Source organism: Oncorhynchus mykiss, chromosome 10, assembly GCF_057628025.1.
Source record: "Oncorhynchus mykiss isolate SJ-2025 chromosome 10, ASM5762802v1, whole genome shotgun sequence".
NCBI classification, from domain to species: Eukaryota; Metazoa; Chordata; class Actinopteri; order Salmoniformes; family Salmonidae; genus Oncorhynchus; species Oncorhynchus mykiss.
Window position 1 is genome coordinate 1,706,733 of NC_143031.1, and position 66,216 is coordinate 1,772,948.

The 66,216-nt window shown below is 42.7% G+C and overlaps 3 protein-coding genes across 6 annotated transcripts in view; all 3 read left to right on the top strand.

Annotated features, from left to right (window-relative positions):
* kpna7 (karyopherin alpha 7 (importin alpha 8)) overlaps positions 1-3,717 on the top strand; it is a 7,040-nt gene extending 3,323 nt beyond the window's left edge. Inside the window, exons 6-13 of one of the 2 annotated variants that reach the window (XM_021617310.3) lie at positions 25-107; positions 625-711; positions 789-965; positions 1,174-1,230; positions 1,631-1,807; positions 2,793-2,975; positions 3,169-3,315; positions 3,562-3,717. In XM_021617310.3, coding sequence (XP_021472985.1) covers positions 25-107; positions 625-711; positions 789-965; positions 1,174-1,230; positions 1,631-1,807; positions 2,793-2,975; positions 3,169-3,315; positions 3,562-3,648 — 998 coding nt within the window. In that variant the 3' untranslated portion in view covers positions 3,649-3,717. The remainder of the gene's footprint in view (positions 1-24; positions 108-624; positions 712-788; positions 966-1,173; positions 1,231-1,630; positions 1,808-2,792; positions 2,976-3,168; positions 3,316-3,561) is intronic. The other variant, XM_021617311.3, reaches the window with a different exon arrangement.
* A 3,110-nt stretch (positions 3,718-6,827) lies between these two features.
* timm10b (translocase of inner mitochondrial membrane 10 homolog B (yeast)) lies at positions 6,828-11,429 on the top strand. Of its 2 annotated transcripts, XR_016484075.1 has the most exons (4): positions 7,019-7,334; positions 7,458-7,553; positions 9,998-10,821; positions 11,003-11,429. XR_016484075.1 is itself a non-coding variant. In XM_021617309.3 (3 exons), the coding sequence occupies exons 1-3, from the start codon at positions 7,308-7,310 to the stop codon at positions 10,571-10,573; spliced, it is 699 nt and encodes a 232-aa protein (XP_021472984.2). In that variant the 5' UTR covers positions 6,828-7,307; the 3' UTR covers positions 10,574-11,429. The 2 variants fall into 2 exon arrangements, 1 of the variants encoding a protein (XP_021472984.2); XM_021617309.3 differs by having other exon boundaries at positions 6,828-7,334; positions 9,998-11,429.
* A 9,784-nt stretch (positions 11,430-21,213) lies between these two features.
* Positions 21,214-58,941, top strand: fgl1b (fibrinogen like 1B). 2 transcript variants are annotated; one of them, XM_090188757.1, is made up of 10 exons: positions 21,214-23,789; positions 25,559-25,635; positions 25,853-25,989; positions 26,512-26,594; positions 32,650-32,809; positions 37,289-37,386; positions 48,816-48,904; positions 51,510-51,635; positions 54,936-55,000; positions 58,431-58,941. In XM_090188757.1, exons 2-10 carry the CDS (start codon positions 25,576-25,578, stop codon positions 58,615-58,617), a joined length of 1,005 nt encoding a protein of 334 aa, XP_090044883.1. In that variant the 5' UTR covers positions 21,214-23,789; positions 25,559-25,575; the 3' UTR covers positions 58,618-58,941. The 2 variants fall into 2 exon arrangements, with proteins under 2 accessions (XP_090044883.1, XP_090044884.1); XM_090188758.1 differs by lacking the exon at positions 54,936-55,000.
* Positions 58,942-66,216: the final 7,275 nt, after the last annotated feature.

The following is a 66,216-nucleotide window of genomic DNA, read 5'->3' on the forward strand; positions in this document are numbered from 1 at the left end:
GTTAAGACTGTTTCCTGTTTTCAGGTGATGGACCGGCGTATCGAGATACTCTGATAGAATGTAACGTGATCCCTGCTCTGCTGTCTAGGATCACCCCAGACACACCTGTAAGTTCCCGTACACCTGTAGGGTCCTTAACGTTATGGTTTGGCAGCTTTGTCACCTGCCATGTTTGAACCAATTTTACATTCTGTTCCTTAACTTGTTTTCCTTCTGTTCTGACCCGTAAAATACAATTCTTAACCTCTTCTGAATCAAACTTTAAGATTTCACAATTAGTGTGGCTCATGCAGCTTTTCTATGGAGTGGGCAAGCTATTTACTGTCATTGAAAATAAGAATTTATTAACTGACTTGCCTAGTAAAATAAAAGAGTTCATGCTTTGGCCAGACGAGTAGGGTTTAAGATGCAGGTGAGGGTGGAGGAGGCTTGGCTTTAATGCATGTCATAAGATGCCCAGTGCTGAATTAGGCCTGCGGAAATATTGTATTGAAAGTAGTCAGACCCCTTATTCCACGTTCTGTTACATTACTGACTTATTCATTCTGTTCCTACCCTAAATTATAGAATATGTCCCCCATCTTCAGTTTCCTGAACTGGTTACAATTCATCTCTCCTCTCCAGGTGGGGTACCTTCGTAACTTGACATGGACCCTGTCTAACCTCTGTAGGAACAAGAACCCCTTCCCTCCCCTATCTGCTGTCCAACAGGTAACCTCCACAAACACACACTATGTTGCACTCAGTTCTCTACCTATTCATCTAGAAGTGTACACTTCCTCCCCCAGGTGCTGCCTTCTCTGATTCAGCTCCTCCACCTGAGTGATCAGGATATCTTGAGTGATGCATGCTGGGCCGTGTCCTACCTGACTGATGGTGCCAACGACCGTATCGATATTGTGGTCCAGACTGGTATTGTCCCCCGTCTGGTGTCCCTCATGGGCTTTGAGGCGCTCACTGTGGTGGTAAATAAAGTTCTGGTTGTCTTTAAAAGACTAGTCCTTTACTGTCAGAGGGACTGACGCAGGGCTCGCTGTGGGGGGTGGGACTGACGCAGGGCTCGCTGTGGGGGGTGGGACTGACGCAGGGCTCGCTGTGGCCACTCTAAACACCACAGCTGAAGGCCTGTGGTGTTCTAAACTAACTCCAGCTTCTCTCTCTCTCCCTCTCCAGACCCCAGCTCTGCGCTCCATAGGGAACATAGTGAGTGGCTCAGACATCCAGACTCAGGTGACTAACTATGGACTGATACAATTTAGCAGTTAGTGTTTGACCTGTAGTTGCTGTTCATCTCCTCTGCTCTTGGAACCGGTTTTGTCTGTGACCTTGACCAATGCACTTCACACAAACCTGTTCCAGGGTGCTGTACTCTGGCTGACCCTGTAAAAACACATTTCATGGCACTTAGCCAGTGGCTTTATGGTTGCCTGTAAGCTTTAGCAGTTAACGAATATTCCCTTGATGAGAATGTCATTCCATTTAACTGGCTACTACACTATGATTACAAAGCTTTGTCCATTTGTATTGTAGTTCATTAGGATACATTATTTTGACCGGGTGGCGAGAGGATACTGAACTACCTGTGAGCTTGATTTGAACTTTGTTACTTTAATAATTGTATTCCTGTCAGGTGGCCATCGACGCAGGGGTGCTGTCTGTCCTGCCTAGTTTAATGAGACACAGCAAACCCAGTGTTCAGAAGGAGGCAACCTGGGCTGTATCTAACATCGCTGCTGGTCCCGCTCAACAGATACAACAACTGCTCACCTGCGGCCTGCTGCCCCCGCTTATTGACCTGCTACGCAACGTTGGTGACACCTCACTACACCTGCACACTAGCCAACTGATACAGCAGCGACTCACCTGTGCTTTTTCAAACTTCTCCTTTGGAACCCCCAGATGTCATGTATTTGAAAAAATGTATTTGTAGCCCTGAACTAGAACACCTTAATCAAGGGCTTGATGATTAGTTGACAAGTTGTATCAGTTGCGCTAGTTCTGGAACGGCTGGCTGGGGGTCCTGGAGGAGAGGGTTGGGAACCACTAGTCTACCGCCTGCACTTATAGACCAGAGGTGTCCTACGAAGCAGGTTTAAGTTCACAGAAGTTCGCTGGCTGAGTTCAACACGGGATAAACGGCCATACAAATGTGGCTGACCTTTTAGCCTGGTACATGTCTATGGCAGCGAATCCTTCACAACTCCACTTACCTGGAATCAAGTGTGAGTAATTAGTTGAGGACCAAATCAATCAGATTCCCTCCCCTTCAAAGACTTATCATCGCTTTCATTTGACTAAAAATATTTGTTTTTTGTGAAATAGTAGTTCAAATACTGTGCATGAGGCTTTAAAACATTAACACTTTTGTAAGACAAAATGTATCGACAGGAGTGGGAGGTTCGTCCATTCATAAGCTGCATTAACAATCTGTAATAGACTAACTTCTAAAAGCCTCACTTTAGTTTGGATGTTTCAGCATTCGACTAGCCTTGTGGGACGTGTAGTTACAACCTGCGGGAGACAATAGCCACATCGTAGTACTGATGAACCCTGGAATGTGAAGCTGGCTAGCTGTACATCTACTCAGGGTTGAACTTGTACAGGAGGATACTGCTATGTAATGGTAGTTAAACACCACTCGCTCCACATTAGATGTGCTCACAGGTGGCAATTTGATGGACTCAACTTTACTGTAAAGGGCACAAGCACTTACCCCGTATCTCAGTGACTGATGCAGTGTGGGTCACGACTAACCACCCCAGTCTAATCCCCTATATCTGGTGTTTTCCCAGGGGGACTTTAAGACTCAGCGGGAGGCGGTGTGGGCCATAACTAACTTCACCAGCGGGGGCACTGTGGAGCAAGTTATCCAACTGGTCCAATCAGGAGGCCTGGAGGCCATCCTCAACCTACTGACTGTCAAAGACTCCAAGACCATCCTCGTCATATTGGATGCCATCAACAACCTCTTCATGGTGAGATACCTAGTCATTGCTGCTACTTTTAAAGTTTAGGGGGTGACCCGCTTTCTCTCCCAGGCAGCGGAGAAGCAATCTGAGGAGCTACCTCGTTACGTTCGTTCTCTTGTCCCAGGCAGCGAAGAAGCAGTCTGTTTGAGGAGCTACCTTGTAAAACCTCATTATGTTCTCTCATCCCCTCTTGTTCCAGGCAGCAGAGAAGATGGGTGAGACTGATAAGCTGTGTCTACTGGTTGAGGAGTTGGGAGGCCTGGATAAGATTGAGATGCTGCAGAACCATGAGAATGACACCGTGTACCGTACTGCCCAGGCACTCATAGAGAAGTTCTTCACTGATGTCAGTAAATATCACCTGGAAGTAGTCACTGTCTGAAAGGTGTTGAAGCAGTCAAGTCCTTGATCCCTCATTGTCCTCCCCTCTCGGTGCAATGCTACTCTTCCTCCAATTAGCTTTTGCTTGAGAATTCATTGAGTTGACTGCTTTTACACTTCACACAGAGCCCTAGAACAATCTTATTGCATTTACAATTTGTAGTTTAAAATCTAATTGATCAGGTGGGTCTAACATCTTGCATTGTCCCAGGAGGAGGCTGAGGGTCTTCAGACTGAAGCCACTGACACAACCTTTGCCTTCAAGACCCAGGATGTGCAGAAGACCTTCCGGTTTTAATAATCCAACAGGATGTCCCGTGTTAAAATACAACATGATTTTGGAATATGTAATAAAGATATTTTTGCACTTCTGGGCCAGCTGCCAAGTTTATCAACTCCACTGTAATGTTTCATTGTTTACTAGGGTGGTATCAGATTCATACCCATCTGGGGGGGGTGATATTACAGGCAGCACACATGGTGCTATTTCATACCAAATGTAGCACATTGTCAGGTATTGACTTCTAACTAAATTTTGATCTCAAAAGCCACTTATCTGGCAAGTAAACATAGTTGGCGCATTTATACTTAACCAAGAGAACTTAGTTTAAGAGTTGGGCCAGTAACAACGGTCGTTTGACTCGTGCCCCTACTAGGTGAAACATCAGATGCTCCCTTCAGCAAATTATATAAATGTAGCATGCACCCCCTGAGCTTCTGAGTGGCACAACCCCCTCCCAACTTTAATCACACCCTGTTACATGATCTCTTGCACAATCCCATTTTAATACTATTGACTAGCTACTTTGGTTATGGCATGCCATTCCCTACAGGCTGTTTAAAATTAATGTTCAATTGAGCTGACTTGCTTTCCCATTTAATGCAGTAACCCTGAACACCATGCCGTGACATTTCACTGGTGCAGATCTCTGACTTAATGGGTAAAACATGGTTACTGTCTCACTGGTCCTTAGAACTATTGGCACAGTTCCTGATACTTGTTGGTCAATTCAGAATTGAATCTCTAACAAAAGCATGGTCTTCAAATCTACCAATCAGAACATATTGAAAGCTTCTATTCCAACGGAACGTAGGGGAATTATTGGCTGTAAACATTGGTTGTCTTGATGCATTAGTTGGTTTTCAAACCAACCTTTTCTGGGAGTCCATTTTCAGTTCTGTTTGGTGCTCAGTGAGTATGACCAAGATGGCATTTATTCAGCCATTTCCCAACCTCTACATCAGAGGTAGGCAATTTTGGCTCGCGGGCCACATTTGGCGTTACAATTTGTTCAAAAGCAGTTCGCAGGCCAGAAAGGCGACACCATTTACTGTGTAGGTCCATTATAATGGGCATCTAGTTCCACACTCGTGGCCTGGAGTCCAGCGGGCTGAATTGGCTCGCCTGCATTAGATGGAACATCGTTTTATATGGATGAGAACCGAGCAATAGATGGCTAACAGACCGTTGTCCTTAGTGTTCAGATGAGGTGGAAGTTGGATGTTTTTATACAGACACCCTGGCTAGCTCATGGCCTTGGAGAATACTGCAAAGCAGGATCAAGGAGTTCTTGAATTTTAAACCAGAAATTATCGTTTTGGGGCGGGGGGGGGGGGTCATTAAAGCTAAACCTGGATGTGTTTTTCTGGGTGAACCAAGTAGACCCAAGCTTTTCTTTCTAAAAACTGAAGTTAGTACCTTCGCAAAGTATTCAGACTCCTTTTTCCACATTTTGTTGCAGCCTTGTTCTAAAATGGATGAAGTTGTTTTTTTTGTTCCTTCAGTCTACACAACACCCCATAATGACAGCAAAAACAAATCCAATCCAAAAAAATGCCATTTAAAGTCCCAGTTAAGTATGGACACACCTATTTGACATTGTAGAATAATAGTGAAGACTATGAAATGACACCTATGGAATCCTGTAGTAACCAAAAAAGTGTTAAACAAATAAAAATATATTTTAGATTCTTCGAAGTAGCCACCCTTTGCCTTGATGACAGCTTTGCACGCTCTTGGCATTATCACCCTGAATGCTTTTCCAACAGTCTTGAAGGAGTTCCTATGCTGAACACTTTTACTTCAGTCTGCGGTCCAACTCATCCCAAACCATCTCAATTGGGTTGAGGTCATCTGATGCAACACTCCATCGCTCTCCTTCTTGGTCAAATAGCCCTTACACAGCCTGGAGGTGTGTTGGGTCATTGTCCTGTTGAAAAAACAATTATAGTCCCACAAAGCCCAAACCAGATGGGATGGTGTATCACTGCAGAATACTGTGGTTGCCATGCTGGTTAAGTGTGCCTTGCATTCTAAATAAATCACAGTGTCACCATCAAAGCACCTCCACACCACCTCCTCCATGCTTCACAGTGGGAACCACATGCAGAGATCATCTATCTGTTCAGCTCCCGAGTGGCGCAGGGTTCTAAGCCACTGCATCTTAGAGCGAGAGGCGTCACTACAGACCCTGGGTCGAATCCAGACGGAATCACACCCAGCCGTGATTGGGAGTCCCATAATGAACTTATCCTCTGCAGCAGAGGTAACTCTGGGTCCTCCTTTCCTGTGGCGGTCCTCATCAGAGCCAGTTTCATCATAGCGCTGGATGGTTTTTGTGACTGCATTTGAAGAAACTTTCAAAGTTTCCATATTGACTGAACTTCATGTCTTAAAGTAATGTAGTCTAGCCCATGTAGTCTAGTCCATAGTCCTATAAGGTTAGTATCACACCTCATGTAGTCTAGTCCATAGTCCTATATGTTTTAATCAGGTTAGTATCACACCTCATGTAGTCTAGTCCATAGTCCTATAATGTTAGTATCACACCTCATGTAGCCTAGTCCATAGCGTGCACATTGCTGCGACGATGATGTGATGAAAGAAACTATTAGTCTATCAACATTTTAAGCTAAATGTTCTGATCTGTTGCGTCACCCTCATTGCATAAAACAGTTTTTTTTATGCTAGTGGTTGTATTAAAACTAAATAACGTCAAAGTGCTGAGATCACTTGGCTTAGAGCTCAGAGAGGGGTTGGCCCATACAATCACACTGACTGGCTGACTGGCTGGTTGACTGAGTGGCTGGTTGACTGGCTAGCTGGTTGACTGACTGACTGACAGGCTGAGTGGCTGGTTGACTGGCTGGCTGGTTGACTGAGTGGCTGGTTGACTGACTGACTGACTGACAGGCTGGCTGACTCTGGCTGACCTCTCCTATCCAGAGGCGTTGAGAATAAGGGCTGTCCAGCTTGTCTCCTATCTGACAGTGGTGAGAAGAGTCGGAAGAAGGGAGTAACGTTGGAACAAACCATGGTGGTTGGATTAGAGACATCTGTAAATGTTCCTCGCCAACAGGATCCTGACATGTTAAAAAAAGGTGGACTTTTGTATTGTTTATAGCATTGGTTATAAACTGCACAGAGCAGAGAGGAAATAGGAGAAAAGAGGCATTGTGGGTGTGGCTGAACGTTTATTGGGGACTCCTTCATCACAGGGGATGTGATCTGGACTATGACTGAAGAAGTGGGATGGGTTTAAGGATGTATTTTATTTTTTGTATTATATTTGTTTTTTCCCCTTTCCCGCAATGGATTTTTTTTTCCCTCTGTTCATTACCCATACAGTAGGTGGCGGAATGCACCTTTAACGTTTGTTTGCGGACCGGCATAACACCACAGAAGAAGAAGAAGAAGGTACGTCCTAGGGATACCGAGTAGCACTAACCTGAATGTCAAGCTGCTCTTTTCTGTCATATCAACGTGATTATTTTCGGGTTGTATGTTCTCTTCATTGTAACTATTATATGTTTTTACGTATTCGTACATGAATTGCACATCGTGTGGAGACGTCTTTTTCAGTTCAATATAAACGTAGAGGCTGGCAAGATATTTCAACGCTAACGCATTGCAAAGCTAGTGAAGCTAACTAGCCGATTTGGACAGGACGTTACACCATGGAGCCCGAAGCACAAATACGAAACGTAAGTTCATCTCAATGTGACCATGTTTTTTCATCAACGGACATGTTATAGATGTAGCCATGTGATGACTCCCAAGACGAGGCTTTTTTGTGTGTGTTGATCACTATGTTTGGTTGTTTTTAGCTACGGGACTTTCTGATGGTCTACAACCGTATGACAGAGATCTGTTTCCAGAGATGCACCAGTAACTTCAACTACAGAAGTCTCACCATGGACGAGGTGAGGCCTGGCTCGTTACATGGCTGTGGGTGAGAGATGGGGCTCAGTAGATCAACTCCTCAGGGACCTGGCTCTGTCTTTACCCAGTGGTGTAGTGATGGTTGTTTTTAGGTGAGAGGGCAAAATCGTTTCCTCATTCAAAGTGTTTGTATTGACCGATGTAGCCTATTGAATGAATACACACACACACACAGACACACACACACACACACACACACACACACACACACACACACACACACACACACGGCATTCGGAAAGTATTCAGACCCCTTGACATTTTCCACATTTTGTTTACGTTACAGCCTTATTCTAAAATAGATTTTCTCTTTGCAATCTACACACAATACCCCATATGACAAAGGAAAAACAGGTTTAGAAATTTGTGCAAATGTATTAAAAATAAAAAACTGAAATATCACATTTAAATAAGTATTCAGACCTTTTATTCAGTACTTTATTGAAGCACCTTTTGACAGAGATTACAGCCTGGAGTCTGCTAGACGCTACAAGTTTGGTACACCTGTATTTGGGGAGTTTCTCCCAATCTTCTCTGCAGATCCTCTCAAGCTCTGCCAGGTTGGATGGGGAGTGTCGCGGAACAGCTATTTTCAGGTCTTTCCAGAGATGTTTGATTGGGTTCAAGTCTGGACATTCAGAGACTTGTCCCGAAGCCACTCCTGCGTTGTCTTGGCTGTGTTTAAGATCATTGTCCTGTTGGAAGGTGAACCTTCGCCCCCAGTCTGAGGTCCTGAGCGCTCTGGAGCAGATTTTCATCAAGGATCTCTCAGTACTTTGCTCTGCTCATCTTTCCCTTGATCCCGACTAGTCTCCCAGTCCCTGCTGCTGAAAAACATCCCCCACAGCATGATGCTGCCACCACCATGCTTCACCATAGGGATGCTGCCAGGTTTCCTCCAGACAAGACACTTGGCATTCAAGCCAAGGTTTCATCAGACCAGAGAATATTGTTTCTCAGGATCTGAGAGTCGTTTAGGTGCCTATTGGTAAACTCCATGTGCCTTTTACTGAGTGGCTTCCGTCTGGCCACTCTACCATAAAGGCCAGATTGGTTGAGTGCTGCAGAGATGGTTGTCCTTCTGGAAGGTTCTCCCAAAGAGGAACTCTGGAGCTCTGTCAGAGTGACTATCGGGTTCTTGGTCATCTCCCTGACCAAGCTCTCCTCCCACGATTGCTCAGTTTGGCTGGGCAACCAGCTCTAGGAAGAGTATTGGTGGTTCCAAACTTCTGCTATTTAAGAGTGATGGAGACCACTGTGTTCTTGAAGACCTTCAATGCTGCAGACAGTTTTTTGGTACCCGTCGCCAGATCTGTGCCTCGTCACAATTCTGTCTCGGAGCTCTACGGACAATTCCTTCGACCTCATGGCTTGGTTTTTGCTCTGACATGCACTGTCAACTGTGGGACCTTATATAGACAGGTGTGTGCCTTTCCAAATCATGTCCAATCAATTGAATTTACCACAGGTGGACTCCATTCAAGTTGTAGAAACATCTTAACAACAGGTATAGCTTTAATTTGGTGTATTGCATGTGTGATTTCATGAAAGTTAAATTTTTATAGTAATTTATTTGAATTTCTGCATTTTCACTGGATGTTGGCCAGGTGGGACGCTTACCGTCCCACATATCCCAGAGTTAAGGATGATCAATTAAAACAGGATGCACCGGAGCTCAATTTCATGTCTCAAAGGGTCTGAATCCTTATGTAAATAATAAATAAGGTGTTTCTGTTTTTATTTTTTAAAGCATTTGCAAACATTTCTAAAAACGTCTTTGCGTTGTCATTATGGGGTATTGTGATGGTATTGTGTGTAGATTTATGAGGAGAAAAAAAAATCCATTTTAGAATAAGGCTGTAACGTAACAAAATGTGGAAAAAGTGAAGGGGTCTGAATACTTTCCAAATGCACTCTATATATGGTATTGTTCGTTCCTTGGTTCACTACATGATAAGCACTGAAGTTGAAATGATTGATTGTATACCTCATTGACAAATATATATTAAGTATACAGTGGGGCAAAAAAGTATTTAGTCAGCCACCAATTGTGCAAGTTCTCCCACTTAAAAAGATGAGAGGCCTGTAATTTTTAACATAGGTACACTTCAACTATGACAGACAAAATGAGAAAAAAAATCCAGAAAATCACAGCCCCAAAGCATGATGTTTCCACCCCCATGCTTCACAGTTGGTATGGGAAGTCTTTGTCCTCAGGCCTGGAGGGAAGTTTTTGTCCTCAGGCCTGGAGGGAAGTCTTTGTCCTGTACTGTACTGACACAAATGACTGATGATTGGTTGAAAGAAATTGATAATAATAAGATAGTGGGAGCTGTACTGTTAGAATTCAGTGATACTCTAGGACTCGGTATTTAGAATGAGATGTGTTTAACACCCAGCCTGTGTTTATCCTCCCGTCCTCTAGGAGCGCTGTGCAGACAGCTGTGCCGGGAAGCTGATCCGCTCCAACCACCGTCTGATGGGAACCTATGTCAACCTGATGCCGGGGATGGTGCAGCGCCGCATGGCTGAGATGGAGAAGAAGAACGCTGAGCTGGTCACAGCAGAGGCTGAGGCTGCAGGTGCACTGGAGGGGACACCTGACTTGGCTGATCAAGGCCTACCTATAGCCTCAACCGGGGGTAAAGCCTCCGCTCCTGCCCCGGGGACAAGTGAGGCTATGACGGCTTCAGAGGTATCAGTGATGGCTGCCTCAGTCTTAAAGCCTGCTGTTTTAGATTTCTCTGCAGACCTGGGTCCAGCTGCCTCACCCTCCACCCCCTCTTCCACCTCCACAGAGGTTAAACTAGCAGCTGCTTCACCTTCCACCCCAGCCTCAGAACCACTGGTGTCTTCCTCCCTCTCCCAGGCTGTGAATGGAGTAGAGCTCACCAGGCTGACTTCAGGCCCAATTTTAGAGTTGTCCCCTGTTAGACATGATCAATCCACAGTCACTGCTGCTCCCAGTGCAACACCAAGTGGTCCCCACCTTAGTAGATAACCAGGCACCAGTAATGTTAGTTCCGCCCACATTTACATATGGTGCCTGTAGAGGCGACACCAGCGCCTACAATAGTGGCTCTTATGGTTACACAGAGATCAGCCCTAACCCTAACCCCAGACCCAACCCTAACCCCAGACCCAACCCTAACCCCAGACCCAGCCCTTACCCCAGGCCCAGCCCTTACCCCAGGCCCTAACCTCAGGCCCAGCCCTAACCCCAGCCCTAACCCCAGGCCCTAACCCCAGGCCCAGCCCTAACCCCGGCCCTAACCCCAGCCCTAACCCCAGCTAGCCCTTACCCCGGCCCTAACCCCAGCTAGCCCTTACCCCAGCCCTCACCCCAGGCCCTAACCCCAGGTCCAGGCCTTACCCCGGCCCTAACCCCAGCTAGCCCTTACCCCAGGCCTTACCCCGGCCCTAACCCCAGGCCCAGCCCTAACCCCAGGCCCTGCCCTAACCCCAGTTCCATAACTAGCTCCAGTACAGCTTCAGTCACAGTCCCAGCTCCTACCAGTGATGTCCCTCTCTCCCCAAACCATCCACCCTGACCACACAGGACTCAGCTGCCATCTTGAGTGTATGTGATCTATAGAATTGAACCAAGGATCCTGGAGAACTACTGGAGGTGCAGGGTTTCAATACAGCCCTGCCGAAACATTGTAATAATCAAGGTCTTCAGTCAGCTATTATTGTCTGAATCAAGGGTGTCACCTTACTGACCTACAGGGTAAGTGCTTGGTCATCAGCAATACAGAGTAGATATGTTGATGATGAGTTTACCTTGGTGTTACAACACTGTATAGGCACCATGATGGAAAAATACCTTTCTGTCAAATATTAAACCGTTCTGGAGAGGAAGTCGTCATTGTGATTTTTAGATTTCTTGTCAAACTTCTTTCCTATGATGTGTTTGTCTGTGTGATTTTGAGGAGGAGGGAAATTGTTCGTCCCCTGAAGGAGTTAAAAGCAGTGGAATGGACAAGACAATATTGTTTCTCCTGGTCTGAGTGTCTTTAGGTGCCTTTTGGAAAACTTCAAGCAGGCTGTCATGTGCCTTTAACTGAGGAGTGGCTTCCGTCTGACCACTCTAACATAAAGGCCTGATTGGTGGAGTGCTGCAGAGATGGTTGTCCTTCTGAAAAGTTCTCCCATCTCCACACAGGAACTCTGGAGATCTGTCAGATTGACCATTGGGTTATTCTCCCCCGATTGCTCAGTTTGGTCAGGCGGTCAGCTCTAGGAAGAGTCTTGGTGTTTCCAAACTGCTTCCATTTAAGAATGATGGAGGCCACTGTGTTCTTGGGGACCTTCAGTGCTGCAGACATTTTTTGGTACCCTTCCCCAGATCTGTACCTCGACACAATCCTGTTTCAGAGCTCTACAGACAATTCCTTCGACATGGCTTGGTTTTTGCTCTGACATGCACTGTCAACTGTGGGACCAAACCATGTCCAATTAATTGAGTTTACCACAGGTGGACTCCCATTAAGTTGTGGAAACATCTCCAGGATGATCAATGGAAACAGGAAGCACCTGAGATCAATTACGAGTCTCATAGCAAAGGGTCTGAATACTTCTGTAAATAAGGTATTTCAGTTTTTAAATTTATAATAATTTTTCAAACATTTCTAAAAACCTGTTTTCGCTTTGTCATTATGGGTTATTGTGTGTAGATTGTTGAGGAAAATGTTTAATCTATTTTAGAATAAGATTGTAACGTAACAAAAATGTGGAAAAATTAAATGTTTGAATACTTTCCAAATGCTCTATATGTACTGGCCCATACAATATTACAGTAAATTAGATATGGGTATATTAAGCTGTAGTATAGAGCTAGGAAGCACGCCTGATGAACCAAAACACTCATCTTTCTGATAATAGATTTCATCACTTTGCTACAGAAAAATGTAGTGATATTTCCTGGTATAAATCATCAATTAGAGCTCTGAGGAATCTAGTCGATGTGACTTGGTCCGTTTCATTCACACCAATTGAGATTCTGGCTCTCATTTTGGGGGGGTAATATTTCTTATTCTTACTAGTGAAAATAATAAAGTTGGATTTTTAACATTTTTAAAGATAGACATTATCTGGGACCATTCAGAACATTTTCCTGAGTTGGCTTCATTTATTACTGAGTCAAAATTATTGTATTATAAAATCAAATTGGTATCATTAGCAAAGAGAATGTGAAGCGCGGTAGAAGACCCAGCACTCAGGTTATTGATATAGATTAGTATGGTAGAAGACCCAGCAGTCAGGTTATTGATATAAATTAGTATGGTAGAAGACCAAGCAGTCAGGTTATTGATATAGATTCATATGGTAGAAGACCCAGCAGTCAGGTTATTGATATAGATTAGTATGGTAGAAGACCCAGCAGTCAGGTTATTGATATAGATTAGTATGGTAGAAGACCCAGCAGTCAGGTTATTGATATAGATTAGTATGGTAGAAGACCCAGCAGTAAGGTTATTGATATAAATTAGTATGGTAGAAGACCAAGCAGTAAGGTTATTGATATAGATTAGTATGGTAGAAGACCCAGCAGTCGGGTTATTGATATAGATTAGTATGGTAGAAGACCCAGCAGTAAGGTTATTGATATAAATTAGTATGGTAGAAGACCAAGCAGTAAGGTTATTGATATAAATTAGTATGGTAGAAGACCAAGCAGTCAGGTTATTGATATAGATTAGTATGGTAGAAGACCCAGCAGTCAGGTTATTGATATAGATTAGTATGGTAGAAGACCCAGCAGTCAGGTTATTGATATAGATTAGTATGGTAGAAGACCCAGCAGTCAGGTTATTAATGTAGATTAGTATAGTAGAAGACCCAGCAGTCAGGTTATTGATGTAGATTAGTATGGTAGAAGACCCAGCAGTCAGGTTATTGATGTAGATTAGTATGGTAGAAGACCCAGCAGTCAGGTTATTGATGTAGATTAGTATAGTAGAAGACCCATCAGTCAGGTTATTGATATAGATTAGTATGGTAGAAGACCCAGCAGTCAGGTTATTGATATAGATTAGTATGGTAGAAGACCCAGCAGTCAGGTTATTGATATAGATTAGTATGGTAGAAGACCCAGCAGTCAGGTTATTGATATAGATGAGGAATAACAAAGGTCCAATTATCCAACCCTGTGGCTTACCCTGTATCACAGATGTTGTTGCAGGTGTAGCGAAATGCACACCAAAGGATAACTTTGCACTGGTAGTTGCACAGCCGCTTGTATCAACACACTGTTCTCTCACATAAACACCGATATGTGTATAATCATGAGAACCTTAGTAATGCAATTTAGAAAGTAGTATTTCATGATCAAACGCTTTGGATAAATCTGAAAATATATACTCTCTGTATTCTTTGTTAAGGGCTGTAAAGATTTTATCCACAAGTTGCAAAAGAGCCACATCTGTGGAGTAGTTTTTACCAAAACCATATTGGTGCTCATAGAATACAGTGTGGATTTCAAACGTTTCTCTAGGATTGTAGAAGAATTATGACCGTACAGATATTGGTCAATAATATGTAAAAGGTCTTGGATCCCCAGATTTATAGATGGAATAACTTTGGCAATTTTCAAGTCCTTAGGAACAATGCTGGTGTGCATATATTTGGTGAAGACATATGTTAGAGGCTCAGTCATCGAGGAAGACACTGATTTCACCAAAGAGGCACAAATCTCAACGTGACCTGCTGCTGATATCTTTAAGTTACCAATTACCTCCATTATATCATCACCTCCATTACATCAGCAGGATCAAACTGAACCAGAGAAGGGAAATGTCACTTAATTTAATCCAGGGGATTTACATCACTCTTTACTTTGACAGAGATGAACCCACAATCACAAAAAAATATGACATTCCCCGAATACAACAGGTGTAGGCAATGCAGTGAAATTCTTACTTACAAACCCTTAACCAATAATACTTTAAGAAGTTAAGAAAAAGTGTTAGGTAAAAAAGTAACAAATTATTCAACGGCAGCAGTAAAATAACAAGCGAGGTTATATACAGAGTATTACGGTACAGAGTCAATGTGGAGGCTATATACAGAGTATTACGGTACAGAGTCAATGTGGAGGCTATATACAGGGTGTTACGGTACAGAGTCAATGTGGAGGCTATATACAGGGTATTACGGTACAGAGTCAATGTGGAGGCTATATACAGGGTATTACGGTACAGAGTCAATGTGGAGGCTATATACAGGGTATTACGGTACAGAGTCAATGTGGAGACTATATACAGGGGGTACCGGTACAGAGTTAATGTGGAGACTATATACAGGGTATTACGGTACAGAGTCAATGTGGAGGCTATATACAGGGTGTTACGGTATTAGCTGTTAAGGATCTGTTTGGGCGCTATGCAAATTGTAGTGGGTCTAGGGTTTCTGGAATAAAGGTGTTGATGTGAGCCATTATCAGCCTTTCTAAGCACTTCATGGCTACAGACGTGAGTGCTACAGGCAGGTTGCCTTTGTGTTCTTGGGCACAGGGACTATGGTGGTCTGATTGAAACATGTTGGTATTACAGACTCAATCAGGGACAGATTGAAAATGTCAGTAAAGGCTATTTTTCAGATGTTGCCCTACCGGAGTTACACAGTAATAGCGTCACTGCTATTAGTTTCACGACTGACATTTGGACAAGCGATATCAGCCCCATGCGCCTGCTGAGTCTGACAGCACAGTGGGTCGTCGAGGAAGTCGTACTGAGGAAAGCCGTATTGCTCCAGAATATGCTGGTTGTCGTACCGCTGCTGCCATTTCAATGGCATTTGAGAACATGTTTGAAACTAGGAAACATGAACACTCACTCCTAGCTCTATTCAAACAACTGACTGGAGAAATCAGCTCGTCAACAGCGCCTGCAGCAGACACCCTCTGTCATGGCGTTGAAATATGGAACGCCGTTTGGGTCTTTGAAAAAAAAAAGATGCACGTAAAATAACACTATTTGACGTATCAAATAAGCTTGTCGACCAATCAGGACCTGCATATGACTGCACGTCACATAATAATTTAATGCATTCATACATTTCTTTTAACATAGTTATTACATATTACATATACACTCGTATTTCATATGTCACAGGGATTAATCGATACGTATGCTATGATGCTGGTAAAGTTGTCTCACTCAGCTACAGTGCTGCTCATTAAAAAAGCAGGCTAGCTCATTGGATGCAAACAATATTCTTCCCCAAAAAACAAGGACATCTGTTTCAGTAGCTATAGCTAGCTAACTATATACAGTGGGGCAAAAAAGTATATCTGTACTGTATCTGTACTGTATCTGCTCTGTACTGTATCTGCACTGTACTGTATCTTCTCTGTATCTGCTCTGTATCTGTACTGTATCTGCTCTGTACTGTATCTGCTCTGTACTGTATCTGCACTGTATCTCCTCTGTACTGTATCTGCTCTGTACTGTATCTGTACTGTATCTGCTCTGTATCTGCTCTGTACTGTATCTCCTCTGTATCTGCTCTGTATCTGCATCTCCTCTGTACTGTATCTGCTCTGTACTGTATCTGCACTGTATCTCCTCTGTACTGTATCTGCTCTGTACTGTATCTGTACTGTATCTGCTCTGTATCTGCTCTGTACTGTATCTCCTCTGTACTGTATCTGCTCTGTACTGTATCTGCTCTGTATTTGTACTGTATCTGCTCTGTATCTGCTCTGTACTGTATCTGCTCTGTATCTGCTCTGTACTGTATCTGCTCTGTATCTGCACTGTATCTGTACTGTATCTGCTCTGTCTGTATCTGCTCTGTACTGTATCTTCTCTGTATCTGCTCTGTACTGTATCTGCTCTGTATCTGCACTGTATCTGTACTGTATCTGCTCTGTCTGTATCTGCTCTGTACTGTATCTTCTCTGTATCTGCTCTGTACTGTATCTGCTCTATCTGCATTGTATCTGCTCTGTACTGTATCTGCTCTGTATTTGTACTGTATCTGCTCTGTACTGTATCTGCTCTGTATTTGTACTGTATCTGCTCTGTATCTGCTCTGTACTGTATCTGCTCTGTATCTGCTCTGTACTGTATCTGCTCTGTATCTGCACTGTATCTGTACTGTATCTGCTCTGTCTGTATCTGCTCTGTACTGTATCTTCTCTGTATCTGCTCTGTACTGTATCTGCTCTGTATCTGCACTGTATCTGTACTGTATCTGCTCTGTCTGTATCTGCTCTGTACTGTATCTTCTCTGTATCTGCTCTGTACTGTATCTGCTCTATCTGCATTGTATCTGCTCTGTACTGTATCTGCTCTGTGTTGAATCTGTAAGTGTACAGTATCTGCTCTGTGTTGTATCTGTACTGTACCTGCTCTGTACTGTATCTGCTCTGTACTGTATCTGTACTGTACCTGCTCTGTACTGTATCTGCTCTGTACTGTATCTGTACTGTACCTGCTCTGTACTGTATCTGCTCTGTATCTGCTCTGTACTGTGTCTGCACTGAATCTGCTCTGTACTGTATCTACACTGTATCTGCACTGTATCTGTACTGTATCTGCACTGTACTGTATCTGCTCTGTATCTGCACTGTACTGTACTGTATCTGCACTGTATCTGTACTGTATCTGCTCTGTGCTGTATCTGCTCTGTATCTGCACTGTACTGTATCTGCACTGTACTGTATCTTCACTGTATCTGTACTGTATCTGCACTGTATTGTATCTTCACTGTATCTGTACTGTATCTGTATCTGCACTGTACTGTATCTGCACTGTACTGTATCTGTACTGTATCTGCTCTGTATCTGCACTGTACTGTATCTGTTCTGTATCTGCACTGTACTGTATCTGCACTGTACTGTATCTGCTCTGTACTGTATCTGTACTGTATCTGTACTGTATCTGCTCTGTACTGTATCTGCACTGTACTGTATCTGCACTGTATCTGTGCTGTATCTGTACTGTATCTGCATTGTACTGTATCTGCACTGTATTTGCTCTGTATCTGTACTGTATCTGCTTTGTATCTGTACTGTATCTGTACTGTATCTTCTCTGTACTGTATCTGCACTGTATCTGCACTGTATCTGTACTGTATCTGTGTCTGCACTGTATCTGCTCTGTATCTGTACTGTATCAGCACTGTATCTGCACTGTATCTGTACTGTATCTGTACTGTATCTGCTCTGTACTGTATCTGCACTGTATCTGTACTGTATCTGTATCTGCACTGTATCTGCACTGTACTGTATCTGTGCTGTATCTGCACTGTACTGTATCTGTGCTGTATCTGTACTGTATCTGCACTGTATCTGTACTGTATCTGCTCTGTACTGTATCTGTACTGTATCTGCTCTGTACTGTATCTGTACTGTATCTGTATCTGCACTGTATCTGTACTGTATCTGTACTGTATCTGTACTGTATATGCACTGTATCTGTACTGTACTGTATCTGTACTGTACTGTATCTGTACTGTGTCTGCACTGTATCTGTATCTGCACTGTATCTGTACTGTATCTGCACTGTATCTGCTCTGTACTGTATCTGCACTGTATCTGCACTGTACTGTATCTGTACTGTATCTGCTCTGTACTGTATCTGTACTGTATCTGTGCTGTATCTGCTCTGTATCTGCACTGTATTGTATCTGTACTGTATCTGCTCTGTATCTGTACTGTATCTGCACTGTATCTGCTCTGTATCTGTACTGTATCTGCTCTGTATCTGCTCTGTGCTGTATCTGTGCTGTATCTGTACTGTATCTGCCAAAGTGGATGACATTTAGATTTGTTCGTCACTGGCCTCCACATAATACCCCATAATGTCAAAGTGGAATTATGTTTTTAGAAATGTTTTCAAATGAATTTAAAATGATAATGTCTTGAGTCAAGTATTTAACCCCTAAATACATTCAGGAAACAACATTTGCTTAACAAGTCACAAACTGCATGGACTCACTCTGTGTGCAATAATAGTGTTTAACATGATTTTTAAATAACTACCTCATCTCTGTTCCCCACAAATACAATTGTCTGTAAGGTTCTTCAGTCTAGCAGTGAATGTAAAACTGATTGAACCACAAAGACCAGGGGGGGGTTTCTAATGCCTCACAAAGAAGGGCACCTATTGGTAGGTGAGTAAATATGAAAAAAAGCAGACATTGAATATCCGTTTGAGCATGGTGAAGTTATTAATTACACTTTGGATGGTGTATCAATACACCCAGTCACTACAAAGATACAAAGATTCCTAACTCAGTTGCCGGAGAGGAAAAAAGCCGCTCAGGGATTTCACCATGAGGACAATGGTGACTTTAAAACTGTAACAGAGTTACAGAGTTATGTCTGTGATAGGAGACACCGGAGGATGGATCTACAACATTGTAGTTACTCCACAATATTAACCTAAATGACAGAGGGAAAAGAAGGAAGCCTGTACAGAATAAACATATTCCAAAACATGCATCCTGTTTACAATAAGGCACTAATGTAAAACTATACATATAAATATGGCAAAGAAATTAACTTTAAGTCCTGAATACAAAGTGTAATGTTTGGGGTAAATCCAGCACTTAATATTTTCAAGCATGGTGGTGGCTGCATCATGTTATGGGTATGCTTGTCATCGGCAAGGACTAGGGAGTTTTTTTTAAGGTAAATGAAACAGAATAGAGCTAAGCATGTTTGGGGCAAATCAGTGAGTACCACTCTTCATATTTTCAAGCATGGTGGTGGCTACATCATGTTATGAACATGCTTGTCATCGGCAAAGGAGGGTTTTTTTGTATAAAAAGAAATGGAATAGAGTTAAGCTCAGGCAAAATTTTAAGAGGATTCAATCTGCTGTCCAACAGAAACTGGGAGACAAATTCACCTTTCAGCAGGAAAATAACCTAAAACACAAGGCCAAATAAACACTGATGTAGCTTACCAATATGACATTGAATGTTCCAGAGTGACCCCGTTTAGACTGAAATTGGCTTGGAAAACTATGGCAAGACTTTAAAATAGCTGTCTAACAATGATCAACAACCAATTTGACAGAGCTTGAAGAATTTTCCAAACAAATAATGTGAAAATATTGTACAATACTGGTGTGCAAAGTCTTTAGAGAATTACCCTGACAGCTGTAATCGCTGCCAAAGGTGTTGGTGACATCATACGGTGTAGTTTTATCCGTTAGCACATCCTTAGCTTTTAACTTATACATAAATGCTTCCTAAATGTTAGATGTTAGTCGATGAAGATTATCTCATAGAACAAAACGTGTCAGATCTCCTAAGCCTGTGTTTACCACAGAACTTATTTTTCGTCATTTATCCAAAAACCCTTTTCATTTCCACACAAGTCATTTCACACACTGGGTTGCCTGCTCCGATCAGCCTTGTGACTGTTAAAGACAGTTCAAAGGAGCTTACCCACTGGGCAAAAACTGGTTAAATCAACATTGTTTCCATGTCAATTTAAACTAAAATAATCTATGGGATGACGTTGAATCAAAGTGGAAATTTAATTGGATTTGCAAAAATGTAATCAATGTAAAGGCATTTCGTCTTTTTTTTTCACCCAACTTTGACAACTCAACCAAGTGTAAATCGAAACTAGACGTTGATCTGTGCCCAGTCGGTGGGTCTAGTCACTGTTGGAGAAGTTATTGGTTTTCAGTCTGCTCCTCTCCGCCCTGTTCCTCTGGTAGGTCTCACCTAGTAGTCCCCCTGCGCTGCGCTTCACCTCAAATGGGCTCCATTTCACATGGAATGTTGTTAAATTAGAAACGCACCCTCCCTTTAATACAGTGAATATGCCAATAAAAATGTGATATATCTTTTCACGTAACAAAAACACTATTTTTTTCCTCAGTTGCAGCTGGTAAGGATTCTGAGAAAACATCTGGAATCAATAACTGGAATGACTGGTTCTGTTGATAGAAAAAAAACACAAACTCCCTGATACGAAAACTAAAAGAACACTTCCACTTCAAATGTAGGATGATGCATCATGTTGTTTCCAGGACCAAACAGAGTGGTAGGATGATGCCTCATGTGTTTCCAGGACCAGACAGAGTGGTAGGATGATGCCTCATGTGTTTCCAGGACCAGACAGAGTGGTAGGATGATGCCTCATGTGTTTCCAGGACCAGACAGAGTGGTAGGATGATGCATCATGTGTTTCCAGGACCAGACAGAGTGGTAGGATGATGCCTCATGTGTTTCCAGGACCAGACAGAGTGGTAGGATGATGCCTCATGTGTTTCCAGGACCAGACAGAGTGGTAGGATGATGCCTCATGTGTTTCCAGGACCAGACAGAGTGGTAGGATGATGCATCATGTTTTTCCAGGACCAGACTGAGGAGAGTGGTAGGATGATGCCTCATGTGTTTCCAGGACCAGACAGAGTGGTAGGATGATGCCTCATGTGTTTCCAGGACCAGACAGAGTGGTAGGATGATGCCTTATGTGTTTCCAGGACCAGACAGAGTGGTAGGATGATGCCTCATGTTTTTCCAGGACCAGACAGAGTGGTAGGATGATGCATCGTGTTGTTTCCAGGAACAGACTGAGGAGAGTGGTAGAATGATGCATCATGTTTTTCCAGGACCAGACTGAGGAGAGTGGTAGGATGAAGCATCATGTTGTTTCCAGGACCAGACTGAGGACCAGACTGAGTGGTAGGATGATGCATCATGTTGTTTCCAGGACCAGACAGAGTGGTAGGATGATGCATCATGTCTTTCCAGGACCAGACTGAGGAGAGTGGTAGGATGATGCATCATGTTTTTCCAGGACCAGACTGAGGAGAGTGGTAGGATGAAGCATCATGTTGTTTCCAAGACCAGACTGAGGACCAGACTGAGTGGTAGGATGATGCATCACGTTGTTTCCAGGACCAGACAGAGTGGTACGATGATGCATCATGTCTTTCCAGGACCAGACAGAGTGGTAGGATGATGCATCATGTGTTTCCAGGACCAGACTGAGGAGAGTGGTAGGATGATGCATCATGTTTTTCCAGGACCAGACTGAGGAGAGTGGTAGGATGAAGCATCATGTTGTTTCCAGGACCAGACTGAGGACCAGACTGAGTGGTAGGATGATGCATCATGTTGTTTCCAGGACCAGACAGAGTGGTAGGATGATGCATCATGTCTTTCCAGGACCAGACAGAGTGGTAGGATGATGCATCATGTCTTTCCAGGACCAGACTGAGGAGAGTGGTAGGATGATGCATCATGTTGTTTCCAGGACCAGACTGAGGAGAGTGTAGATTGATAAATCATGTTGTTTCCAGGACCAGACTGGGGAGAGTGGTAGGATGATGCATCATGTTGTTTCCAGGACCAGACAGAGTGGTAGGATGAAGCATCATGTGTTTCCAGGACCAGACTGAGTGGTAGGATGATGCATCATGTTGTTTCCAGGACCAGGCAGAGGAGAGTGGTAGGGTGATGCATCATGTCTTTCCAGGACCAGACAGAGTGGTAGGATGATGCATCATGTGTTTCCAGGACCAGACTGAGGAGAGTGGTAGGATGATGCATCATGTTTTCCCAGGACCAGACTGAGGAGAGTGGTAGGATGATGCATCATGTGTTTCCAGGACCAGACTGAGGAGAGTGGTAGGATGATGCATCATGTCTTTCCAGAACCAGACTGAGTGGTAGGATGATGCATCATGTTGTTTCCAGGACCAGACTGAGTGGTAGGATGATGCATCATGTTGTTTCCAGGATCAGACAGAGGAGAGTGGTAGGATGATGCATCATGTGTTTCCAGGACCAGACTGAGTGGTAGGATGATGCATCATGTTGTTTCCAGGACCAGACTGAGTGGTAGGATGATGCATCATGTTGTTTCCAGGACCAGACAGAGGAGAGTGGTAGGATGATGCATCATGTTGTTTCCAAGATGAGACAGAGGAGAGTTGTAGGATGATGCATCATGTGTTTCCCAGGACCAGCCTGATGAGAGTGGTAGGATGATGCATCATGTTGTTTCCAAGACGAGACAGAGGAGAGTGGTAGGATGATGCATCATGTGTTTCCCAGGACCAGCCTGATGAGAGTGGTAGGATGATGCATCATGTCTTTCCAGGACCAGACTGAGGAGAGTGGTAGGATGAAGCATCACGTGTTTCCAGGACCAGACTGAGGAGAGTGGTAGGATGATGGATCATGTTGTTTCCAGGACCAGACTGAGGAGAGTGGTAGGATGATGCATCATGTATACCCAGGACCAGACTGAGTGGTAGGATGATGAATCATGTTGTTTCCAGGACCAGACAGAGTGGTAGGATGATGCATCATGTCTTTCCAGGACCAGACAGAGTGGTAGGATGATGCATCATGTCTTTCCAGGACCATACAGAGTTGTAGGATGATGCATCATGTCTTTCCAGGACCAGACTGAGGAGAGTGGTAGGATGATGCATCATGTTGTTTCCAGGACCAGACTGAGGAGAGTGGTAGGATGATACATCATGTTGTTTCCAGGACCAGACAGAGGAGAGTGGTAGGATGATGCATCATGTTGTTTCCAGGACCAGACTGAGGAGAGTGGTAGGATGATACATCATGTTGTTTCCAGGACCAGACAGAGGAGAGTGGTAGGATGATATATCATGTTGTTTCCAGGACCAGACAGAGGAGAGTGGTAGGATGATACATCATGTTGTTTCCAGGACCAGACAGAGGAGAGTGGTAGGATGTTGCATCATGTGTTTCCAGGACCAGACTGAGGAGAGTCGTAGGATGATGCATCATGTGTTTCCAGGACCAGACTGAGGAGAGTGGTATGTGAAAAATGTTGTTTCATGCACTAGAGTGTCCCAAATGGAACTCTTTTCCCTACTTAGTGTACTCCGTTTGATCAAAGCTCTATGGGCCCTGGTAAAACGTACTACACCACATAAAAAACTGGGACAATCCTCAAATCTTCCCCACAGAGGAGGGACCGTAGCCTCGACACAGGTGGTCGGTGGGGTCACTGATCTGAGATCAGCGTATCCACACCAACTCCCTACCTTGACCACCAGTGGGAAAAGGCAAACTGAGCTTCCATCAGATTTCTTGGGTAACTCTTCTCTTTCTCTTAACATGAACCATGCGGAACCAAGCAGACCGCGTCTGGGCTGATAAATCACCAATATAACGGGCACGGTATCTGAACACACTGCACGTAGACGACAGACCTTCTTTAACTCACCAACGGAAGAAACGCTGAAGAAGTTAAGGTAGGCTCTAGATATCCATGTTTCTGTTTTTATAAACTTTATGTTAAATGAGAAATATGAAACTATTTCATGTATTCCATTCTATGTAATGTAGCCTAATATCAGTGTTAGTTTTTAGCCTAGATACAGAGCATTCGGAAAGTATACAGATCCCTTGGCTTTTTCCACAGTTTGTTACCTCACAGCCTTATTTTAAAATTGATTAAATTGTTTTTTTCAATCTACACACAATACCCCATAGTGACAAAGCAAAAACTGAAATATCCCATTTACGTAAATATTCAGACCCTTTACTCAGTACTTTGTTGAAGCACCTTTGACAGTGATTACAGCATCAATTCTTCTTGGGTCTGATGCTACAAGCTTGGCACACCTGTATTTGGGGAGTTTCTCCCATTCTTCTGTCAGGCTGGAAGGGGAGCGTCGTTGCACAGCTGTTTTCAGGTCTCCCCAGAGATGCTCCATCGGGTTCAAGTCCGGGCTCTGGCTGGGCCACTCAAGAACATTCAGAGACTTGTCCCGAAGCCAGTCCTGCGTTGTCTTGGCTGTGTGCTTATTGCCATTGTCCTGTTGGAAGGTGAACCTTCGCCCCAGTCTGAGGTCCTGAGCACTCTGGGGCAGGTTTTCATCAAAGATCTCTCTGTACTTTGCTCCGTTCGTCTTTCCCTCAATTCTGACTAGTCTCCCAGATCCTGCCGCTGAAAAACATCCCTACAGCATGACGCTGAACCACCATGCTTCACCTTAGGGATGGTGCCAGGTTTCCTCCACACTTAGAATTCAGGCCAAAGAGTTCAGTAATGGTTTCGTCAGACCAGAGAATCTTGTTTCTCTTGGTATTAGAGTCTTTAGGTTCCTTTTGGCAAACTCCAAGCGGGCTGTCATGTGCCTTTTTACTAAGGAGTGGCTTTCGTCTGGGCACTTTACCATAAAGGCCTGATTGGTGTAGTGCTGCAGAGATGTTTTTCCTTCTGGAAATTTCTCCCATCTCCACAGAGGAACTCTAGAGCTCTGTTAGAATGACCACCGGGTTCTTGGTCACCTCCCGGACTGCTCAGTTTGGCCAGGCAGCCAGCTTTAGGAAGTCTTGGTGGTTCCAAACTTCTTCCATTTAAGCATGATGGAGGCCACTGTGTTCTTGAGGACCTTCAATGCTGCAGAAATGTTTTGGTATCCTTCCCCAGATCTGTGCCTCGACACAATCCTGTCTCGGAGCTCTACGGACAATTCCTTCGACCTCATGGCTTGGTTTTTGCTCTGATTTACACTGTCAACTGTGGGACCTTATATAGACAGGTGTGTGCCTTTCCAAATCATGTCCAATCAATTGAATTTACCACAGGTGGACTCCAAGTTGTAAAAACATCTCTATGATGATCAATGGAAACAGGATGCACCTGAGCTCAATGTAGAGTCTAATAGCAAAGGATCTGAATACTGATGTAAGAAAGGTATTTCAGTTGTTTACTTTTTATACATTTGTATAAATGTCTAAAAACCTGTTTTCGCTTATTCATTATGTGGTATTGTGTGTAGAGTGATGAGGAAAAACATTTATTTAATACATTTTAGATTAAGGCTGTAACGTAACACAATGTGGAGAAAGTCGAGGGGTCTGAATACTTCCTGAATGCCCTGTACCTGCTACGTAGCCCTGTTGATAGATGAAATACACTTGGATTAGTTATTGGACGTGTCAATGTCCTTTTGCCTGCATATATTGAGTGAGTTTAGCCTTTCATATTCGTTATTATTTTATCTTGTTATAGACTTCTAACTGAAGATCATGTCTCTGATGCTACTGCTGGTGTTGGTGTGCCAAACCATGGCGTCGCCTCGACTCTCAGTATGTACCAATCACTGTGGGGAGCATTCTACGCATACCATTCGCTGACTCTGTAGTCGTCCTTAGGCCCTGCTTCCTTTCAACGAGAAAGGGTGCTTTTGGAAAGCTTCTGTTTACTGCATACAAAGCCAATTTCTCTTTGGGGACACCATTAAATGATTTATTGATTGATTGAGTGAGCGAGTGATTGATTTAAATGTCCTGTATCTCCCACGAGGCATCAGACCCCTGTGTTCTAGAACTAGAGGAGTTGAGACGTGATGTCCGTATTCTGGAGAACAAACTGTTGATCGGAGTGTGGCAGCTCAACCATGTCAAGACACACAGCTACATCATCACCCCCCCATTACCCAGGTGTAGCATGACACACTACTTCTCTGTAGCTTGTATTCTGTTGAATCTCCCTGAACATAACTTTATGGAGTCTCCCCTTCTAATCAACCCTGCCTCTGACCCTGACCCCAACCCTGACCCCAACCCTGACCCCAACCCTGACCCCAACCCTGACCCCAACCCTGACCACAACCCTTCCTCTGACCCTGACCCCAACCCTGTCTCTGACCCCAGCCCTGTCTCTGACCCCAACCCTGCCTCTGACCCCAACCCTGCCTCAGACCCCAACCCTGACCCTAACCCTGCCTCTGACCTCAACCCTGACCGCAACCCTGCCTCTGACCTCAACCCTGCCTCAGACCCTGACCTCAACCCTGCTTCTGACCCTGACCCCAACCCTGCCTCCGACCCTGACCCCAACTCTGACCCTAACTCTAACCAGTATTTCAATCTTTCGGGGAGAATTGGATATGGGAAAAAAATATAATTTCCTTTGCTTTATGCACGGACAATAAAGTAAAATTCTTCTTCTTCCCTGACCAGTAACTCAACCTTCAACCTAACAGAGGAATACAGGACAGGAGCCTCTCTGCCTCCAGCAGGAAGCCTCATCGTACATGACAAAGGTGAGAGATTCATAGCCTTGTTTTGCCAACTCCTACAGTATAGTCATCATTGTCAATGACCAAGACAACACTTAAACTGATTTGGGATCAGGCTAAGAGGCTACATCCTCCGTTTGCCAACAGATCTGACCCGCTGGCTTACAGTTGCGCTAGGGTCTGACAATGAGAAATGTGTTGTTCTCCGAATTGTCTAGCAGCCATTCAATATTCTCGGTGTAACGGTTGGGATAATGGGACAATTCGGAGTACAACGCATTTCCCATCCCTGTATTGAGGACCGTTTTCCCGAGCCATATGTTTTGCTAGCTCCCTGGTGTCCTAATCTACACAGGAAGCCTGTCTGACCCTAGTGCAGCTGTAAGCAAGTGGATCTGCTAGCTACATCCTCCGGGAACCTTTCAACATTGTCTACTGTATGGCTGTGTCACCAGTATCTTCTGAGAACATAATATGGACACAAGGAGACGCTACCAGGTGTAGAAAGAGTTGAAATCTACATCAGCTCTGTTCTGTTCCAGACTGTTCTATAACACCTCATGTAGAATCAACAAATCTATTCTTGTGTTTCTCAGTCAAGAAATTTCAGGCTATTTGTGTCTATTTCTATTTCAACTATTTCAGTTGACTTTATACTAGAAGACCAGCGCTCTGATGCAGTCTGTCAAGCAGGGAACTACTATATGAACATAAACAAATACTGTTGTCACAGAGGAACACACTAGTAGAGATGCTCTCCAGGTGCATGAAAAAAAACATTTTACGAAGCAGATACAATCATGACATTTTGTACAAACATTCCTCATCCCAGACTACTATTTCTTGAAAGTCACACCCTTCCCACATGCCAAAAATAATGTTTCAGCTTAAAATGAATTACAGTATCTGCAGTTATCCTTCGATAACTCCAGACTTGGGAATTGTTGAAATGTTGTCAAATATGTATTCTAGATACCATTTTCTTTGCACCAAAAAAGGCATTTTACGTACACTACCGTTCAAAAGGTTAACCTAGAAATTTCCTTGTGACTCCGGGATGCTGGCCTTCTAGACAGAGTTACAAAGAAAAAGCCATATCTCAGACCGGCCAATAAAAAGAAAAGATTAAGATGGATAAAAGAACACAGACACTGGACAGAGGAACTCTGCCTAGAAGGCCAGCATCCCGGAGTCGCCTCTTCACTGTTGACGTTGAGACTGGTGTTTTGCTGGTACTATTTAATGAAGCTGCCAGTTGAGGACATTTGAGGCGTCTGTTTCTCAAACTCAACACTCTAATGTACTTGTCCTCTTGCTCAGTTGTGCACCGGGGCCTCTCACTCCTCTTTCTATTCTGGTTAGAGCCGGTTTGCGTTGTTCTCTGAAGGGAGTAGTACACAGCGTAGTACGAGATCTTCAGTTTCTTGTGATTTTCTCGCATGGAATAGCCTTCATTTCTCAGAACAAGACTGACGGGTTTCAGAAGAAAGGTCTTTGTTTCTGGCCATTTTGAGCCTGTAACCGAACTCACAAATGCTGATGCTCCAGATACTCAACTAATCTAAAAAAGGCCCGTTTTATTGTTTCTTTAATCAAAACAACAGTTTTCAGCTGTGCTAACATAATTGCAAAAGGGTTTTCTAATGATCAATTAGCCTTTTAAAATGATAAACTTGGATTAGCTAACACAACGTGCCATTGGAACACAGGAGTGATGGCTGCTGATAATGGGCTTCTGTACGCCTATGTAGATATTCCATAAAAATCTGTCGTTTCTAGCTACAATAGTCAAGTAATTTACAACATGAACAATGTCTACACTGTATTTCTGATCAATTTGATGTTATTTTAATGGACAAATGGACATTTCTAAGTGACCCCAAACTTTTGAACGGTAGTGTATATATATAATTTGCCTCCACAGGAACATGGACATACCAGAGGAGGCTGGTGGAGGAGCTATAGGAGGATGTGCTCATTGTAAAAACTGGAATGGAATGAATGGAACGGCATCAAACACATCATTTATTTATTCCATTCCAGCCATTACAATGAGCCTGTCCTCCCATAACCCCTGCCACCAGTCTCCTCTTGGAAACTTCTCTGTTTCTGGTAAAATAGAATTTGAGAGTACCACATCCTGTTTTTGTAAATTTTGCCAAATTTCTACATAGTTTAAAAAGTATAAAAAATATCTAATCAAATACACTACCGGTCCAAAGTTTTAGAACACTCATTCAACCAATAGAATGCTATTTATACAGTGTCAGTCAAAGGTTTGGACACACCTACTCATTCAAGGGTTTTTCTTTATTTGTACAATCTTTTTCATTGTAGAATAATAGTGAAGACATCAAAACTATGAAATAACAGATGGAATCATGTAGTAACCAATAAAGTGTTAAACAAATCAAAATATGTTTCATTTGATGTCGCTCTACGCTCCACTTCTACGCAGACGACACCATTCTGTATACATCTGTCCCTTCTTTGGACACTGTGTTAACAAACCTCCAAACAAGCTTCAATGCCATACAACTCTCCTTACAGCTGCTCTTAAATGCTAGTAAAACTAAATGCATGCTCTTCAACCGATCGCTGCCGCACCTGCTCGCCCGTCCAGCATCACTACTCTGGACGGTTCTGACTTAGAATATGTGGACAACTACAAATACCTAGGTGTCTGGTTAGACTGTAAACTCTCCTTCCAGACTCACATCAAACATCTCCAATCCAAAGTTAAATCTAGAATTGGCTTCTGATTTCGCAACAAAGCCTCCTTCACTCATGCTGTCAAACATACCCTTGTAAAACTGACCATCCTACCGATCCTCGACTTCGGCGATGTCATTTACAAAATAGCCTCCAACACTCTACTCAATAAATTGGATTCAGTCTATCACAGTGCCATCCGTTTTGTCACCAAAGCCCCATATACTACCCACCACTGCGACCTGTACGCTCTCGTTGGCTGGCCATCGCTTCATACTCGTCGCCAGACCCACTGGCTCCAGGTCAACTATAAGTCTTTGCTAGGTAAAGTCCCCCCTTATCTCAGCTCGCTGGTCACCATAGCAGCACCCACCTGTAGCACGTGCTCCAGCAGGTATATCTCTCTGGTCACCCCCAAAACCAATTCTTCCTTTGGCCGCCTCTCCTTCCAGTTCTCTGCTGCCAATGACTGGAACGAACTACAAAAATCTCTGAAACTGGAAACACTTATCTCCCTCACTATCTTTAAGCACCAGCTGTCAGAGCAGCTCACAGATTACTGCACCTGTACATAGCCCATCTATAATTTAGCCCTATCAACTACCTCTTTCCCTACTGTATTTATTTATTTATTTTGCTCCTTTGCACCCCATTATTTTTTTTCCTACTTTGCACATTCTTCCACTGCAAATCAACAGTGATTTACTTTCTATATTGTATTTACTTCGCCACCATGGCCTTTTTTTGCCTTTACCTCCCTTATCTCACCTCATTTGCTCACATCGTATATAGACTTGTTTATCTACTGTATTATTGACCGTATGTTTGTTTTACTCCATGTGTAACTCTGTGTTGTTGTTTGTGTCGAACTGCTTTGCTTTATCTTGGCCAGGTCGCAATTGTAAATGAGAACTTGTTCTCAACTTGCCTACCTGGTTAAATAAAGGTGTTCTCAACTAGCCTACCTGGTTAAATAAAGGTGTTCTCAACTAGCCTAACTGGTTAAATAGAGGTGTTCTCAACTAGCCTAACTGGTTAAATAAAGGTGTTCTCAACTAGCCTACCTGGTTAAATAAAGGTGTTCTCAACTAGCCTACCTGGTTAAATAAAGGTGTTCTCAACTAGCCCACCTGGTTAAATAAAGGTGTTCTCAACTAGCCTACCTGGTTAAATAAAGGTGTTCTCAACTGGCCTACCTGGTTAAATAAAGGTGTTCTCAACTAGCCTACCTGGTTGAATAAAGGTGTTCTCAACTAGCCTACCTGGTTGAATAAAGGTGTTCTCAACTGGCCTACCCGGTTAAATAAAGGTGTTCTCAACTGGCCTACCCGGTTAAATAAAGGTGTTCTCAACTAGCCTACCTGGTTAAATAAAGGTGTTCTCAACTAGCCTACCCGGTTAAATAAAGGTGAAATAAAAAATAAATACAAAAGTTCCTGATGAACTCAACTGGTGAGCCTCTTTAGCAGCTGGTTCCATGGGCACACTGATTTCAATGTCCTTCGCCAAGGTCAGATTACTTTCAGTTAACAGTCTCTTTTGTGTAGCTTCGCTCCGTAGCCCACATTCTAGTCTTCAATAGTTTCCTCAGTCACGTGATCTTCATTCACTCATTGACGTTTCCCCCTCAAGTTCGCTCATTTAGCAGTTTTTAATTCCAAAGTTCGTCCTCACAGTTGAATAAATGCCTTTCCGTTAATCGCTGTTTTTATTGGTTCCTTTTTAATCACGTTATTTTCCCGCTCCGACATTTGTCTCGAGTCTTTTTCTGCCGTCCATGACGATGTTAACTCTCTCTGTCTTAGCTAGCTCGGCTATGTACTTGCCTCTGCTAGCAATACACTGTGCTAACATTAGCCTAGACTGTACCACAGAAAATAACCGTTTTCAACAGTTGAAAAAAACGACTTCTTCCAGACAGAACAGTTCCTGTAGATTCAGACCTACTCATCTTCCAGACAGAATAGTTCCTGTAGATTCAGACCTACTCATCTTCCAGACAGAATAGTTCCTGTAGATTCAGACCTACTCATCTTCCAGACAGAATAGTTCCTGTAGATTCAGACCTACTCATCACCAATCTTTTGTCTCGTGGGTTTCATAACCACGTCTGTATAACAATTCAATAACAATGAGACGGGAGACAGGAATCAGTTCAACCAATTTTCTGGAATGTGATCACCTCAACACATATACAAACCCCCATGATGCTCTGCGGCACAAGCCCAATAAACAACAAATACTTAAATAAATATGTAAATGGACACTAAACAAAACTCATAGAGGAATTTAAATGTTCAGTTCTAAAAAGTAGGGTCAATGGACAGGGTCAGAAAGGTCCGTATGTTTGATAGCTGGTTACAGAGGTGACATAACAAGCATCAGGTCCATTATAACACAGTGAAGTAGAGGTGGGAGCTAAAAGCAGACATGGACAGTGAGACGGTGTGAGGAGGTCAGGGGTCAAACACTAGATCAGGACAGGTACAAATGGCAGGGCTGGAAATAGACAGAGACACATTCTGATCATGGCTCAGACCTGACCTGAAACACCCAAACAGAAGATATTATAGAAAAGTCATGTCCAATAGGCTATATACTATTGTAGCGACCCGCACAGACAGCTGTGTGTTATGTGTTAGGCTATTAGTTGGTTGTGTTGTTCTTACCAGTACCCAGTGTTCACGGGGTCTGACATGCCAATCAACCTGCTATCTGCCAATCACGGGAATGCCTGGAATGTTCTGATGCCGGGCATCCTGGCGGTTGGCGGAGTGGCGTGGAGGGGGGTTGGGCAGGGGGATGGAGCATTGGAAGTTAAGACCAGGTTTAGCCTTTGTTCTCTCTCTTACGTCTGGGCTTCACAAGAGAAGGTCACGGTTGGCTTGTGGGGTATCTTTCATTTATTTGGCGTGGGCTACGGCCAAACAGTAGCCTGTGTATAGCTGAGTTAATAAACTGTCAATTCGTAAACTCAATCCTCTGTCTGGACAATTGTTCCTTTATGATCTAGTCAGGTCATTACACTATATTCTATTCTACTGTATTTTAGTCAATACCACTCTGACATTGCTCATTCTAATATTTATGTATTTCTTAATTCCATTCTTTCATTTTTAGATTCATGTTTATTGTGGTATGTTGTTAGGTATTACTGCACTGTTGGAGATAGGAAAACAAGCATTTCGCTACACCTGCAATAACATCTGCTAAATATGTGTATGTGACCAATAAAATGTGATTTGATTTGTTTAAATAATATATATATATTTTTTTTTATGGTAATTGGGTGTTACCCTTTTCAGTAAAATGTGCCTTCATAGTAAGTTGTGATAATATCTCTGCGTGTGTCACCTCTCACCTCCAGACTGCTCTGAGCTGTATGACAGACAGAGGCCAGACTCCGGGTTTTACCGGATCAGGCCTAGAGTGGATCAGGAGCCGGTCCTAGTCTTCTGTGACATGGAAGATGGAGGGGGATGGACTGTTATACAGCGACGAAGACATGGCAGGGTTGACTTCAACAGGTGTGTGTGTGTGTGTGTGTGTGTGTGTGTGTGTGTGTGTGTGTGTGTGTGTGTGTGTGTGTGTGTGTGTGTGTGTGTGTGTGTGTGTGTGTGTGTGTGTGTGTGTGTGTGTGTGTGTGTGTGTGTGTGTGTGTGTGCGATCTTTGGAAAGCTGGCCTGTTTAACCTCTGCAATCAGCTAGTAGTTTATCACATCAGCACTGTGGCATCCAGCTGCTGTGTTTCAAATCAAATTGTATTAGTCCTCCTCCTTTCCCTGTAGTCCACAATCATCTCCTTTGTCTTGATCACGTCAGCATAGTGATGCAAGGGGAAGCAGCAAGTGTGAGACTTTAACCAGTGCATGTTCTCTCCTCAATAGAGACTGAACCAGTGAATGTTCTCTCCTCCATAGAGACTGACCCAGTGAATGTTCTCTCCTCCATAGAGACTGAACCAGTGAATGTTCTAGACTGACCCAGTGAATGTTCTCTCCTCCATAGAGACTGACCCAGTGAATGTTCTCTCCTCCATAGAGACTGAACCAGTGAATGTTCTAGACTGAACCAGTGAATGTTCTCTCCTCCATAGAGACTGACCCAGTGAATGTTCTCTCCTCCATAGAGACTGAACCAGTGAATGTTCTAGACTGACCCAGTGAATGTTCTCTCCTCCATAGAGACTGAACCAGTGAATGTTCTAGACTGACCAAGTGAATGCTCTCTCCTCCATAGAGACTGAACCAGTGAATGTTCTAGACTGACCCAGTGCATGTTCTCTCCTCCATAGAGACTGAACCAGTGAATGTTCTCTCCTCCATAGAGACTGAACCAGTGAATGTTATAGACTGACCCAGTGAATGTTCTCTCCTCCATAGAGACTGACCCAGTGAATGCTCTCTCCTCCATAGAGACTGAACCAGTGAATGTTATAGACTGACCCAGTGAATGCTCTCTCCTCCATAGAGACTGAACCAGTGAATGTTCTAGACTGACCCAGTGAATGTTCTCTCCTCTGTAGAGACTGAACCAGTGAATGTTCTCTCCTCCATAGAGACTGACCCAGTGAATGTTCTCTCCTCTATAGAGACTGAACCAGTGAATGTTCTCTCCTCCATAGAGACTGACCCAGTGAATGTTCTCTCCTCTATAGAGAGTCAACCAGTGAATGTTCTAGACTGACCCAGTGAATGTTCTCTCCTCTGTAGAGACTGAACCAGTGAATGTTCTCTCCTCTATAGAGACTGACCCAGTGCATGTTCTAGACTGAACCTGTGAATGTTCTCTCCTCCATAGAGACTGAACCAGTGAATGTTCTAGACTGACCCAGTGAATGTTCTCTCCTCCATAGAGACTGACCCAGTGAATGTTTTCTCCTCCATAGAGACCATAGAGACCAGTGAATGTTCTCTCCTCCATAGACACTGAACCAGTGAATGTTCTCTCCTCCATAGAGACTGAACCAGTGAATGTTTTAGATTGATCCAGTGAATGTTCTCTCCTCCATAGAGACTAACCCAGTGAATATTCTAGACTGACCCAGTAAATGCTCTCTCCTCCATAGAGACTGAACCAGTGAATGTTCTAGACTGACCCAGTGAATGTTCTCTCCTCTATAGAGAGTGAACCAGTGAATGTTCTAGACTGACCCAGTGAATGTTCTCTCCTCTGTAGAGACTGAACCAGTGAATGTTCTCTCCTCCATAGAGACTGACCCAGTGCATGTTCTAGACTGAACCTGTGAATGTTCTCTCCTCCATAGAGACTGAACCAGTGAATGTTTTCTCCTCCATAGAGACCATAGAGACCAGTGAATGTTCTCTCCTCCATAGACACTGAACCAGTGAATGTTCTCTCCTCCATAGAGACTGAACCAGTGAATGTTTTAGATTGATCCAGTGAATGTTCTCTCCTCCATAGAGACTAACCCAGTGAATATTCTAGATTGACCCAGTGAATGCTCTCTCCTCCATAGAGACTGAACCAGTGAATGTTCTAGACTGACCCAGTGAATGCTCTCTCCTCTGTTGAGACTGAACCAGTGAATGTTCTAGACTGACCCAGTGAATGTTCTCTCCTCCATAGAGACTGAACCAGTGAATGTTATAGACTGACCCAGTGAATGTTCTCTCCTCCATAGAGACTGACCCAGTGAATGTTATAGACTGACCCAGTGAATGCTCTCTCCTCCATAGAGACTGAACCAGTGAATGTTCTAGACTGACCCAGTGAATGCTCTCTCCTCCATAGAGACTAAACCAGTGAATGTTATAGACTGACCCAGTGAATGCTCTCTCCTCCATAGAGACTGAACCAGTGAATGTTCTCTCCTCTGTAGAGACTGAACCAGTGAATGTTCTCTCCTCCATAGAGACTGACCCAGTGCATGTTCTAGACTGACCCAGTGAATGTTCTCTCCTCTGTAGAGACTGAACCTGTGAATGTTCTCTCCTCCATAGAGACTGACCCAGTGAATGTTCTCTCCTCTGTAGAGACTGAACCTGTGAATGTTCTCTCCTCCATAGAGACTGAACCAGTGAATGTTATAGACTGACCCAGTGAATGCTCTCTCCTCCATAGAGACTGAACCAGTGCATGTTCTAGACTGAACCTGTGAATGTTCTCTCCTCCATAGAGACTGAACCAGTGAATGTTTTCTCCTCCATAGAGACCATAGAGACCAGTGAATGTTCTCTCCTCCATAGACACTGAACCAGTGAATGTTCTCTCCTCCATAGAGACTGAACCAGTGAATGTTTTAGATTGATCCAGTGAATGTTCTCTCCTCCATAGAGACTAACCCAGTGAATATTCTAGATTGACCCAGTGAATGCTCTCTCCTCCATAGAGACTGAACCAGTGAATGTTCTAGACTGACCCAGTGAATGCTCTCTCCTCTGTAGAGACTGAACCAGTGAATGTTCTAGACTGACCCAGTGAATGTTCTCTCCTCCATAGAGACTGAACCAGTGAATGTTATAGACTGACCCAGTGAATGTTCTCTCCTCCATAGAGACTGACCCAGTGAATGTTATAGACTGACCCAGTGAATGCTCTCTCCTCCATAGAGACTGAACCAGTGAATGTTCTAGACTGACCCAGTGAATGCTCTCTCCTCCATAGAGACTAAACCAGTGAATGTTATAGACTGACCCAGTGAATGCTCTCTCCTCCATAGAGACTGAACCAGTGAATGTTCTCTCCTCTGTAGAGACTGAACCAGTGAATGTTCTCTCCTCCATAGAGACTGACCCAGTGAATGTTCTCTCCTCTGTAGAGACTGAACCTGTGAATGTTCTCTCCTCCATAGAGACTGAACCAGTGAATGTTATAGACTGACCCAGTGAATGCTCTCTCCTCCATAGAGACTGAACCAGTGCATGTTCTAGACTGAACCTGTGAATGTTCTCTCCTCCATAGAGACTGAACCAGTGAATGTTTTCTCCTCCATAGAGACCATAGAGACCAGTGAATGTTCTCTCCTCCATAGACACTGAACCAGTGAATGTTCTCTCCTCCATAGAGACTGAACCAGTGAATGTTTTAGATTGATCCAGTGAATGTTCTCTCCTCCATAGAGACTAACCCAGTGAATATTCTAGATTGACCCAGTGAATGCTCTCTCCTCCATAGAGACTGAACCAGTGAATGTTCTAGACTGACCCAGTGAATGCTCTCTCCTCTGTAGAGACTGAACCAGTGAATGTTCTAGACTGACCCAGTGAATGTTCTCTCCTCCATAGAGACTGAACCAGTGAATGTTATAGACTGACCCAGTGAATGTTCTCTCCTCCATAGAGACTGACCCAGTGAATGTTATAGACTGACCCAGTGAATGCTCTCTCCTCCATAGAGACTGAACCAGTGAATGTTCTAGACTGACCCAGTGAATGCTCTCTCCTCCATAGAGACTAAACCAGTGAATGTTATAGACTGACCCAGTGAATGCTCTCTCCTCCATAGAGACTGAACCAGTGAATGTTCTCTCCTCTGTAGAGACTGAACCAGTGAATGTTCTCTCCTCTGTAGAGACTGAACCAGTGAATGTTCTCTCCTCCATAGAGACTGACCCAGTGCATGTTCTAGACTGACCCAGTGAATGTTCTCTCCTCTGTAGAGACTGAACCTGTGAATGTTCTCTCCTCCATAGAGACTGACCCAGTGAATGTTCTCTCCTCTGTAGAGACTGAACCTGTGAATGTTCTCTCCTCCATAGAGACTGAACCAGTGAATGTTATAGACTGACCCAGTGAATGCTCTCTCCTCCATAGAGACTGAACCAGTGAATGTTCTCTCCTACATAGAGACTGAACCAGTGAATGTTCTCTCCTCCATAGAGACTGACCCAGTGAATGTTATAGACTGTCCCAGTGAATGCTCTCTCCTCCATAGAGACTGAACCAGTGAATGTTATAGACTGACCCGGTGAATGCTCTCTCCTCCATAGAGACTGAACCAGTGAATGTTATAGACTGACCCAGTGAATGCTCTCTCCTCCATAGAGACTGGGTGGACTACAGAGACGGGTTTGGAGACTTTAAGCTGTGGAACGATGAATTCTGGCTGGGCAACGAACACATCCATTCTCTGGTGAAGGAAGGTAAGATCTGGGGCCATATGTAGGCTGTCAACCCTAACACAATGAGAGGCTTGATACATACGGCCCCAGAACACATTCACTCTCTGGTTTTAGGGCGGCAGATAGCCTAACGGTTAAGGGCCAGTAAGAGCCGGTAAGGGCCATTAAAAGCCAGTAAGGACCAGTAAGAGCCAGTAAGAGACAGTAAGGGACAGTAAGGGACAGTAAGGGCCATTAAAAGCCAGTAAGGGACAGTAAGGGACAGTAAGAGCCAGTAAGGACCAGTAAGAGCCGGTAAGGGACGGTAAGGGATGGTAAGAGCTGGTAAGGGCCATTAAAAACCAGTAAGGACCAGTAAGAGCCAGTAAGGGACAGTAAGTGCCAGTAAGAGCCAGTAAGGGACAGTAAGGGACAGTAAGAGCCAGTAAGGGCCAGTAAGAGACAGTAAGAGCCAGTAAGGGACAGTAAGAGACAGTAAGGGACAGTAAGAGACAGTAAGGGACAGTAAGAGACAGTAAGGGACAGTAAGAGACAGTAAGCGAAGGTTCACTGGTTTGAACTCCTGAGCCATCAAGGTAGAAAAATCTGCCGTTTTGCCCTTAAGCAAGGCAATTAACTCCCAAGCTGATGGCAATGATTAAGGCAGCCACCCCATACTGCTCTGATTCAGAGGGGTTAAATGCAGACACATTTCGATTGAATGCATTCAGATGTGCAACTGAATTAGGTGTCCCCCTTCCCTTTCCCTCTAGAAGGGGAGACACGTTCACTCAACAAGAGATTACATACAGTAACAGCCATGACTCAGACCTCCATCAACAGCAAAGTCTCCAGACAGTGATCACATGTGAGAGTGCTGATCTGGATCACATCTCGATCACAAGATAATTGAACAGGCTACTGATTGTTGTGTGTTTTTTTGTGTGTGAGTAATAATGTGTGTAATAATGTATGTTTTCATAGTGTGTGTCTGTGTGTAATAATGTGTGCATGTGTACAGTGGTTCCTACTTTAAAAGTTGTGAGGTTATATCGCGGGACTTAGAGGTAACTACAAACCTCAGATTTCCCACTTCCTGGTTGGATTTCTTCTCCGGTTTTTGCCTGAGTTCTGTTATACTCACAGACATCATTCAAACAGTTTTAGAAACTTCAGAGTGTTTTCCATCTAATACTACTAATAATATGCATGTATTAGCAACTGGGCATGAGTAGCAGGCAGTTTACTCTGGGCACCTTATTCATCCAAGCTACTCAATACTGCCCCCAGCCATAAGAAGTTAGAGGTACCCAGCATCACGGCTTCATTGCTCCAGACCACCACAAGAGGGAGGTAGAGCACTCATTATGCATTTGGGCCCCAAGGTTTTTATATGACTAATCATATAGAGTGTGTCGCGATACGAAACCTTCAGCCCCGCCCCTTGGCCGGCAGCGGGGTGCTATTGGTGGTTAGCGTCCCGTTCCCTGGATTGGACAGGGCACTATAGATACTTCAGGTTATCTGGGTATAACCAGGACCGCTCGCGTAGCCCTGCCTCTCTCTCTGTATCGAAGCGTTGTCCGCGTAGAGAGGTCTTTTGCCTTGTCACTCTCAACGGTCTAGCTCTAGCTGGGATGTGTGAACCCCACCTTTATCCTCTAGACTCTTTGCTTCACCACTAATTGATCCCTGAGTTGTTATTAAGCACTAGTCCTACCAGTCTCTATATGATTTCCCTGTGGTTGAGTGTTTCCCCTCTGTGATGTATCTAGTTTAAAGTGTGAAGACCTTTAGTCAACTTAGTCTCACTACTCTGCCCGTCGGCTATGTATCGCTTGGATAATAAAACTTAGATAGATCAATAAGACAATTAATGAATCACTACTGGACACACCTTCCTCTTTGTCTTTTAATGGTAACTCGCTCAATCACAGAGTATTGGTCTCCGTTTCCAGTGTCCCGGGTAGAGGGGAGTGTCAAAGTTGTTATCTCCCTTGCCGTTAACTGTCTTGGGAGGGCGTGTACTCGCGACAAAGCAAGACTACCGTTTATTTTTGGAAACACTCTGTTTTTTGTCTTTTACAATCAAACACACACTTCAAAATACACAATTTGTTACTTGGTCACACACAGCGTTAATCAAAAACATGCAAATGCCTTAATGCTCTATAAATGCTATAAGGTACAATGATAACACTTATTTCTAATAAATTGTAATAGTTTAAATTAATTACCTTTAATAGTTATAAAATAGTTAGTAATACCTTTAACAGGAAGACCCACGAGATCAGGAGCAGAGTTTCAATCGGTCAGAGTTCTGAGAATTCAGTTTCGGTATCGATTCCTCCTATGAGAGATCGGTGGTTCACTTAAATTCCGAGATTCAAGTTAGTCTGGAGAGACCCTTCTCGCCCCAGAGGATATATCCGAGGCTGGCTGCGGCACTCGACCGGGCTGTAGTATTGTGCTCGGTGGCAACAAGACAAAACAGGCTCCGGGTCAACTGGCGGCAGGACCAGTCTATGTATGATAATCTCCTGGTTCCTAGGCGAGTGGTTCACCGTTGGTCTACCGCAGTGTCTGTGGCAATAAGCCTTGGCCGGAGTGTTGAGCTCAATCAGTTAAGATATTGTTGCATCACGATAAGCCGGGCGCAAGTCAAATGACGACAAGAGCAACTGTTCAATAGGCACGGACCTGAGTTCCAGCAAGTTAGAATCTATAGATAATTTGAGTGGTTCAACTAAATTTCGAGATTCAAGTTAGTCTGGAGGGACGAAAGATTCTCCGCTGAGCTACCGCAGTGTCAGTGGCTATAAGTCCCGGCCGGAATGTTGAGCTCAATCGGTTAAGATATTATTGCATCAAGATAAACCAAGCAACGGGTCAGATGGCGACTAGAACAACTGTTCAATAGCTAAACGGCCCAAGTTCCAGCAAGTTAGAATATTTAAGTCATTTGAGTCAGGTGGCAATTACCCAAAGGCAAATGGTTGTCTAAATGAATTCAGAATTCAAGAAGTCAGCGCCAAGGAAATGGCAATTTCTCTTTATATACCTTTTGTTTCTCTGCACCCGATCCGCTGCTCCTCCCATTTCCTCAGACTAAACAATGATCTCGAGTCGCTCTTTCCTGAAGCATATCGAGTCACCCTTTCCGGTAGCAGAGAGGGTGATGGCACATCTTACAACAGGAAATACTTTTCTTACAGTGCATATATGTGCCTCTGTTTATGACAGAGCCTATTACTCTAGCAACAATGATTCTAACAGTTTTTCCCATTCCTCAGAGGTGTCGTTGAGGGGTGGAGCAGGAGTTTCTTGGTACCAGGAGGTTGAGTTAGGAGGTGAGCTGGTGGCATACTCAGGTGATTGTGTCCAGTCAGGTAGTTCAGATGTTTCTGGAGGCTCAAAAACGGGTGGGGAGAGAGGAGGAAAAGGGACACAGAGGAGATCCCTTTGGTGTTTCACCACAAGTGACTCCAATGACAAATTTGACATCGTCGCTGGTGATTTTCGTCAGCAAAGATGTCTGACAAAAACATTACGGTGGAAGCAAATGTAAGTAATTCTAACGTTTTATATTTTTTATTTAACTAGACAAGTCAGTTAAGAACAAATTATTATTTTCAATGACGGCCTGGGAACAGTGGGTTAACTGCCTGTTCAGGGGCAGAACGACAGATTTGTACCTTGTCAGCTCGGGGATTTGAGCTTGCAACCTTTTGGTTACTAGTCTAACGCTCTAACCACTAGGCTACCCTGCCGTCCCTACACTCTAACCACTAGGGTACCCTGCCGTCCCTACACTCTAACCACTAGGCTAACCTGCCGCCCCTACACTCTAACCAGTAGGCTACGCTGCCACCCCTACGCTCTAACCACTAGGCTACGCTGCCGCCCCTACACTCTAACCATTAGGCTACCTGCCGCCCCTACACTCTAACCACTAGGCTACGCTGCCGCCCCTACACTCTAACCACTAGACTACCCTGCCGTCCCTACACTCTAACCACTAGGCTACCCTGCCGTCCCTACACTCTAACCACTAGGCTACGCTGCCGCCCCGTCATAATGAATCATTCAAAAAAATGTAAAATTGAGAGGAATATGTTAGTTAATGTAGAGACAAACGATTGTGCATATTTTTTTGTTACAAAAATCGCTATTAGCAAGTCGTTTTCCAGTCATATCCAATACCAGGTGTATCAAACTCTTCTCTGAATGATGCTGTGTCTGCATGTATGTATTACAATTATACACTTCAACAGTGTTTACCACTCTTGCTCCTGGGACATCAATGACTTCACATTGTAACCATGCAATAGACTAGAAACATGATTTAAGTAAAAGCTGATTAATCATTCATATATACAGAATAAAAAACAGTAAGCTACACTTCCTATGCATGTCTAACTCCCTTCATCTGCATTAATCTGAGGAGGTTCTCCCAGCCATGTAGACGATTGAATACAGGGTAGCTAAGTATATTTGTCACCAGAGCGGTTTAGAGCATATTACTATTTGCCTGTGAAAAACTAGACCTTCATACAAACTTGCTATACTGATTTCTTGACTCACAACCGAAGGTGCTGCCATATCCTGCCAGCACTCCCACAAGCGAGCCACTTAGGTGGAGAATGACATGTGGAAGAGGGCGAGGAATGAGATGGGAGTAACAATCCAGGCTATTTGCTCACAGACCGGCATAATAATGTAATGAAACAAGCAGGGAGCAGGTTTAGAACCCTCAACATTCTAGCCCATCCAGCATGCTGTGCCAAAATGTATTAATTGGGGTTGGGACTGAATGTGGCAAAAACACTTTATCTATTGGAATCTTTAACATGTGGACAGGGGAGAAAGAATTACTATTAGTTTTTCACCAGCGTAGCAGGAAGGGCTATTAGTTAAACAATAGACTATTCAACCTTTACTAAAGAATTGTCTAATAGCTGAGCTAGGTGTGACCCCCCCCCCCCCCCCCAACTTGAGCTAGGTGTGAACCCCCCCCTCCCCAACTTGAGCTAGGTGTGAACCCCCCCCCCCACCTCCAAAACATGCAACAAATCATTTGTATCCATCTTTCCACATCTACCTACACATGGTTAATGTTCTGGAAAAAAAAATATGTATATACTGTAGCAGGTGTGTGTGTGTATATATATATATATATATATATATATATATATATATATATATATATATATATACACACAGTGGGGAGAACAAGTATTTGATACACTGCCAATTTTGCAGGTTTTCCTAATTACAAAGCATGTAGAGGTCTGTAATTTGTAGCATAGGTACACTTAAACTGTGAGAGACGGAATCAAAAATCACATTGTATGATTTTTAAGAAATTAATTTGCATTTTATTGCATGACATAAGTATTCGGTCACCTACCAACCAGTAAGAATTCTGGCTCTCACGACCTGTTTTTTAAGAAGCCCTCCTGTTCTCCACTCATTACCTGTATTAACTGCGCCTGTTAGAACTCGTTACCTGTATAAAAGACACCTGTCCACACACTCAATCAAACAGACTCCAACCTCTCCACAATGGCCAAGACCAGAGAGCTGTGTAAGGACATCAGGGTTAAATTGTAGACCTGCACAAGGCTGGGATGGGCTACAGGACAATAGGCAAGCAGCTCGGTGAGAAGGCAACAACTGTTGGCGCAATTATTAGAAAATTGAAGAAGTTCAAGATGACGGTCAATCAACCTCGGTCTGGGGCTCCATGTAAGATCTCACCTCGTGGGGCATGAATGATCATGAGGAAGGTGAGTGATCAGCCCAGAACTACAGGTCAGGACCTGGTCAATGACCTGAAAAGAGCTGGGACCACAGCCTCAAAGAAAACCATTAGTAACACACTACGCCGTCATGGACTAAAATCCTGCAGCGCACGCAAGGTCCCCCTGCTCAAGCCAGCGCATGTCCAGGCCCGTCTGAAGTTTGCCAATGACCATCTGGATGATCCAGAAGAGGAATGGGAGAAGGTCATGTGGTCTGATGAGACAAAAATATAGCTTTTTGTCTAAACTCCACTCGCCGTGTTTGGAGGAAGAAGAAGGATGAGTACAACCCAAGAACACCATCCCAACCGTGAAGCATGGAGGTGGAAACATCATTCTTTGGGGATGCTTTTCTGCAAAGGGGAAAGGACGACTGCACCGTATTGAGGGGAGGATGGATGGGGCCATATATCGCGTGACCTTGGCCAACAATCTGCTTCCCTCAGTAAGAGCATTGAAGATGGGTTGTGGCTGTGTCTTCCAGCATGACAACGACCCGAAACACACAGCCAGGGAGTGGCTCCGTAAGATGCATCTCAAGGTCCTGGAGTGGCCTAGCCAGTCTTCAGACTTGAACCCAATAGAAAATCTTTGGAGGGAGCTGAAAGTCTGTATTGCCCAGCCCCGAAACCTGAAGGATCTGGAGAAGGTCTGTATGGAGGAGTGGGCCAAAATCCCTGCTGCAGTGTGTGAAAACCTGGTCAAGAACTACAGGAAACATTTGACCTCTGTAATTGCAAACAAAGGTTTCTGTACCAAATATTAACTTCTGCTTTTCTGATGTATCAAATACTTATGTCATGCAATAAAATGCAAATGAATTACTTAAAAATCATACAATGTGATTTTCTGGATTTTTGTTTTAGATTCCGTCTCTCACAGTTGAAGTGTACCTATGATCAAAATGACAGACCTCTACATGCTTTGTAAGTAGGAAAACCTGCAAAATAGGCAGTGTGACAAATACTTGTTCTCCCCACTGTAAGTATTTAATCACCTACCAACCAGTAAGAATTCCGGCTCTCACAGACCTGTTAGTTTTTTTAAAGAATCCCTAATGTTCTCCACTCATTACCTGTATTAACTGCGCCTGTTTGAACTCGCCATCATGGCTATTAGCAGGGCTATAATTTGTCCTTTATAAATATTATTTTGGCCTTTATTCATATTACAATCGCTCACTGTTGTTTCTTTAAAAATGAAATATTCTCCAAAACATCGTTATATATAGCCTTCCCGCCCTCTATTTCAGCACTGTTTCACGCTGCTCTGAGACAAGCATGGAGAAACCAAAATGTTCAGTTATATTCCATGATATTCTTTAGATATATGTGTTGACTGAATATAAATATATGATGTATGCTAAATAATCAAGTTAGGTTTCTCCAGGAATAAATCATTCTAAATAACAAACTGGCCTTTATTTTAAAATTTGTGAGAATGTCTCACCCCATGTTCAACAATTGCTTTTTCGCTCATTCTAGATTAAATGAAAACGAAATCTCAAAAATATTGTTCGTTTAAAAAAAAGTGATTATTATTCTTCTCAGATATTGTCACAGATCCTAACAGAAAATGTCCCTTAGATATTCATTATAGACATATATTATAAACATTCAGAGATATTAGTTTAGAATCCTCCAACCCTCTAAATAGATATTCATTTAGATACCTCCAACCCTCTAAATAGATATTCATTTAGAATCCTCCAACCCTCTAAATAGATATTAATTTAGAATCCTCCAACCCTCTAAATAGATATTCATATATATATATATATATATATATAGATATTCAACCCTCTAAATAGATATTCATTTAGAATCCTCCAACCCTCTAAATAGATATTAATTTAGAATCCTCCAACCCTCTAAATGTAGTTATTGGCGGCTTTATTTACACATTTGTGAGAATGTCTCACCCCATGTTCAAGAATTGCCTTTTTCTCAATCACTTCAGGTGGGGCGGGGCGGCAGGGTAGCCTAGTGGTTAGAGCGTTGGACTAGTAACCGGAAGGTTGCGAGTTCAAACCCCCGAGCTGACAAGGTACAAATCTGTCGTTCTGCCCCTGAACAGGCAGTTAACCCACTGTTCCCAGGCCATCATTGAAAATAAGAATTTGTTCTTAACTGACTTGCCTGGTTAAATAAAGGTAAAAAAAAAAAAAAAAAAAAAAAATGAAAAGGAAAACTCAAAAATATTGTTACTTTTTAAACAAAGCGATTATTATTATGAATTAATTTAGAATTATATAAAATGCCCCTTAGAATCCTCCAATCCTCTAAATGAAATTATTGGCGGAGAGTCACGTCATTGAATTTATTTTTTTAGATATACTGTAGGCCTACCGTAGGTGACATGAGACTCACTAGTGGTGAGTAATGTGCTGTTAAAAGTGGGGTAGGTCTTATTTATTTAAAGAGCATATTGAAGTTAGAAGCAAAAGGATTTGAAGCAATAGACTACAACTATTTTAGCACCGTTTCACACTGCTCTGAGACAAGCATGTGGACTGGTAGTGATATATCAATGGGGACTGGTAGTGATATATCAATGGGGACTGGTAGTGATATATCAATGGGGACTGGTAGAGATAAATCAATGGGGATTGGTAGTGATAAATCAATGGGGACTGGTAGTGATAAATCAATGGGGACTGGTAGTGATAAATCAATGGGGACTGGTAGTGATATATCAATGGGGACTGGTAGTGATAAATCAATGGGGACTGGTAGTGATATATCAATGGGGACTGGTAGTGATAAATCAATGGGGACTGGTAGTGATAAATCAATGGGGACTGGTAGTGATAAATCAATGGGGACTGGTAGTGATATATCAATGGGGACTGGTAGTGATAAATCAATGGGGACTGGTAGTGATAAATCAATGGGGACTGGTAGTAATAAATCAATGGAGACTGGTAATGATAAATCAATGGGGACTGGTAGTGATAAATCAATGGAGACTGGTAGTGATGTATCAATGGGGACTGGTAGTGATAAATCAATGGGGACTGGTAGTGATATATCAATGGGGACTGGTAGTGATATATTAATGGGGACTGGTAGTGATAAATCAATGGGGACTGGTAGTGATAAATCAATGGGGATTGGTAGTGATAAATCAATGGGGACTGGTAGTGATAAATCAATGGGGACATGTAGTGATAAATCAATGGGGATTGGTAGTGATAAATCAATGGGGACTGGTAGTGATAAATCAATGGGGACTGGTAGTGATATATCAATGGGGACTGGTAGTGATATATTAATGGGGACTGGTAGTGATAAATCAATGGGGACTGGTAGTGATATATCAATGGGGACTGGTAGTGATAAATCAATGGAGACTGGTAGTGATAAATCAATGGGGACTGGTAGTGATAAATCAATGGGGACTGGTAGTGATAAATCAATGGGGACTGGTAGTGATAAATCAATGGGGACTGGTAGTGATAAATCAATGGGGACTGGTAGTGATAAATCAATGGGGACTGGTAGTGATATATCAATGGGGACTGGTAGTGATATATCAATGGGGACTGGTAGTGATAAATCAATGGAGACTGGTAGTGATAAATCAATGGGGACTGGTAGTGATAAATCAATGGGGACTGGTAGTGATAAATCAATGGGGACTGGTAGTGATATATCAATGGGGACTGGTAGTGATAAATCAATGGGGACTGGTAGTGATATATCAATGGGGGCTGGTAGTGATAAATCAATGGGGACTGGTAGTGATAAATCAATGGGGACTGGTAGTGATAAATCAATGGGGACTGGTAGTGATAAATCAATGGGGACTGGTAGTGATAAATCAATGGAGACTGGTAGTGATAAATCAATGGGGACTGGTAGTGATATATCAATGGGGACTGGTAGTGATAAATCAATGGGGACTGGTAGTGATAAATCAATGGGGACTGGTAGTGATAAATTAATGGGGACTGGTAGTGATAAATCAATGAGATATTTATTTTGACTGAATCTCCGTTTGGGTATTGGTTAGACTAGAATTGGAAAAGTAGGGTGTAAAATGTTATGTTATTAGTGTAACCTTTATTTAACTAGGCAAGTCAGTTAAGAACAAACTCTTATTTACAAGGACAGCCTACCCACCCCCCGCCCCCCCCCCCCCATCTGGAAATTGAAGCCCGGTCTCCTGTGTCCCCGCATGCTCTCCCTTATGTAAGGAATTATGCATTTTCCCATGTTTACTACAATATGTATTGTAGGCTATGTTTACTTGTCAGATTGCACAGTAGTCTAATAAACAAATGTAGGTGGCTTATATCTTTAAAATGCTTTATTATCCAAATGTACAAGCATGTTCTGTACAGTACTGTATTTCCTCATCAGTATCTTTATGCTTCGTTAATAAAATAATGATAAAAATACTCTTTCAAAATGTAGATGTTGATTTAGTTATGGATCCATAATGAATTACTATGGGAATAAATATCACTGATTTACAAAAATATTGGAACAAAGTTGTCTAATGAAGGCAAACCATTTAGAATCCTCCAATCCTCTTCTGCTGTAGCCTACCCCCGACCATCACGTTGTACAGCTCCATAATTTCCATTCCACCCTGACGGAAACCCTGAGGATTTCGTTTTTCTCAGGAATAAAAACACCATAATATTAATAAAATTAATTAAGCCAAGTTTCTTAAAATCAGTCCCATATACTATGTTATTTCAAAACAGGTTTTATATTCTCTGGTAATGCCAATATGGGAGACTATCAAATGCTTCTCAAAGATGCCCTCTGGTGGTCAAACTAGCACTAACCAGCATTAATGGTAAAAATGGCCGACAATTAAAAAAGGTGCCACAGAATGCTGCAGCAGCACTAAAGGTGCAGTATGGCGCAACTTTTAAAGGAGGAACCACTGTGTGTGTGTGTGTGTGTGTGTGTGTGTGTGTAATAACGTCTATGTGTGTGTGCAATCATGTGTGTGTGTGTAATAATTGTGTGTGTGTGTGTGTGTAATAGTGTGTGTGTGTGTAATAGTGTGTGTGTGTAATAATGTGTGTGTGTGTAATAACTGTGTGTGTAATAGTGTGTGTGTGTGTGTGTGTGTGTGTGTGTGTGTCTGTGTAAAAATATGTGTGTGTGTGTAATATGTGTTTGTGTGTGTGTGTAATAATATGTGTGTGTGTGTGTGTGTGTAATAATGTTTGTGTGTGTAATATGTGTGTGTAATAATGTGTGTGTGTAATATTTATGTATGTAATGTAATAGTGTGTGTGTGTGTAATAGTGTGTGTGTGTAATAACGTGTGTGTGTGTAATAACTGTGTGTGTAATAGTGTGTGTGTGTGTGTGTGTGTCTGTGTAAAAATATGTGTGTGTGTGTAATAATGTGTGTGTGTGTGTGTGTGTAATAATGTGTGTGTGTAATATGTGTGTGTGTGTGTGTGTAATAATATGTGTGTGTGTGTGTGTGTAATAATGTTTGTGTGTGTAATATGTGTGTGTAATAATGTGTGTGTGTAATATGTATGTATGTGTATGTGTGTGTAATATGTGTGTCTGTGTGTAATAATGTGTGTGTGTGTAATATGTATGTATGTGTGTGTAATATGTATGTATGTGTATGTGTGTGTGATATGTGTGTGTGTGTGTGTGTGTAATATGTATGTATATGTGGGTTTGAGGTGAGAACCTGGTGAAGATAGATCTGATGGACTGGAGCGGAGCCAAGACTCATACCTACTACCAGAACTTCAGGATCACAGATGAGAAGGTAAGACACTCTGAACACTGTGTATAGTCTGGGGGAGGAGAAGGTAAGACACTCAGAACACTGTGTATAGACTGGGGGATGAGAAGGTAAGACACTCAGAACACTGTGTATAGTCTGGGGGAGGAGAAGGTAAGACACTCAGAACACTGTGTATAGTCTGGGGGAGGAGAAGGTAAGACACTCAGAACACTGTGTATAGTCTGGGGGATGAGAAGGTAAGACACTCAGAACACTGTGTATAGTCTGGGGGAGGAGAAGGTAAGACACTCAGAACACTGTGTATAGTCTGGGGGATGAGAAGGTAAGACACTCAGAACACTGTGTATAGTCTGGGGGATGAGAAGGTAAGACACTCAGAACACTGTGTATAGCCTGGGGGATGAGAAGGTAAGACACTCAGAACACTGTGTATAGTCTGGGGGATGAGAAGGTAAGACACTCAGAACACTGTGTATAGACTGGGGGAGGAGAAGGTAAGACACTCAGAACACTGTGTATAGTCTGGGGGAGGAGAAGGTAAGACACTCAGAACACTGTGTATAGTCTGGGGGATGAGAAGGTAAGACACTCAGAACACTGTGTATAGTCTGGGGGAGGAGAAGGTAAGACACTCAGAACACTGTGTATAGTCTGGGGGATGAGAAGGTAAGACACTCAGAACACTGTGTATAGTCTGGGGGAGGAGAAGGTAAGACACTGGCTAGTAACAGTCTATGGGATCTCTGGTAACAGACTTTGGGATGGCTGGTAACAGGCTGTGGGGTGGTTTGTAACAGACTTTGGGATGGCTGGTAAACAGGCTGTGGGATGGTTTGTAACAGACTTTGGGATGGCTGGTAAACAGGCTGTGGGGTGGTTTGTAACAGACTTTGGGTTGGCTGGTAAACAGGCTGTGGGGTGGTTTGTAACAGACTTTGGAATGGCTGGTAACAGTCTGTGTGATGGCTGGTAAACAGGCTGTGGGATGGCTGGTAAACAGGCTGTGGGATGGCTGTGGGATGGCTGGTTAAAAGGCTGTGCGATGGCTGGTAAACAGGCTGTGGGATGGCTGGTAACAGACTTTGGGATGGCTGGTAACAGTCTGTGTGATGGCTGGTAAACAGACTTTGGGATGGCTGGTAACAGTCTGTGGGATGGCTGGTAAACAGGCTGTGGGATGGCTGGTAAACAGGCTGTGGGATGGCTGGTTAAAAGGCTGTGCGATGGCTGGTAAACAGGCTGTGGGATGGCTGGTAACAGACTTTGGGATGGCTGGTAACAGTCTGTGTGATGGCTGGTAACAGGCTGTGGGATGGCTGGTAACAGGCTGTGTGATGGCTGGTAACAGACTTTGGGATGGCTGGTAACAGTCTGTGTGATGGCTGGTAACAGGCTGTGGGATGGCTGGTAACAGGCTGTGGGATGGTTTGTAACAGACTTTGGGATGGCTGGTAACAGGCTGTGGGATGGCTGGTAACAGACTTTGGGATGGCTGGTAACAGGCTGTGTGATGGCTGGTAACAGACTTTGGGATGGCTGGTAACAGTCTGTGTGATGGCTGGTAACAGGCTGTGGGATGGCTGGTAACAGGCTGTGTGATGGCTGGTAACAGACTTTGGGATGGCTGGTAACAGTCTGTGTGATGGCTGGTAACAGGCTGTGGGATGGCTGGTAACAGGCTGTGGGATGGTTTGTAACAGACTTTGGGATGGCTGGTAACAGGCTGTGGGATGGCTGGTAACAGGCTGTGTGATGGCTGGTAACAGACTTTGGGATGGCTGGTAACAGTCTGTGTGATGGCTGGTAACAGGCTGTGGGATGGTTTGTAACAGACTTTGGGATGGCTGGTAACAGGCTGTGGGATGGCTGGTAACAGGCTGTGTGATGGCTGGTAACAGACTTTGGGATGGCTGGTAAACAGTCTGTGTACTTCTGATTGAATTAATTTCATTATCTTTAGTAGTCACAGGGGCTACTCTGTCAGGTGGACAGAATGTATTTAAAAGACAGATCTGTCTGACACTTTTACTTTTAATTAATTTGTACAAATTTCCACTTTGACATTATGGGGTACTGTGTGTCGGCCAGTGACGAAAGAACATCTAAATTCAAGCTATTTTAATATCAGGCTGTAACACAACAAAATGTGGGAAAAGTCAAGGTGTGTGAATATTTTCTGTAAAGCCTCTACTTCCTGTAGATTATACTATATTCTGATCTCTTTGAAGTTCAAATCGCAGTCATACAGTATGGCAGCATATTGAAACACGTTAGCACGTTAGCACGTTAGCACGTTAGCTTTCACACAGTAAAGTATAGGAAATGCATGGGCCATTATGCATAATTTAAATTATACTGCCTTTTCACTTGCAGAAATGTCTTAATTTATAGGCTACCGCGACATTCTCTATTTCCTTTAACTATCGTGTTCAATATCAGTCACTATCAGTATCGACCGTCAGTAGGTCTAATAACAAATATTCAACTGCCAATCGACTGTTAGTTCCCTTCAGTTGGCATAGCCTACATGGTACTACTGTACTCTAACCTTAACTATCTACCCCCTGTACCTCCCTTCCCTTTCCTCCCCTCTCTCTCCCTCTCCCTCTCCTCCCCTCCTCCCCAGGATAGCTATCGTCTATGGTACGGTGTACATAGCGGTCGTGGAGGAGATGCTTTATCAGGAGGAAGGGGGATGGTGGAGCAGTGGTCTTCCTCTCTCAGTGGGATGCAGTTCAGCACCAGAGACCAGGTTAAACACATCTACCCAATCAATCAACCAAACATTCCCTGGTTAGTCACAGCTATCTAATCAATCATTCCCAGGTTAGTCACATCTACCCAATCAATCAACCAATCATTCCCAGGTTAGTCACAGCTATCTAATCAATCATTCCCAGGTTAGTCACATCTACCCAATCAATCAACCAATCATTCCCAGGTTAGTCACAGCTATCTAATCAATCATTCCCAGATTAGTCACATCTACCCAATCAATCAACCAATCATTCCCAGGAAAGTCACAGCTATCTAATAAATCATTCCCAGGTTAGTCGCAGCTAACTAATCAATCAATCATTCCCAGGTTAGTCACATCTAATCAATCAATAAATAGTTCCCAGGTTAGTCCAGCTATCTAATACATCATTCCCAGGTTAGTCACAGCTACCTAATCAATCATTCCCAGGTTAGTCACAGCTACATAATCAATACATCATTACCAGGTAAGTCACAGCTATCTAATCAATTAATCATTACCAGGTTAGTCACAGCTATCTAATCAATAAATCATTCCCAGGTTAGTCACAACTACATAATCAATACATCATTACCAGGTTAGTCACAACTACATAATCAATATATCATTACCAGGTTAGTCACAACTACATAATCAATATATCATTACCAGGTTAGTCACAGCTATCTAATCAATAAATCATTAAAACACTCAGTGTAATGAGCAGGGTGAAAACACTCACAGTGTATTGAGTACAGTGACGACACTCATAGTGTATTGAGTACAGTGACGACACTCATAGTGTATTGAGCACAGTGAAGACACTCATAGTGTATTGAGCACAGTGAAGACACTCAGTGTATTGAGCACAGTGAAGACACTCAGTGTATTGAGCACAGTGAAGACACTCAAGTGTATTGAGCACAGTGAAAACATTCATAGTGTATTGAGCACAGTGAAGACACTCAGTGTATTAAGCACAGTGAAAACACTCAGTGTATTGAGCACAGTGAAGACACTCAGTGTATTGAGCACAGTGAAGACACTCAAGTGTATTGAGCACAGTGAAAACATTCATAGTGTATTGAGCACAGTGAAGACACTCAGTGTATTAAGCACAGTGAAAACACTCAGTGTATTGAGCACAGTGCAGACACTCATAGTGTATTGAGCACAGTGAAGACACTCATAGTGTATTGAGCACAGTGAAAACACTCATAGTGTATTGAGCACAGTGAAGACACTCATAGTGTATTGAGCACAGTGAAGACACTCAGTGTATTGAGCACAGTGAAGACACTCAGTGAATTGAGCACAGTGAAGACACTCATAGTGTATTGAGCACAGTGAAGACACTCATTGTGTATTGAGCACAGTGAAGACACAGTGTATTGAGCACAGTGAAGACACTCAGTGTATTGAGCAGGGTGAAGACACTCATAGTACATTGAGCACAGTGAAGACACTCATAGTGCATTGAGCAAAGTGAAGACACTCATAGTGTATTGAGCACAGTGAAGACACTCATAGTGTATTGAGCACAGTGACGACACTCATAGTGTATTGAGCACAGTGAAGACACTCAGTGTATTGAGCAGAGTGAAGGCACTCAGTGTATTGAGCACAGTGAAGACACTCATAGTGTATTGAGCACAGTGAAAACACTCATAGTGTATTGAGCACAGTGAAGACACTCAGTGTATTGAGCACAGTGAAGACACTCAGTGTATTGAGCACAGTGAAGACACTCATAGTGTATTGAGCACAGTGAAGACACAGTGTATTGAGCAGGGTGAAGACACTCATAGTGCATTGAGCACAGTGAAGACACTCATAGTGTATTGAGCACAGTGAAGACACTCAGTGTATTGAGCACAGTGAAGACACTCAGTGTATTGAGCACAGTGAAGACACTCATAGTGTATTGAGCACAGTGAAGACACAGTGTACTGAGCACAGTGAAGATACTCATAGTGTATTGAGCACAATGAAGACACTCATAGTGTATTGAGCACAGTGAAGACACTCATAGTGTATTGAGCACAGTGAAGACACTCATAGTGTATTGAGCACAGTGAAGACACTCATTGTGTATTGGGCACAGTGACGACGCTCATAGTGTATTAAGCACAGTGAAGACACTCAGTGTATTGAGCACAGTGAAGACACTCAGTGTATTGAGCACAGTGAAAACACTCAGTGTATTGAGCACAGTGAAGACACTCATAGTGTATTGAGCACAGTGAAGACACTCAGTGTATTGAGCACAGTGAAGACACTCATAGTGTATTGAGCACAGTGAAGACACTCATAGTGTATTGAGCACAGTGAAGACACTCAGTGTATTGAGCACAGTGAAGACACTCAGTGTATTGAGCACAGTGAAGACACTCATAGTATATTGAGCACAGTGAAGACACTCAGTGTATTGAGCACAGTGAAGACACTCATTGTGTATTGAGCACATTGACGACGCTCATAGTGTATTGTGCACAGTGAAGATACTCAGTGTATTGAGCACAGTGAAGACACTCATAGTGTATTGAGCACAGTGAAGACACTCAGTGTATTGAGCACAGTGAAGACACTCAGTGTATTGAGCACAGTGAAGACACTCAGTGTATTGAGCACAGTGAAGACACTCATTGTGTATTGAGCACAGTGAAGACACTCAGTGTATTGAGCACAGTGAAGACACTCATTGTGTATTGAGCACAGTGACGACGCTCATAGTGTATTGAGCACAGTGAAGACACTCAGTGTATTGAGTACAGTGAAGACACTCAGTGTATTGAGCACTGTGAAGACACTCAGTGTATTGAGCACAGTGAAGACACTCAGTGTATTGAGCACAGTGAAGACACTCATAGTATATTGAGCACAGTGAAGACACTCAGTGTATTGAGCACAGTGAAGACACTCATTGTGTATTGAGCACAGTGACGACGCTCATAGTGTATTGAGCACAGTGAAGACACTCAGTGTATTGAGCACAGTGAAGACACTCATAGTGTATTGAGCACAGTGAAGACACTCAGTGTATTGAGCACAGTGAAGACACTCAGTGTATTGAGCACAGTGAAGACACTCAGTGTATTGAGCACAGTGAAGACACTCATTGTGTATTGAGCACAGTGAATACACTCAGTGTATTGAGCACAGTGAAGACACTCATTGTGTATTGAGCACAGTGACGACGCTCATAGTGTATTGAGCACAGTGAAGACACTCAGTGTATTGAGCACAGTGAAATGCACTACAATTTGGTAGTGAAAAGCAGAATGTAAACATGTGTCATCCTGATGATTCCTATAGGACCATGACCGCTACCTACAGGGTAGCTGTGCCCAGGAGAACAGAGGAGGCTGGTGGTACAACAGGTGGGTGAGGAGACTAATGTAGCCTCTCGCTTCTCACATTTCAGCTTTTTCATTTGTAAATAATTAGTAAACGTTTCTAAAAACACACATTAATTCCACTTTGACATTATGGGGTGTTGTGAGACGATCAGTGACACAACATCTCTATTTAATCCATTTCAAAAGTTGTAACACAACAATGTTGGAAAAAGTCAAGGGGTCTGAATACTTTCTGAAGTCACTGAACATCATCTAATTAGACTATATTGGGTTTGCAGTCATCATCAGCTATTGTTTCAATTCAACCCAGATTTCAACTAAAAATTGACAATATATATACGTCTAGGGTTTGAAGCTCTGGTAGATTTAAAATGGAATCTTCAAGTTAATGGTCAATATGTTCTATGTAAACTCAATCTCAAAAATTTCAAAAATAATTTTTGTCAAATATATCATAAATGTGACTGGTGGAGTTATGTCACACATACAGCTAACTTAAACATATGGAAATGTCTGCTCTACCCAAAATTACAAAAAACTAATTGCAGCATTACCACAGAAACGGAAGAGGCAAGTGGAAGGAGGAAAAAGTAAGGAACTTGTCTGTCGGCATTAAAGACTGTAATTGGTTAAAATTAAAGAAAATTGTGATAAATAAAAAAGTATACCGGTTTCATTTAAGGACAAATAAATTCACAGCTGTGCCATATAGATTGCATATAGTTGGGAAGAGATTTTCGATGTGCCGATTCCATGGCACATGATTTACGAACTGGTACGCAAAACAACACCGGATTCAAAACTTAGTTTTCTAATTTAAATGATTATACAAACTTCTCTATTTGGGGGATACAACCTTTCCATCTCTGCCTATTTTGTCGTGAAGAGATAGAATCATTAGATCATTTGTTTTGGTACCGTCCTTATGTAGCTAGTTTTTGGATCGATGTTCAGGAATGGCTGAAGATTTGTAACATTTACCTGGAGCTAACACTACAGACAGCACTACTGGGTGATCTGGAAAGTCATAGTCAATCAGTCAATTATATAATAATACTTTTAGAAAAAATATGAATCTTTAATGTATAATCTGTAGAACGTATGAGAATGGAAAGGTTCAAGACTTTTGTCAAACATTACATCACAGTTATATACAGTGTGGCAATTACATTGATAGAACCAACAATCTATCTGCAATATTAACAAGTGCATTTAAAGTTTCATTTGATTCAGTACTTTTGATTTTAGTTGAGATAGAGACGTGAAATTATTAATGTGTATAGACAAACTGATTCTATAATTGTGTTTGGTTGTCAACGCAACCAAATATCACCATTTGAAGGAGATGTATCTTCTGATTGGATAGTTCCATCTGTACCACTGACTTAGTTGTGATTGGATAGTTCCATCTGTACCACTGAGTTAGTTCTGATTGGATAATTCCATCTGTACTACTGACTTAGTTCTGATTGGATAGTTCCATCTGTACCACTGAGTTAGTTCTGATTGGATAGTTCCATCTGTACCACTGACTTAGTTCTGATTGGATAGTTCCATCTGTACCACTGATTTAGTTCTGATTGGATAGTTCCATCTGTACCACTGACTTAGTTCTGATTGGATAGTTCCATCTGTACCACTGACTTAGTTCTGATTGGATAGTTCCACCTGTACCACTGACTTCATTCTGATTGGATAGTTCCATCTGTACCACTGAGTTAGTTCTGATTGGATAGTTCCATCTGCACCACTGACTTAGTTCTGATTGGATAGTTCCATCTGTACCACTGACTGGTTTTAATTCCAGTTTGTCTACAAATTAATAACTGATATGTTGTATTCACGTCTCCATTTCAACCAAACATCGAAGATAAAGAATATAACTAAATCAAATCCAACTTTAAATGCAGTTTCATTTGATTTATTCCTATTCTTTAACTATGATCTTAAGACTTCTGTTTTGCTTTTAGATGGTTGAAAGCATAGTGATAACACATTCAACAACCTTCTGGCTGTCTGTGTGGGTGAATAAAGGCTGGAATCTCATTGATCAACGCCTCAACCAAATATTACCCACATTTCCACGTTGAAATGACGTGGTATGCCCAGTGGGAAATATTTGCTCCATATAAATAGTCATAAATCCATCAGATCGTCGGCGATCAGACTTAGTAAATCATAATTTGTCATAAGTCAGTTTTAGCTCTACCTCAGCTCAGTGTTGCTCAGCCTCTGAGTGCCGTAGGGAAATCATACTTATATCTCTGTGATCGGCATGGTCTCTCCAGTCCTGTGCAGGAAGTAGTTTGTTCGTAATAGTTATAAGTCAAAGGTCAAAGTCAAATTGCAGGTCAAAATTGACTTCAGAACGGTTTAGCTCAGCCTCTGAGCATCATAGGGAAATCATACTTATACAGTATAGATGTGATCAGCACGGTTGCACCATTCCTGTGCAAATGGACGTGGAACCTACGGAAAGGGAGGAGCCTAGCACTATGGAACATAAGGAAAGGGAGGAGCATAGCACTATAGAACATAAGGAAAGGGAGGAGCCTAGCACTATGGAACATAAGGAAAGGGAGGAGCGTAGCACTATTGAACATAAGGAAAGGGAGGAGCCTAGCACTATGGAACATAAGGAAAGGGAGGAGCCTAGCACTATGGAACATAAGGAAAGGGAGGAGCACTATGGAACATAAGAAAGGGAGGAGCACTATGGAACATAAGGAAAGGGAGGAGCACTATGGAACATACAGAAAGGGAGGAGCCTAGCACTATGGAACATAAGGAAAGGGAGGAGCCTAGCACTATGGGACATAAGGAAAGGGAGGAGCCTAGCACTATGGAACATACGGAAAGGGAGGAGCCTAGCACTATGGAACATTCAGAAAGGGAGGAGCCTAACACTATGGAACATAAGGAAAGGGAGGAGCCTAGCACTATGGAACATACGGAAAGGGAGGAGCCTAGCACTATGGAACATTCAGAAAGGGAGGAGCCTAACACTATGGAACATACAGAAAGGGAGGATTCTAGCACTATGGAACGTACAGAAAGGGAGGAGCCTAGCACTATGGAACATACAGAAAGGGAGAAGACTAGCACTATGGAACATACGGAAAGGGAGGAGCATATGGCTCTGTGTCCATCTCTTTCTCTTGGCTGGGCTTAACAGAGTGTAACATTATAAATGTCTATGTCCCCCTCTGTGTATCCAATCAGATCTCCCTCCTGGCAGCGCTGGGCAAACCTAGTGCTCCAACTCTGTACATGTTGTGTCCCTTTCCTCCTCCCTATCCAGCTGTCATGTCTTCCTGCCTGTCACTCTCTCTTTATCCGTATTGCTTACTATCTCATGGCTGCACTTGATAAGCTCTAACACTGTAATGTATTTATCTCGCCCTGTACTCAGAACTCAGTACATGTGTTGTGTGTTCACCTGTCTCTCCAGGTGTCATGCAGCCAACCTGAATGGGAAGTTCTACCGCGGCGGAGTCTACAAGGGTCTCTATGACAACGGTGTGGTGTGGGGCACCTGGAGAGGCCTGTGGTACTCCCTCCGACACACCACCATCAAAATTCGGCCCCTGCTCTCCCTGGACAGCCTGGCAGGCAGCGGAGCAGGGCCAGATGGGTAGAGGGTCCAGGAAATACTGAGGCTTCAGCCAGCACTAGGCCTCAACACATGGAGCCAGTCAACCACCGAATCACCTGCAGTAGAAAGTATTAGAGCCTTTAAAAAAACATTATTTTAAAAATATATTTTCATTTATTATTTGTTATTTTCCAATCTTTTGTCAAATTCTTTGTAAATATATAAAACGTTAATGAGGCTTTGTCTTCCCAGTTTCATAGTATCGTTGACACATTAAGGTCACTGCAGGGGAATGATGTAGTTCAGACATATATGTTTTGAACTAAATGCAATTATGCAATAATAATAAATGAGCAGTATAAACTAACACGTCTCCCTGATGTTTACATGAGCAGTATAAACTAACACGTCTCCCTGATGTTTACATGAGCAGTTTTAAACTAACACGTGTCCCTGATGTTTACATGAGCAGTATAAACTAACACGTGTCCCTGATGTTTACATGAGCAGTATAAACTAACACGTGTCCCTGATGTTTATATGAGCAGTATAAACTAACACGTGTCCCTGATGTTTACATGAGCAGTATAAACTAACACGTCTCCCTGATGTTTACATGAGCAGTATAAACTAACACGTGTCCCTGATGTTTACATGAGCAGTATAAACTAGCACGTCTCCCTGATGTTTATATGAGCAGTGTAAACTAACACGTCTCCCTGATGTTTACATGAGCAGTATAAACTAACACGTCTCCCTGATGTTGACATGAGCAGTATAAACTAACACGTCTCCCTGATGTTTACATGAGCAGTATAAACTAACACGTCTCCCTGATGTTTACATGAGCAGTATAAACTAACACGTGTCCCTGATGTTTACATGAGCAGTATAAACTAACACGTCTCCCTGATGTTTACATGAGCAGTATAAACTAACACGTGTCCCTGATGTTTACATGAGCAGTATAAACTAACACGTGTCCCTGATGTTTACATGAGCAGTATAAACTAACACGTGTCCCTGATGTTTATATGAGCAGTATAAACTAACACGTCTCCCTGATGTTTACATGAGCAGTATAAACTAACACGTGTCCCTGATGTTTACATGAGCCGTATAAACTAACACGTGTCCCTGATGTTTACATGAGCAGTATAAACTAACACGTCTCTCTGATGTTTACGTGAGCATTATAAACTAACACGTGTCCCTGATGTTTACATGAGCAGTATAATCCACAGAATCCCTGTGGGATGCAGAAACTGGCAGATAACTTTTCTGTGCAACAATGTCTCTGGAAAACTTCCGTAGTAGTTCCAGGATTATCCGCTTCGATAACCAAGACACCGGACCAGCTCAGTGCAGAGAGACGAGCTAGCTGCAATCAGATCAGTGCAGAGAGACGAGCTAGCTGCAATCAGATCAGTGCAGAGAGACGAGCTAGCTGCAATCAGATCAGTGCAGAGAGACGAGCTAGCTGCAATCAGATCAGTGCAGAGAGACAAGCTAGCTGCAATCAGATCAGTGCAGACAGACAAGCTAGCTGCAATCAGGTCAGTGCAGAGAGACAAGCTAGCTGCAATCAGGTCAGTGCAGAGAGACAAGCTAGCTGCAATCAGATCAGTGCAGAGAGACAAGCTAGCTGCAATCAGATCAGTGCAGAGAGACAAGCTAGCTGTAATCAGTTCAGTGCAGAGAGACAAGCCAACTGCAATCAGGTCAGTGCAGAGAGACAAGCTAGCTGCAATCAGATCAGTGCAGAGAGACAAGCTAGCTGCAATCAGATCAGTGCAGAGAGACAAGCCAGCTGCAATCAGATCAGTGCAGAGAGACAAGCTAGCTGCAATCAGATCAGTGCAGAGAGACAAGCTAGCTGCAATCAGATCAGTGCAGAGAGACAAGCTAGCTGTAATCAGGTCAGTGCAGAGAGACAAGCCATCTGCAATCAGGTCAGTGCAGAGAGACAAGCTAGCTGCAATCAGATCAGTGCAGAGAGACAAGCTAGCTGCAATCAGATCAGTGCAGAGAGACAAGCCAGCTGCAATCAGATCAGTGCAGAGAGACAAGCTAGCTGTAATCAGGTCAGTGCAGAGAGACAAGCTAGCTGCAATCAGGTCAGTGCAGAGAGACAAGCTAGCTGCAATCAGATCAGTGCAGAGAGACAAGCTAGCTGTAATCAGGTCAGTGCAGAGAGACAAGCCAGCTGCAATCAGGTCAGTGCAGAGAGACAAGCTAGCTGCAATCAGATCAGTGCAGAGAGACAAGCTAGCTGCAATCAGATCAGTGCAAAGAGACAAGCTAGCTACAATCAGGTCAGTGCAGAAAGACAAGCCAGCTACAATCAGGTCAGTGTGGGACTAGTGGGTGGAACTCCTTCCCCTGTTTTACAACCCTGTGCCCAAAGTTACTGTTGATGAGCAGCTTATGCCATTTAGGGGTCGCTGCCCCATCAGGCAGTACATACCGTCTAAACCCCCAAAATATGGAATGAAGATCTGGGCTGCCTGTGATTCTACTTCATCATGTGCGTGGAACTTGCAAGTGTATATGGGGAAGCCAGATGAAGGAGCCCCTGAGAAGAACCAAGGGATGCGGCTTGTCCTGGACGTGACTCAGAGACTCCGTGGCCACAACATCACGTGATAACTTTTTTACTTCACACAAGCTGGGACAGGAGCTCCTCAAGAGGAAACTGATGATGGTAGGAACAGTACGAAAAAACAGCTGTTGAATACACGGAACAGACCTGTCAATTCCTCTAAGTTTGTGTTCACTGTTGACACGTCCCCAGTGTCCTACGTGCCAAAGAAAGGCAAAAATGTGACTGACTGCTCAAATTGTAGCAAGATTTGAAATGTTTTTTTTTACATTGGATAAGTAGAGACTCAGAGCTAGAAAATGGTATATCGTACACTAGTGTTGAGGAAAAATGTGAAAGTAATTTTGCTTTTAAAGTTGATAAACTTGTACCCTCACTTTTGAGAAAATGGCCTTGAATGTTTTGTTACCTACTGGAGAGCTCTTCTTTGTCTACACCCATTCAGCATCGTTCCCACCCTCTTAAGCCTCAGCCCCACCCATTTCATTAAGGATTCACATGTGAGGTCATGTGCTAACCAGTGAGTAGTGTAGTAAAGAAAGTGGTAGTAGCCTACAATAAGGAACAATTCCAGGTTAACAGTGTCCAGATAATTGTTTTAATAAATATTGGACACTTACCCAGACACACTCGTCTAAATTGATCGGTCATGTCTTAGAAACGCTGTAACCACATCCAATGGTGGAGAAAGTACTACATTGTCATACTTGAGTAAAAGTATAAATCATTTAAAATTCCTTATTAAACCAGACGGCACAATTTTGTTCTTCTTTTTGACGATAGCCAGGGACACACAACATAATTTACAAATGAAGCATTTGTGTTTAGTGAGTCCTCCAGATCAGAGGCAGTAGGGATGACCAGGAATGTTCTCTGTTTAGTGAGTCCTCCAGATCCGAGGCAGTATGGATGACCAGGGATTTTCTCTGGTTAGTGAGTCCTCCAGATCAGAGACAGTAGGGATGACCAGGGATGTTCTGTTTAGTGAGTCCACCAGATCAGAGGCAGTAGATGACCAGGGATGTTCTCTGTTTAGTGAGTTCTCCAGATCAGAGGCAGTAGGGATGACCAGGGATGTTCTCTGTTTAGTGAGTCCTCCAGATCAGAGACAGTAGGGATCACCAGGGATGTTCTCTGTTTAGTGAGTCCCCCAGATCAGAGGCAGTAGGGATGACCAGGGATGTTCTCTGTTTAGTGAGTCCTCCAGATCAGAGGCAGTAGGGATGACCAGGGATGTTCTCTGTTTAGTGAGTCCTCCAGATCAGAGGCAGTAGGGATGACCAGGGATGTTCTCTGTTTAGTGAGTCCTCCAGATCAGAGGCAGTAGGGATGACCAGAGATGATCTCTTGATAAGTGTGTGAATTGGACCATTTTCCTGTATTTTTGCATGTCAAGGAAAATGTATTGAAAAAAAAAGTACAGTATTTTCTTTACAAATGTAGTGAAGTAAATATTGCTAAAAATATAAAATAGTAAAGTGCTGTACAGATACCACAAAAACTACTTTAGTACTTTCAAGTATTCTTTACTTAAGTAAAAATCTCTGCCAAAATGCCTTCACACCAGTACATATTTTATATACTGTAACACACCCACTTATCACACAGTACATTACTATATATACTGTTACACACCCACTTATCACGTAGTACATTACTTTATATACTGTAACACACCCACTTATCACATAGTACATTACTATATATACTGTAACACACCCACTTATCACATAGTACATTACTTTATATACTGTAACACACCCACTTATCACATAGTACATTACTATATATACTGTTACACACCCACTTATCACATAGTACATTACTTTATATACTGTAACACACCCACTTATCACGTAGTATTTAATTCATAAGTTAAGGCCTGAGGTGAAACCTGAGCGAGGTGCACATGTCCAGTACATTAACAGATGCATGTGCCATATATTTAAGTGGTGGACACTTGATACAGTCACATGATATTGTTGTGGCATGTCACCAAATCATGTCACAACAACACATATCAATATTAATTGTATCTATCAATATTTTGCTAGGTGGATGGGTCTCCACAGAAGGTGTAAACAGTGTTCCACTGATTTCAAAACGTGTTATTTCAGAGTGAGAGTCAGCATTGAATGGCACGTTCGTCATCCAGAAAGCAGTCCATCGCAACTTTTCCCCCACCGATCTTTGTCGATAGCGCCTGATAAATTCAGGGCAGCAATGTTTAGTCAATCCATCAAATGTATTCATAAAGCCCTTCTTACATCAGCTGATATCTCAAAGTGCTCTACAGAAACCCATCCTAAAACCCCAAACAGCAAGCAATGCAGGTGTTGAAGCACGGTGGCTAGGAAAAACTCCCTAGAAAGGCCAAAACCTAGGAAGAAACCTAGAGAGGAACCAGGCTATGTGGGGTGGCCAGTCCTCTTGTGGCTGTGGCCAAGATTTTCAAATGTTCATAGATGACCAGCAGGGTCACATCCCAATCCATAGAGCAGCAGGGTTAAATTATTGAGAGCAGTAGCAACATATTTGCAGTTCTCCATGGCTAAAGTTTTATCTTTTGGAGAAAAAAACTGCAGTAATCATTACAAGCAGCTCATTTTATAGACACAAGATGTAACACAGCAGACCAATCCAAACTCATCTCTCAGCATGTCCAGCCCACTCATTATCTCAGCCAATCATGGTTTAGCGGGAAGGTTGCTTACTTTTTCTGTGACTAAACCAACTAGGCTCATAATTTTACAATTGCATTATCAAATCAAATCAAATGTATTTATACAGCCCTTCGTACATCAGCTGATATCTCAAAGTGCTGTACAGAAACCCATCCTAAAACCCCAAACAGCAAGCAATGCAGGTGTAGAAGCACGGTGGCTAGGAAAAACTCCCTAGAAAGGCCAGAACCTAGGAAGAAACCTAGAGAGGAACCAGGCTATGTGGGGTGGCCAGTCCTCTTGTGGCTGTGGCCAAGATTTTCAAATGTTCATAGATGACCAGCAGGGTCACATCCCAATCCATAGAGCAGCAGGGTTAAATTATTGAGAGCAGTAGCAACATATTTGCAGTTCTCCATGGCTAAAGTTTTATCTTTTGGAGAAAAAAACTGCAGTAATCATTACAAGCAGCTCATTTTATAGACACAAGATGTAACACAGCAGACCAATCCAAACTCATCTCTCAGCATGTCCAGCCCACTCATTATCTCAGCCAATCATGGTTTAGCGGGAAGGTTGCTTACTTTTTCTGTGACTAAACCAACTAGGCTCATAATTTTACAATTGCATTATCAAATCAAATCAAATGTATTTATACAGCCCTTCGTACAGCAGCTGATATCTCAAAGTGCTGTACAGAAACCCAGACTAAAACCCCAAACAGCAAGCAATGCAGGTGTAGAAGCGAGTCTTCAGTAAAGACTTAAAGGTTGAGACCGAGTCTGCGTCTCTCACATGGGTAGGCAGACCATTCCATACAAATGGAGCTCTATAGGAGTATTTACAGATGGCATACAAGTTTGTTATTAAGGCTTATGAAAGTTCACATGTTCGAGAAGGCATTTCTGCCAAAAAAAAGGCATTTTGATCAAAAAAAAAGTCAGTTCAAAATGCTCTCCTGTGAAGTTGTGACTTGCGACATACGCCTAGTTATGAGTAGGGCTGCATAGGGACAGGAGAATTAGGGGAATCCAATAAAGGACAAGCAACTAATACAGTGGCATGACTTATTCATTCAATGATTACCAAAAATGGTCCGCTTAGTTTGTAAATATATGTAAACATGTCAACGTGCAATGTTGAAATGTTACTCCACATTTTGACAGACAGATGACACAATCTTCAATCAAGAACATTACATTAAATATGCGTATATTACATTACAATTACACTTTAATCAAATGAAATGACATTTAGTGCATCCACCAACATGTCGCAGTCATATTAAATACATGTTCCCTCAATAAAGTAGCTAAGAAAAGTGTAAATGCAAAAAAGGCAAGGGAGTTCATTAATCTACACTATAGGGGATTATAATGAGAGATTAAGACTATTCTACACTATAGGGGATTATAAAGAGAGATTAAGACTATAGTACACTATAGGGGATTATAATGAGAGATTAAGACTATTCTACACTATAGGGGATTATAATGAGAGATTAAGACTATTCTACACTATAGGGGATTATAATGAGAGATTCAGACTATTCAACACTATAAGGGATTATAATGAGAGATTAAGACTATTCTACACTATAGGGGATTATAATGAGAGATTAAGACTATTCTACAGTATAGGGGATTATAATGAGAGATTAAGACTATTCAACACTATAGGGGATTATAATGAGAGATTAAGACTATTCTACACTATAGGGGATTATAATGAGAGATTAAGACTATTCTACACTATAGGAGATTATAATGAGAGATTAAGACTATTCTACAGTATAGGGGATTATAATGAGAGATTAAGACTATTCAACACTATAGGGGATTATAATGAGAGATTAAGACTATTCTACACTATAGGGGATTATAATGAGAGATTAAGACTATTCTACACTATAGGGGATTATAATGAGAGATTAAGACTATTCTACACTATAGGGGTTTATAATGAGAGATTAAGACTATTCTACAGTATAGGGGATTATAATGAGAGATTAAGACAATTCTACACTATAGGGGATTATAATGGGAGATTAAGACTATTCTACACTATAGGGGATTATAATGACAGATTAAGACTATTCTACACCATAGGGGATTATAATGAGAGATTAAGACTATTCTACACTATAGGGGATATATAATGAGAGATTAAGACTATTCTACACTATAGGGGATTATAATGAGAGATTATGACTATTCTACACTATAGGGGATTATAATGAGAGATTAAGACTATTCTACACTATAGGGGATTATAATGAGAGATTAAGACTATTCTACACTATAGGGGATATATAATGAGAGATTAAGACTATTCTACACTATAGGGGATTATAATGAGAGATTAAGACAATTCTACA

Excerpts from the sequence above, each read along its gene's own strand:
- timm10b (XM_021617309.3), top strand. The coding sequence starts at position 7,308 with ATGGAGCCCGAAGCACAAATACGAAAC. Across the intron at positions 7,335-7,457 it reads CCGAAGCACAAATACGAAAC|CTACGGGACTTTCTGATGGT; the intron begins GTAAGTTCATCT and ends GGTTGTTTTTAG. Across the intron at positions 7,554-9,997 it reads GAAGTCTCACCATGGACGAG|GAGCGCTGTGCAGACAGCTG; the intron begins GTGAGGCCTGGC and ends CCCGTCCTCTAG.
- fgl1b (XM_090188757.1), top strand. The coding sequence starts at position 25,576 with ATGTCTCTGATGCTACTGCTGGTGTTGGTGTGCCAAACCATGGCGTCG. Across the intron at positions 25,636-25,852 it reads TGGCGTCGCCTCGACTCTCA|GCATCAGACCCCTGTGTTCT; the intron begins GTATGTACCAAT and ends ATCTCCCACGAG. Across the intron at positions 55,001-58,430 it reads GGAGGCTGGTGGTACAACAG|GTGTCATGCAGCCAACCTGA; the intron begins GTGGGTGAGGAG and ends CTGTCTCTCCAG.